At 51.8% G+C, this 66,050-nt stretch overlaps 1 protein-coding gene across 1 annotated transcript; it reads left to right on the plus strand.

Annotated features, from left to right (window-relative positions):
* The first annotated feature begins 31,394 nt into the window (after positions 1-31,394).
* Positions 31,395-59,975, plus strand: Gpc1 (glypican 1). Its single transcript, XM_051190809.1, has 9 exons — positions 31,395-31,869; positions 53,305-53,463; positions 54,771-55,162; positions 55,832-55,997; positions 56,873-57,003; positions 57,103-57,222; positions 57,321-57,454; positions 57,702-57,877; positions 58,187-59,975. The coding sequence occupies exons 1-9, from the start codon at positions 31,704-31,706 to the stop codon at positions 58,417-58,419; spliced, it is 1,677 nt and encodes a 558-aa protein (XP_051046766.1). The 5' UTR covers positions 31,395-31,703; the 3' UTR covers positions 58,420-59,975.
* The last annotated feature ends 6,075 nt before the right edge of the window (positions 59,976-66,050 follow it).

Raw genomic sequence — 66,050 nt, forward strand, 5'->3', positions numbered from 1 at the left:
CCTGCATGGAGGTCACTGTTGATGCATGCTGCTGTCTGCATCTGCTGCTTCTCCAGGTCCACAATGCCAGGGTGTCAGGTCCCTTCAGCTGCAACTCATTTTGTTTCAGCTTCTTATCCAATGACGCTGTTACTTAGCACATACAAGCCCGCATGAACACACACTAGGGCTCCCAGGAAGAGCCATAATGTCTCAGTGCTGACAGCCACATAGGCACATGGGTTCCCCATTGCCACCTGCCCTGGCTTCCCAGCCTTCTCTGCAGAATTAGGAAATATAAAAGTTTGAAAATCAATGTGAGTCCTGAAATTTATACACCCTCCCCTGACTTAGCATTGATGACACTTAGCTGTTTTTCTAACTGAATCTCTTGTCTTTCACATCTAGTCTCTAATCACTGGAGCACACTTTTTCTCAGCTCTACACCACAAACACAAGCACATACATATGCATGATCACTAAAACAATAGCATATTAATACTGAGAACTACACAGAAGTTTCTAAGCTTTGCCATGCTCAGAACTGTCAAATCTTGTGAAGTCACAGGAGACAGGTAGATGTCATCCTGGACTTAATGAGAATATTTGGGTCTCAGGCATGCGTGAATGTTGACTAATAGCCTCTGAGTTACCAACGGGAGAGTGCTGACTCATTCTCCTTACAGTATCTGGATCACAAAACCTCCCCTGGCTGCACAGATCTGAAAATGACTCACCTACTGCTGAGTCATAATGTCCCCAGTCCCAGAACTTCAGAGCTGGAAGTTCCAGAAGTCATACCCACTGAAGAAAGCCACCCAGGGGCCTTCAGCTTGGAGTGGCCCAATGCCTGCTACTGTGGCCTTCACGAGCGATGGAAAGATGTGGGGACATCTTGGCTCCTCTCCAACTCTGCAGCCTAAGGCACTTTGCTCACTGTAATTGCGCAAGTAGAGATTCTGTCAAGGCAGAAAAGGATGGGATGTTGGGAAAGATTTAGCCAGAGGTCCCGGGCAGCTGAGGAGTATCACAGTACTCACCCAGCAGTAGCCAAACAACACATACCCTACCAGGTGCCTGGACCCCCCTTTGAAAGCCACGCTCAGCTGACCTCTCCTTATAGACCCTTACCCAGCACACAGGCAGGACCTCCCTAGAGTTCTCCTCAGCCATGAGGAGACACGTGCAAAGGCAGCCAGAACTGCAGGCCTTCTGCAAACAACACACCCTAGCCAGGACCAACAGGGCCTATCCAGGACCATACCTAACAAGTTGAAACTTCCTGCCTCCTCAGCGTACAGGAGGCTGAGGCTCACAGAGGCACCCACCACGAGAGCATCTGACAGGAACATCAATTATAGAGTCAACAGTTACCATTGGCTGACCCAGCTCAGAGCAAAGTGCCCAGAGGGGCCACCACTGAGCATTATAAAAGGACAGGGAAGGGGCCCACTGTGCCATGGGAAAGAGGGTCAGACAGGCACATACAGAAGGAGCCACGGTCCCTAAGTGACCACCAAGTCTTAGGTTTGGGAAAGTACTTCAGAGATCACGCCTCCCTGACTCTAGTCACCAAGAGTCAAGGTTGGAAACAGGTTAAGACCACTTCCTGGCACACACAGGTGATCCAAGCTGGGGTACAAGCCAGGCTGGAGGTCAAACTGGGCCACTGGAGAGTAGACCGGAGCTGAATAAGGAGAGGCCAATACAACCTTGACTCCTGCTCTGCTTTCTAGCCTGGCAGCTGCTGATGGGACACATAGAGATGGCTCAGGGTCAGGAGGCTTGGGGTGACTCTGTAGGGATTAATGGCGCTGAGAGGCTTCTGGAGGGAGATTCCAGGGACCACTAGTGTGTGGAGCTGGCAGAGAAGTCCTTAGTGCCAGGCTGATCCTGTGACTCTGGGGGCAATGAGAAGCGCAAAGCACGTGAAGGAAGGAGATAGCCTCCAGCCCTCCCCACATGGTTCACACCTCTACACCCTCGGATGGAGGAAAGCAGCTTGAGAAGGTCCTTTGGAGAGGACCTGGATTCTACCTTGATGTGGCAGTTCTATGTCAGTTTCCCAGCCTCTTTCTGCCCCTCAGTCTGAGCTGCCCCCTCAGGGCTGGAACTGGGCTTCAGGTGTGAGAGACTTACCTGAGCCGCTCTAATGTAAAGGAAACCACCAGAGACACTTCCGTGTTTACTGTAAGGCATAGGGAATAAAAGCCAACTGTGGGGCGAGGGAGAGGCCTCTGGGCCTATGTGGAGTCACTAGACCCAGGACAGGGTTCCTCAGCTCTGTTAGGACCTGGATCTTGGCAGTGGCCAGCTGGGTTCACTACCCATGATGGAGAATGTCTGGTCCTGTAGGTGTGGCTCAGACTCCTTACAAACCTACCTCTTTTTTGGAATCCCAGGGATTAGGGCTGCTCAGGAGACTTCTGCCCTCCTGAGTACCTGTCCTACCCTGTTATTTAAACCTCTCAGCAGAACCACTGATGTGAGGTCCCAATGCTGGGATATGATCGTGTCCTGCACAGAGCAGCCAGCAGTGCTTTCCCACAGCTACCTCGTGGATGTGCAAAGAGAAGGAACCCAGCCAAGAGCTAAGGTCTGTCCCAGGGACAGGCTCCAGGCCGAGAATCCACACATGACTTCTCTTCTCCAGCCTCGGTTTCCCTATTTGGGGATTGGAAGCAGTAGGGAGCAAAGGAGAAGTTTCTAAATGGGAAAAGGGACCTGGCCTTCAGGACAAGCAGGTAAGATGGGCTGAACTGCGCAACCGCCCTCGGGACAGCAGGTGCCCTGTCACTGCCCTCAGGGACCCACAGCCGAGAAGGTGGGGGCATGCCGCCTGCCCAGGCAAAGCCCAGCCTGGGAGGTTAGAGGACAGAGACATCAAAGGGGACAGGCTTGGGCTTGGCCAGCTTCTCTCTAATGTCTTCCTGTGCGGCGCAAACCCCGGAGGGGGAGGGATATATCACAGACAGAAAGCAGTCTCCCATGCAGGGCCCTAGTCAAGGGCCATCTGGGCCCAGGGGAGGTTCAAAGACTACCGCAGGGGGACCTTAGGGTTCTCTCCTGGAGGCAAGGCTGCTGCTCAGTGTGTGGTAAACACGGCTGTGAGGAGAGGCCAGGGTGCTTCTCTTCACTGTAGCTGAACTGATTCTCTGTGGGTCCATGTGTGCAGCCCCTACTTCCCAGTCCCAACCCTAACATACGTACACAGCTATAGGTCTACCAGTCTGCGCTTGGTTGGCAGTGCAGTGCTCCCAGACCTATGAGCCCCAACCTCTACCCCTAGCTGAGGGTCTGAGGTTGGATAAGCCTTACGACCAAGTGCAAAGCCATGCCCTGTGAGCCCGGCACCTGACTCACTGGCAGGCAGGCCTCATGGGCTTCCTTTACCTTCTATGGAAAGACTCGTTCTTGGGACGACTGTAGAGAGACTAGGCGGGGAAGGCTGGGACAGTGGGCAGAGTAACCAACACCTCATCTGAACCCCCATGCCCCCTCCTGAACTCCAGGAGGCAGCAGGCATGTCAACTAAAGGGGGGTCTGCCTGAAGAGCCAGACAGGGTCTCTGACAATGACCCCAGGTGTACCCAGAAACAGTGCTCCACCCAGAAGTGAGGAGCTGTCTGTCAGCAGCCTTCCTGGTAGCAACTGCACAACGGACAAAACAGTCTGCAACACCCATGAATGGGAAGGTCAGAGTCATAGGACAAGGACAGACAGACCTACAAAAGAATGGTGGAGACATGGAGGTGGCTTTAAAAGCAGGAAAGTCCAGGAAATGAATTTTCCAAGAGCCATCAGAGAGACCAGACAAACCCCCTCACACACACACACACACACACACACACACACACACACACACACACACCTCCATGTTAAGGCTCCACCCTTAAGAACTGTTGGAGAACAGACTTGTGTCAACTTATGCCACTGATCTGGGGGTGCCTATTACAGCAGCTCTATAAACTTAAAACAGCCTCCAGTGAAAACAACCTAAGATCTTGCCATGTTCAGGAAGCAGGGCCAGTTCTCACAAATGAAGCTAGCACAATGGGGAGCAGGTAGCCATCACCATAGCTCACCACAGCTCACACTCCCAAGGAGAGTGAGGGGCAGGCCTGCTCATCAACAGTGGGAGACTGAGAAACTCTGAAACACGAATCATAATCACCTAGATGCTAGCCATCACTTGCTAGCATTTAAATCTGCAAGAGTCAGTGAGATGTCCTCTGTTGTTTTGGTTTTCAGTAAATTATAAGAAAAAAATACAATACAAGGTTTGAGGTCTCTCACCTCATACTAAAGGATCTCATAAATTCTTCCTGGGCCCAAGGTGTTACCAGGAGGCTGGCCAGGGTTGTCTCTGGAAAACTTCACAAATGGCACAGGACAGCTTCATCGGTACAGAGGATCTGGGTCCTCAAGAGGCGAGAATAAGAAGGGTTTAACTATCGGCCTCGGAGGCTTCTGGCTCTGGGTCCTGAGAACTACAGGCACGTGGCTTCAGACTCTAAAGGTCAAGGACTTACTTGGGTCTATTGCTCTGGCCCTCATCAGTGACCTTCCACCCAGCAGCCTGTGGTCCACGGCTTATGGCGGTGATGGTGACGGTCAGTGCTACCCCTCAGACCCCGAGACACTCAGCTCCTGACAGCATCTAGTGCTGTCGTACTCGGGCCTTGGGTGCCAGAAACGCTAACCCTTAGGATGCAGCAGCCCCTTTCTCTCTTCCCGGTGACCAAGGCCTACAGTCTCTCAACTCGACTCTTCGCGGCCTCCTCTCCCCTTGCACTGTCTCTTCCCATCTCCTACGTCTCCATTCCTGACTTCCTGCCTCAGGAATTCCTGAAACGACCCTTTGCTGCCACCGCATCAGCACCACGAATGTGGCTGCTGTGTGTTACAGTGGCCATTGTCTCAGCCTGCTGTCCCCATGACAAAGGTGGCCTTTGGGTAAGAAAAACCACTCCCCGGCAGTCTCTTATTAGGATTAATGTTACAACCTCTGGGCACAGTCCAGGAGGGTATCTCTGAACATTCTTCTAAAGTAAGCTAAATAGCCTGGTTAGAAAGCCAAAAGGGAGTGTGGTGTGGGTGTGGCGTGGGTGTGGCATGCAAATGAGGCACCAGTCATGGCACAGCTTCCAGTTCTACCAACACAGACCTCACATAAGGACCCACCATAGATCCCCACATACACTGTTCACAGGCTTTCTACTGAGCCCCTAGGGTAAGCATTTCCCCACCCTTGGCCTAAGTGAGAATGGTTCATCTAGAGTTCACCAAGGTGAGGCTATCTGGAGCAGTGGTTACAGCAAGGCCTCCCGAGGGTGTGCGGTTGCTGTAGAGTGTCTGCCTCTGCTGTAGTTCCAGCTGAGCTTTCGAAGTGCCAGAAGCAGGCTGCCATGAGGGCTGCCCAGCAGCTTTGAGAAAGTAGGCGTAAGGGAGGTCCTGTCATTCAAGAAACCAGACACCCACCTGAGTGGTGCGCTCACTCACAACACCAAAAGGTGTTTGCCATGGAGATGTAACAAAAGCTTAACCCCAAACTAACATTCTCAGCAACACTTCCCAGCACTTAACCCTCATCAAACACCCAGGAAGAGTGGGGTTGCTCTGATCTGCCTCAGAAGCACTCGGATGACTCATGCCCGCCAACCACTAGGTTTGTGTCTTGCGTGTTAAGAAGATCGACAATATGTGCTGAGCTCTGTTTACTTTTGCCCAATTTTAAATGGCTTTGTGGAAATGTCATTTACATACCATGGAGTTCTCACACCACATACCATCTACTGATTTTAACATATTTACAGAGTTGCACAACCACAACCCTAAACTGACTTTAAAACACCTTGGTCATCAAAGGAAATCCTTCTACCATTGGCAGTCACCTCCTCCCCACCTGGTCCTAGATACCCCTTGATCAACCTCCTTAGGACTAGCTGTGTTCCAGAAATTCCATACGAGTAGAGACCTGTAAAATGTGGTCTCTGTTGGGAGGCTGATCTGGTTAGAATGACCATGTATCAGTACCTCATTCCAGGGTATTTCCAGTTCATACTACAATGTGTCGATGGATTATCACTGTTCAGGGACAGGATGATTGACACTGAGTTGCTTTTATGTTGGACGGTTATAAACAATGTTGCATTTGTAGGCAAAGCTTTGAGAAGACCTGTCAGGGCATTTTCAGCTAAGAAACACTGGTCTACATGCCTCTGCACATCAGAGGTATTTATCTGCCTTAGGCAGATATGGGACCACTGTTAATCTCGGTGACCGCTGCAAGAGGAAATACCTACCGGTGCCGGTGTAAAGTCAGGAACGGCCATGGGGAAATCACCAACAGAAATCTAAAGACCTAGAGAGCCTGTGGTGTTACTGTCCTATCTGACACAACATCCCAAGTAACCCTAACCCTCACAGCCCTTGCACAAGTGATAGCCCAGTGTTCCGATTCCACCTACACACACTCGGCTTTGGGAAACAGGGAAGCAAATAAGGAACTTACCTGAGGTCACTCTGCAAGACAGGCTAATCAGTGCCTGACTGTGGCTAGTGTGGCAGAGGACATCATAGGTTCCCAGCAAATCAAATGCTCTTACAGGTGGGAAGATGGTACCCACAAAAATAGAATCCAGGGATGAGAGTATGGAGAGGGATGCTCAAGACCAGGCACAGCAAGGGAGTGTAAAGTATCAAAATAAAAGGGGGCTTGACTTACAGGAAGTGTATATTGGGTCCTGGAGACTAATGTATAGTCAACATGGATAAGTAGCTCACCAATGACTATAGTTCACAAAGACAGTCAGGATCCAGTGGCGACCTAGCCTGTCCTCATCATATACACCCAAAAAAAATCATGTCCCCAGTAAAGAAAATCTTAGCACCTTTAAATACCTTTTTCTTTTGTTATTAAAGATGGAACCCAGGTCCTCATGCATGCTAGGCAAGCAGTCTCACTGAGCTATACCCCCTAGTCCAGCCTCAAACTTCTCAACATACTCTGTTAGAAGACAAATTCAAATCCTAAGCACCAAACATTCTTAATCATTCAAGAATTTCAACACAGTTTCCAAAAACTCATACTGACAAAACTACTATGAGATAAACTTCAGTGAAAGCAATCATAACAAGAAATCCCACCACAGCAAGAATGACGAGGCACGTTCACTCTGGGAGTGAGACTGATACAGATGTGACCAGCAGTGTGGCACACAGGATGTCAGGTAGCCCAAGATTTAGAAATGAAGTGTGTAGTAAGAGTTGGGGGAAAGGTTAGGATGGATAGATATGCAGATTTTATCACCTCTGTAATAAGAGTATTTATTTCCAAGTTCCTAAATCAAGTAAAGAAGAGTTAATAGCCAGGAGCCACAAAACATGCAGTAAGAATTCTAATACTGGGCTGGGAATGTAGCTGAGTTAGTCAAGGGCTTGCTGAGAGTGGAGGAAGACCTGGGTTCTAGCCCTAGTACTTATAGAATGGGCATGGTGGCACAGGCCTATAATCCCAGCACTCAAGAGGAAGAGGCAGAAGGATCACTAGTCCCAAGTCCTCCTCGCCTATATAGTAAGATCAAAGCCAGCTGGGGCTATCTGAGGTCCCGTCTCAAACTAACAAACAATAAAATCTGTACACAGTGCAGAGAGGGCTTAGTGGCTAAGAGAGCTGGCTGGCCTTCCCAGAGGACCCAGGGTTGGTCCCCAGCACTCACTTGACACCTCGCAATCATCCATTACTCCAGTCCTAGACTATCCGATTCCCTCTTCTGGCCACAGTAGGCACCGGGGCATGGGGAATGCACATGTTGAAATAAACAAGCAAAACACCCATAAGACATAAAATGAAAAAAAAAAACGTGATAATTATAGTCACATAGCAGAAGAGAAAGGAAGGAGAAATAAGTCAAAGTAAATGTTTTGTCTTCATAATTGCTCCTAGTAACAAATCTGTTGATATTTGTGGCAGAGTCTGACTGAATGGAATGAGGCATTCCTCCTCACTGAAAGGTAAAAGTATTATTAACTAGAAACAGATGGACACCCTACCCATGGAATAAATATGCCACAGCCAGATCTAGTGTGCAGTCCTATGCTTCATGGGGAACCCTAACCTCAAGTCCCTCAAAACAAAAGTTAAACCAGGTTAGAAACTCAAGAGAAAGCAATAAGCAAAACTATAAAATAAGGTTCACATACTTGAAAGGCTGAGACAGAGGCACTACTCAAGCACAGGCACTTGGTGCCACATACAGTGAGATGTGATCTTTTAAGAAAATTAAAGAAGCCAGATGTGGTGGAACACACCTTTAATCCTGGCACAGGAGGCAGAGGCAAATGGATCTCTGTGAGATCAAGGACAGCTTGCTCTACATAGTGAGTTACAGGACAGTCAGAGCTACATAGAAACCCTGTCTCAGAAGCTTGAGGTGGGGGTAGGGGGAGGTTATACTATCTATTGAGGAGCTGGCAGGTGCTGTGAAGAGAAGGAACAAGGGGTATTAAAACTGAAAATGAAGAAATAATATCAGTACCATTTTCAGACCACATGACTGCACCTGGGAAAAGCAAGTTAACGTTGCTATGAGCCAAAGGAGAATGCATGTGTTGATTGAATACAGAGATAACATAACAAAAAAATCTACATCTTTCTTGAGGACAAGTGAAAGCAAATTGTAGAAGACAAGATGGAAGCCAAGACTCATTTTGAAATAGCAATAAAACTGTGAAGTCCCAAGGAATAAAGTGAACAAGAAACGTAAAGTTTCAACATGAAGGGAATTGTAAAATACTTCTGCAAGACAGATTTTGAACTAATTGAAAGAAGGATCTTGAGTTCAGGGTTAACCTTGGCTACATAGCCTTTTCAAAACCAGCCTGAGCTACACGAGACTGTCTTAAAGAGGGTGGGAGGGGCAGATTGGTCAGTGGTGAAGTGTTCATTGTGTGAGCTAGAAGCCCTGAGTTTAAACACTGGAACTATAACAATGTTTGGCTTGGAGGCATATATGAGGAGGTGGGCAGAGGCAGATCCCCATCTACCATAGAAGTCTCCATATTGTGGTAAGAAGGGGAGATCTGGCCTACTCAGTGAGTTCCAAGCCAATGAGGGACCCTGTCTGAAAAAGCAAGGTAGATGGCTCCTGAGGAACAACCTCTGAGGTTGACCTCTGGCCTTCATGCTCACACACACACACACACACACACACACACACACACACACACACACACACACACAAAGGCATCTGGTCCCCTTTAGCACCCAGACTCAGCATCAGAAATTGATCCGTTCCCTACAGTTTTTTTTTCTAAACTGCCGTGGCAGTTAACACCGCCATCAGAACATTTCAAGCTGAAAAGCAAACATTTAAGCTAAAATTGACCACACGGTGTCATGACTAAAATCCTGTAGTGCTGTGAGGTGAGGAAGCCAATCATCAGGCAAGCTAGGAAGTCCAACACCAAGGCACTCACATATCATCATGCTAGGGTTTCTACTGCTGTGGTAAAACACCATGACCAAAAGCAACTTGGGGAGGAAAGGGTTTATTTCAGCTTCCAACTCTCAAGTCACACTTTGGTGTTGAGGGAAGAAACTCAAGGCAGAAACTGGGAAGCAGAACTGAAGACACTCCCACTGTGACTGAGGCTGGACCTTCACTAATGACATCTCTCGGCCTCTTATGACACTAAGCCGCAGCTTCTCTCTATGACTACTTCATGCTTTCAAAAGCAGTGCTCTGGGAAACTCTTAGGCATTACCAAGTTCATTTAGCATCATGAGTGAGGTACATCCTTGGCCCCCCACCTGAACAGGTTCTGTGTGTGAACCCTGAAGGAATACTTCCCAGAAAATTTCATCATAATAATTCTGGTCTTCTTCAGCACCAGCTGACCCGTATTCACTAACCCAACAAAATAAAAGTTTAACTTCAGCAATTCTGGTTTCTTGTTCATCACGGCCAATTCTTCCACTCCAGCTAACCAGACACAAGTTCTTAATTCAAAGTATTTAATGACCCATATAGAGTTTTGAGGGCTCTCAAACAGTCTTCTGAAACTTCACAAGCTGAACCTCCATTGTATTCATAGCTCTCTGTATTCTGATCTTCCAAACTCTCACAGACTGGTCCATTGAACTCTGAGAACTCTGTGACATTTCAATCCCAAATTCCAAAGTCCTTCAACAATCCTGCAAAACAAATCAAAGACCATTATCGAGTCTGTTAAAGCAATACCCCACTCCTGGTACCAATTTGCATCTTATTTAAGTTTTTATTGTGGTGATGGAACACCATAACCAAAAGCAACTTGGGGAAGAAGAAAATTATTTCAGTTTACAGCTCTCAGTCACAGTCCATCACTGAGGCAATGGCAAGGACCTGAAGACAGGAAAAGATGCAGTAGCCGTGGAGGGGTGCTTCCTACTGGCTTTCTTCCTATGGCTTACTTATCCTGCTTTATTTTACAACCCAGGACCATGGGATTTAGGAATAGCACTATCTCCAATGGGTTGGACCATCACATACCACAGGCTTGCCCACTGACCAATCTAATGGGGGCATTTCATTTTCTCAACTGTGAATTGAAAAAAAAAACAAAACAAAACAAAACAAAAAACTAACCATGATGTCATGTCTGGAATTAAGAAGTCTTCATATCATGGCAGGAAGGGAAAACCTTAAATATGTGATTGGACAGTTAGAGCTAATGCAGAAGGGTTAGGTGGGTAGTTCACACCCAACATCAAAAAGTAACAGAGTTACTGAAAATAAGACAAATGAGAGGACCTGATCTCCCCTTTCCAGCCCCACTAAAGACTTACATAACCTTTATTGCAAATCCCTTTTATGGCCCCCTTTCCTTCTGAAAATGTCAAATTTTGGAGTCCAAGGTAATTTGACTCCTTAATTGACAGCCATTAGCCCTCCCTGATTATCAGCCAAGACTGCTCCACACCAGCCTAGCTGCCCTGAAAACCCCATGCTCTTTTTTGAGGAATTTACACTGAGACTACAGCTGCTTTCTGCCAAACTGACTGCTTCAAACTGAACAACATTTGTCACTACAAGCTTTGGTGAAATCTAGACGACTCTGTAGTTATTTTCACCCAGAGAAGAAGGTAGAATTTCTCCTAGAGGCCCAGCAAAAGACCTGTGACTGGTGCCAACAGTCCCTTGTTAGCGTGAAGTTCTGTGGAGATCTATGCAAACACCATTACCATAGCCCATTCTGACTGCACAAGCAGGTGTGACTCACTTTGAGAACTAGCCAAGAGATACCCTGGCTGCCCCCGGTTCTAGACTTCTCAAGTGGTCTGTTATTTCTCACTTTAGCTCTTCACCAACAGTAGAGTGGGCAGGGCTGGGAACAGGAAGAGAAGCTGCATCAGAATGGTCACAGTGGAGACAGCAGCAGTAGCCACAAGCTTCAGAGAGTGGCTAGGTCAGAAACACAGGAAGCTGAGGCAAGGGGGACAATGGTGGTTGAAGACCAGAGACTGTGGACTGTGATCACTGTATTTGTCCTAGGGGTCTTGTTTGATTTAAGGACACGGGGTCTAGGGTAACCTACTCCTAAAAGTTATGACACTTGTGTGATGTTTAGTTTTAATTGTCAGCTTGACAAACGATCACCTGTGACAAGACTCTCCATGAGGCATTATCTAGATCAGGTTGACCTGTGGACATGTCTGTTGGGAACTGACTTGATGCCCTTAAATGACGTGGGGAAACCCAGTCTGAAACTGGGAAGAACCATTCATGGGTTTTGGACCTGGAACTGCATGGGTAGAATTAGTTAGCTGAGGACATGCAAGTGTCTTAGTTAAGTTTCTATTGATGTGAAGAAACGCCATATCCACAGCAACAGTTTCAGAGGTTGAGTGCATCATCATCATGCCGGGGAGCATGGCAGCACACAGGCAGGCACGGTGCTGGCTACACTTTGATATGTAGGCAACAGAAAGTGGACTGAGACACTGGGCAGTATCTTGAGCATATATGAAACCTCAAAGCCAGTCTCCACAGTGATGCACTTCCTCCAACAAGACCACAGACCTCCTCATGGTGCCTCTCCCTTTGGGAGCCATTTTCCTTCCAACTACCACAGTAGGCCTGCATTCATTGCTTTCTGATTTTGACTATGTATAAAACTCGCTGCTTCAAGCTCCTGTTGCTTTGACTTCCCTACAACAGAGGACTACAATCTGGAACTGAGCCAAAATAAACCCTTTCTCCCCTAAGTGGGCGTTGTCAGGGTGCTTTATGATGCAACAGAAATGAGTCTAGAACCCTTGCCACTACAGGCCTGCCCAACAGCTGGAACACTTGCAGGCTCTGCCTGCTGCCTCTTGGCTCCCATTAACTGCTGACAGACACGAAAGATTATGGTAGCTGTTGGTTATCCCACAGCAAGAAGCCTCCAACCTGCTGGCTACAGCTCTAAGTCTCTGGCTTCTAAAGCCTAAAACAACAGAGTCCTAGCATCCGAGGTTTGGAGCTTCGAGTCTCCTGGTCTGCTATCCCTTCACCTAAGTCACAAGGCCCAGGACTGCCAGCACTGGAACAAGTTCTCCTCACCTATTCATGGTTTCTGTCTGAGTGGAACAAAAGCATCCAGGCCAGCTGACTGGAAATAAAATCCCAAACATAGTCAAAGAACTACAGGCATGCTTACACATCTGGATCCTGGAGTGAGACGTTTCCATATGGGACCAAACCTAGAACCATAGCAAAGTGGCTCAGATCTATAGCTCAGGGGACCTTTGCCACTGTTGGGATGGAAGAAGGCATAGGAAAACATAGCCACCAACTGGGAGAACACACTTGTAGAGTTGACTTTCATAGCCCACCTAAGGCTAGGGGGCAATTTAGCCTAGCCAGCCAGAACTCAAAAGTGACAGACCCAGGGAAGACAGGAGATACACAGAGTCCCCTTTGGCAAAGCTACAAGACAGGAACATAGAACACTTCTAGTTTACCAAACTTGTAAGGACTGCTATGAATTGGAATAGGTGGCAGGTATATCAACCTTCCCATGGTCACAGCCACCCTATGGTCACAGACCCTCCCCGTAGTCATACCTTCCCCATGGCCACAGTCCCCATGATCATGAGCCCAGGGCATGAGAGTGGTAGATCCCTGCTCCATTGAGGTCCATGCCTGAGAGAGGATAGGAGGACCCTGAGACTCTACCAAGGTTGCTGCCAGAGCCCTTGTTACATAACATTGGTCCCCAGGGACCATGAGATGCAGCCTCGTGTCTTTGACTTCTGGGGTCATGAAGACCTACCCTAGGACAGCCCTAACCATCAACATTCGAAGTCTGCCATTGTGTATTGTAGTGAGATAGTTCTGTGGCACTGACCACGCCCTTTGGGGGTGGAGCCATGGGCGGAGTGACCTGTGGAAGGAGGTCGGAGGGGGCCAGGAAAGGCGCTCTCTTTCTGGCGTGACTCGGACAGGAGAGGATCGGGTTGAATTTCCTGGTGTTCATCTGTCTAGGTTGTAAGTTATTTCTCCCTGAATAAACATCTATTCGGCCTATTTGTTTATCCTGATCCTTATTTACCGCGATAGTGTATGAAAATGGCCCCATAGGCTCATAGGGAGCGGCACTATTAGGAGGTGTGGCCTTGTTGGAGTAGGTGTGGCTTTAGTGGACAAAGTGTGTCACTGGGGGGTGGGTTCTGAGGTTGGCTTCAAATGATAAGCCAGGCCCAGCGTCTCTTCCTGGTGTCTGCCAATTCAGATGTAGAACTCTCAGCCACCTCTCCAGCACCGTACATGGCAACCACACGCCACCACGCTTCCCACCATGACAACAGTGGACTGAACCTCTGAACTATACACCAGCTCCAATGAAAGGTTTTCCTTTGTAAGAGCTGCCATGGTCATGGTGTCTCTTCACAACAATAGAAACCCTAAGATGGCCCTCAAATGTTGTCACATCTCTGTCTTGCCTGCAGGTCCACAACCAACATTGAGGTCCACGCCTCCCTGAGGCACCAGAGCAGATCCTGGGGCTCCTTGGGTCCTGCTCAGTCCTTGCTCAGCATCTATTGCTGCACTAAGTCCTTGCCTTTCCTAGGACAGAAGATGGTCCTGAGTGGGAAAGTACCTATGCAGAGGCAGCGTGGTCCTACCCCAAGGTCAGGCAGCCTGGAGGGACAGTATGTGAGACTCAACCCCCAGACCATAATACCTCCAGAATCATCCTAGGCCATGACATCCCAAGACCCTCCATAAAGCCATGTTCCAGATATATATATGTGTGTGTGTGTGTGTGTGTGTGTGTGTGTGTGTGTATGTGTGTGTGTGTATCAATCAGTACCCCAAGGGGACCCCTGCCTTTCCCATCCTGCTCTGATTGTGGCTCTTGACAGCAGGCCGAGGCAGGCCAGCTGCCTGCTATGGAACACACGTGGCCATCCCCTCCCGCTAGGTCTCAGGCTAGCGTGGATCCATGGAGCAGGTGGGAGAGAACAAGGCAGGGGTCTTCACAGCTGCTGTCAGCTTCTGAACCATGCAGCAGGCTCCACAGGGCTCCGGAATCCAGGCCAGTGCAGGGCTGGGCAGTTTTACAAGCAACTTCAGAAGAACTTGTCCCACACCCTGGAGGCCCACGCTGTGCTGAGGAGACACTGGCTGTGCCTGCCTGAGCCTTCAGATCTGAAGAAAGGCATAGAGTGAGGAGTATCCAGGCCTGCAGCATGGTCGGGGTTGGAAAAGAAACCCTGGTCCACGGGGCCTCTCCCAGTCCATACCCGTATCCCCGAGATCCGGCCATGGCCTTCAGATCCACCACTTGAGTCCCAGTGTCTTAGGGAGCCCCAGACGTTTGGGCACTGAGAGCCCTGCCTTGATCTCACAGACAGGATTTTATGAACACTCAAATGCCCTCGGGCCACTGCTCCTCGGCTCAGAAATGCTGCAGTGAGGAGTGTAGCAGGGCAGGCCAGGGTCCTGCCAGGGCCACAGTGTCCTAACACCCTGGGCCCAGCCCTACTCTCCTCCCAAAGCTACCCACCTCAGATTTCGGGAAGAATCAAAACCTTTTTAGAGTTTAGAGGGGGGAAAAAATCTTGTGACTTTTTTTTTTTTTTTTCAAATAGTTTGGGCTTGGCAAGTCTCGAGTTGTATTTTGCCAAGCCCGCCACCCTCCTATAATTTACAGGAGGAAAATGCACAAGAGACAAAAACCACTGTGCATTCCTAGGGAGCCGCGGTCCGCTGTTGCTACTGCCACGGTCCTCAGCATGATCCAAGCAGGCAGAGAGGCCCCTCCCCAGCTCTGTGTGCTTACGGTTTAGGTTAGAGCAGGTTAGGTAGCTTAGTTTAGTTGCTTAGTTTAGACCCGACAGTGAGATGGTCTCTAAAGGGAGTTAGAGCGCTCCCATCCTAGGCCACTGTGGCCAGGTGAGGCCTGAGGAAGCCCTGGCTGTCATGCCACTAAGTCAGCATGTGGGGACCCTGGGGAGCAGAGGTAAAAGGAGGAGCCGGCAGCAATTCTTGAGGGGAGGAGGCCCAAGCTCTGGGAGCAGTCTCTACACTGTTCAGAGTCACTTAGTAAATCTTTTCCTAGACCCCTCAGCATCCCCCCCTTCCCCACCCCCACTCCCATCGGGAGGGACAGACAAGCAGATGCCACCCTGGGGCCCCAAAGTGTCTCAGCATCCTTAGCACACAGGAAGGGGCTGGGAACAGAGCAGGCCTTGGGGCATGGAGGATGTTTGGCCTGAGAATGGCTGGGGGGGGGAGGCAGTCAGGAAGCCAGGAGGGCAGGAGGATGAAGGGCAGCTTCTCTTCCAGACGATGGCACCAAGCCAGGGTCTTGAGCAAGCCTGGACAGCAGCACTCCAGGTGGACAGAGACCTGGCTAGGCTTTAGGGACAAGGAGAGTCTTGGGGTCGTTTCCTACTCCTCAACCTACCTGGAGCTGTGCATGTCCTGGTATGACTGCAATGGGGGATGGTCATGGCCTTGGGCCATCTGTTGATGGGCACCACGCCCTATGGCTGACGCTTTAGCCACAAGCCCATATGTAATGACAAGGCCGGCCTGCCTGTCCCTAGGGCTCAGAGCCAAGCATCAACAATTCTGAGCAGTGGTTTTGTTCTCTTTCTGACAGTCCTGGGGGCGGGAGTCTTCCCTCCCACCGCTCATCCAGTTTTCCAGACCAACTGAGAAGCAGAGCTCGGAAGCAATCAGAACTAAGAACCAATGTACAGAAGTGCACCAGGCCATGAGAGATTAAAACTAGCACCTGGCCTTCACTCAGGTGTCCCTGCCTGCAGCCCTCAGACAGCCCTCATGTCTACATCTCTGAGTACAGCTTGCTAAAGTTTAAAAAGATAAGGTAGGGGCTAAGGAGATGACTCAGAAAAGTGTTTGCCATCATGCAAGCGTGAAGACCCAAGTTCAACACCCAGCACCCACCCAAGAGAAAAGATGGGCACAAAGGCATGGACCTGGAAGCACTGGAGAGGCTTGGAGCAGAAGCCTTGGGGATCCCTGGTTAACCAGCCTATCTTTTTGTAACTACTATTCTTACATTTGCTGACTTGGTGTTTATTTGTTGTATTTTTTTTCCACTGTGAAAGATGCCCAGAACAACTTAAAGGAAGAAGTGTTTTGGCTCATGGGCCTGGGCTTCAAGTCCATGGTTACCTTGCTCTGCTGTTTCTGGGCAGGGCTGGGACAGAGCAAAAGGGCAGGGAGGCAAAGAGACACAGTACTGTTCACATCATGGTGGACAGGAAGCAGAGAGGGGTAGGAAAGAGGGTTTGAGGTGCATCTTCCCAGGACAAGCTCCTGGTGACCTGTCTCTCTAACTAGGTCCCGACTCTTAGTTTACCACCATCTCCCAATGAAATCATCACCTTATGAACATATCCATTGATGAGGTCAGAACCCTCGTGGTCCAGCCACTTCCCAAAGCTTAGTTCTGAGCACTGCTACACTGGGTCTCAGGCTTCAACACATGAGCCATTCAGAAAACACTTCATATCTGAACTACAAAAGTAGCGATGAACACAGTCAAGGCAATCACCCCCTGTGTGTGTGTGTGTGTGTGTGTGTGTGTGTGTGTGTGTGTGTGTGTGCTTGTGGAAACCAGAGGACACCTCTGGTGTCATTCCTCAGGAATGCCACTCCCCTATTTTGAGACAATAGCTTAGAGCTTGCTTATTAGACCAGTTGGGCTGGTCAGTGTGCACCAAAGACCTGCCTGCCTCTGCTTCCCCATTGTTGGGATTACAAACATGTCCCACCATGCCCTGCACTTTTAACATGAGTTCTGGAGGTTTGCAAAGCAAGCACTTTATAACTGAACCACCTTCCCAGCCTGAGATAATATAAATCCATAAAAACGAAAAGCCTACATATTTTAAAAATTAAAAGTGCATGCATTACAGAAGCTGAAACAAATAAATACACAAGAGCTGCACAAAGATCAAGACAATTAAAATCCCAGTGTGGACAGGGGCAGGACTCATGAAGTCTGACCCCTATCTGAGGAGCTACTGGCACTTGATGGCTGCTGGGAGTGGGGAGCTGGTTTTCTTTAGGGGAGCTACCTAGGTCCAATGGATGGTCCTATACCCATGCATAATCAGACAGCACTAGACGGACTCAGTGGGTTTTAGAAAAAAGAAAAGAATACTTGAAGTTGTGGGGGAATGTGATATGGAGGGTTGGTAAGAGTAATTGAAAAATACGGTATGGGGTGTATTTGATCAAAATGTGTGTCGCATTTGAGAACATGCGTGCATGTATGGAATTTTCAAATAATAAAAAAAGATTATTAAAAGAATAAAAATTATTATGCAAGTCCAAGGTTTTATCAACATAGATACTATGTTACCTGGAAATCAGAAAGTACAACTTTTAAAAAAAGAATGATTAGACAGGTTAGTAACGCTGTGAGGTGCAAGGCTCATTTAGCAGTCAGCAATTGCCACACACAGCAAGGACCAATCTTAGAAGACAAAGGCACAGGATGCAATTCCATTTCACAAACTCATGATCATTTACAACACTTAACTTTTTAAAAGAGACAAACAAAAATGTAAGCAGGTCTCTGTAACGAAAACCGTGAAACTTTGTTAAAGAGCAAACTAACCAGAACATAAACTAACCAAAGGGAAAAATTTGACATACACAGTAAATTCTGGGATGCAGACTCAGTTTCGAGAAGAGATCCATTCTCCCAGCAATAATCTAAAATTTGGGGAGATTTCCACCTGTGTTTATGAAATTGACAAGTTGAGGTCAAGCTTCATGTAGAAAACATTTGAAAGGAAAACCAAGGCATTTGAAAAGTATGAAATATGTATTCTGTAAAACACATTATTTAAAAAAAAATGTGGCCTTGGTGCACAATAACCAAATGGGGCACCTTGATGTAGTGGTTCGTTCACACAGCGTGTGAGTGATGGACCAAACACTTGCCAGCATTTCACACAAGCACACTGAGGGAGGGGACCAGACCATCCATTAGGGCAAATTCTCATGGTCTGATCCTCCCTAGAGACACACTCACAGACACACCCGAAGGTGAACTCTGCTAACTCTCCATCCACCCAACTGACAATCAGGCTGGAACATCGCATAGTTCTTGAGTTCCCACCCATTTCCCACCACACACTTCTTGAGTTCCAGCCATTTTCCCATCATTTGGGGGAATTTTAGTCAAATGGTGTGATTTTTAAGTTATTAGAGATCTGAACTTGGCCAGAGTCTTTTTAATGAATAGCTTGCTGTTTTGTATTAGGGCTGCTTTCAAAATCTTCCAGGGGGGAGAATTTGGATTGTTTTGTGGCATACTGTATGTTAACAATGATTCTGTTTATGACTGATAGTACCATAAAAAGATACACCAGATTTCTCAGAATTTCATATAATCTATGCATTTTACCACAGCCAAGAAGCACATCTAACAGCTTTTAAATTACTATTATTATTGCTCTCTCTCTTTCTCTCTCTCTCTCTCTCTCTCTCTCTCTGTGTGTGTGTGTATGTGTGTGTGTCCATATATTCAGTGCCATCCATGGAGGGTGTGTAGAGGTCAGAGAACAATTTTAGGGAGTTAGCTATCTCCTACCTTGCATTCTAGAGATCAAACTCTGGTCGTTGGGCAAAGTTGAGCCATCTTGTCAGCCCAACATCTCTATTTTTAAGGTCAGAAAGTACACTCTTTGGAAACATTCCAGGAACCCAGAGTTAACTCAAGGCTAAAAGGATTTAATTTAGAATTTGGTTGGGGAAGCTATCAAGAATGTGAAAGAGTTTCAAGCACTTGCCTGAGGTCCCAGGTCACTGGGAGACAAATCAGCACAGCAATGTGCAAAGTTGCATGGTATTTGTGTAGGGCTACAAAGAACTCAACATCTTTTCAACTTTCCTTGAATAAGCAAAGGGCAACAAAAGACAACATAAACATGAAAAACTGATAAAATACAAAATCGCCATGCCTAGGCCAATTGCTTAACAGATAAAAGAAAACAAACAAACACTTCATTATAGTCAAAACCAAACCAAGTCTCCAAAAACCTTTGTTTTCCTAACAGTGAAAGCTCCCTGCCAAATTTCCATCAGTCTGTCATTGAACTTATATTTTAATCATAAATGCTGTCAGTCTTAGTAATGACTACAAATAAAATTCCTTCTCCGTAGATCTTCAACTTTCTCTACACAGGGTAGTTGTTGGGGTTGATCGTTTGCTCATTTGTTTAGTTTTGAGACGGAGTCACACTATAATCCAAGCTATCTTCCTGCCTCAGCCTATAAATGCTGGGACTACAGTTATGTGTCACCCACCATTCCCGATTTTATTCAATCAGATTTGATTTTAGTGTCTTTCTTCTTTTGTATTCCATTATTAAGACAAAGGTGATCTTTTTTTCTTCTATTTAAAACAGGTCTTACAGACTTTTATTTATTAAAATCTTATTCTTTCTTCTCTATTAAACATATTTTATATTAGACATTTTACATTAAACATACAGTCATACCCCCTCCATTCATAGTTTTGCTTTCCATTTTTTTTTTTTTTTTTCAGCTACCGAGGGACAACATGATCAAAAAATAGTCAATGACAAATTTATATAAGCAGCCGTGGTTTTAAATCGCACAGGGTTTGGAATAACAGGAAGAAATCTGTTATCTCATTGTGCCTACCCAGGTTGGGAATCTTTCCTTGTCCCGTGTTTCCACGTGGTATAAAACCACCCGCCTGCTAGTCACACAGTGTGGCCTCCTCAGCTCTCAGACCTACTGTGTGAGCGTGAAGAGTTGAGAGAGCGACCATACCCACAAAATCTATACTACAGTGTATTGTTACAGCTATTCCACTCTGCTATTAGTCATTAGTCATTGTTCGTCTCTTACCATGCCTAATTTGTAAACCAAACATTGCCACGGGTCTGTATGCATAGGGAAAACAGTACACACAAGGACCGCTGCTGTCATTGGTTGGAGGCATGCTCTGGTGGCCCTTCAAGTGTTTCTCCAGTTGACAAGGGGGACAACTTGTCATCATTCTTCTTGTCCCTATTATTTTGGTAGTTCCAAGTCCATATATTAATCAGAATTTAAACCAACAGTAACCTTAATATTTAGTGGAACCCGAGAAGCAGATTGGGCTCTGGCAATGCCTTTTAGGGTCTCTTCACTGTGTTAACTGAGGTGGGAAGACGGACACACTGTAGGTGGCTAGGACTGTAGGTTGTGTAAGCAGAGAATGGGCACTTAGCAACAGCATGTGTGCCTCTCTCTGTCTCTGTCTCTGTCTCTCCTCTCTCAATGGTGGATGTGGTGAGATGACTCCTTCCGGCTCCACCTTCCTTGACTCTCTACCACAGTGGACTGTACCTTGAACTGGAAACCTTTTCCAATGTAAGTTGCTTTTTTTGGGGGGGGGAATCAGGGTATATTACCACAGCAATAAGAAAAGAGACTAAGACAGTGTAGAGCCCGATATCACTAGTTTCTATTCAGTATGAAGCTGAGAAGTCAAATTTTGAAAACACCAAAGATTTAGACAGATACTTTCCCACCAAGGAGAAGCCATCTTACATAACACCTAAATCTCATGGCTACTCTCAACAAGCCCAAGTTCTGTTATTCTATTTTATTTACTGCATGTATATGGCTGTCTTGCCTGGATGTGTATCTGTGCACCACATGCCTGCTGTGCCGGTGGAGGTCAGAGGAGTCCATTGGATCCCCTAGGACTGGAGTTACAGTCAGTTGTGAGCCACCATGTGGGTGCTGGAAATTGAACCTGGGTCCTCTAATGAGAGCAGCCAGTGCTCTTAACCACTGAGCCATCTCTCCAGCCCCTCTTTGAACCAGCTGAAGTTATATTTAGCTTGTATTTGCAAGTCAAGCAAGATTGGGCTCCTGGAGGCCTTGCTGTCCAATGACTCCCTCTAGGCTCCTGTGCAGTCTGCTTTGTGGCCTGGTGTGGCTACAACTTACAATCTTAAGTCACTGGCGCAGGCCTAACACAGTGTCACACACCGGGTAACTTATAAAGTACAGAAGCATTTCTCATGGTTCTGGAGACCAGGAAGCCCAAGATCAAGAGGCCCACAGTCTTCTGAGATAGCACTTGGAACACTGTCCTCTAGTAAGACAGCTACCATATCCTCACATGGCTTAGAAAGACAGCAACCCCACTCCCACAAGACATTTACATAATGGCACTAATGCCACCACTGAGCCCCAGTCCCAACACTGCTGCCCTGGAGACTGAGTTTCCACATGAGTTTTGAAGAGACATTTAAACCACAACAAGGTCTCTATGGCAACATGGCAATGCTTTGGGTGTATGAAAGGTCAACCGATCAGCAATGGGCTGCAGATTGGAAACTGAGCCAATGCCTGGCCCCTTCCATGAGCTTGGCAAACTTCACCTTAGTCCCCTGTCCCTCTCCTGCCCAGTAAACAGCCTAAAAGGACCCTCGGGGCCTCATAAACAGAGTGCAACCCAAGGCTTCTGAGGCTTGAGGAAAGAAGGCAGCCCTGGACAAGCCAGCATCAAGAAGGCCAGCGCAGACTGAGGTTAAACTGAGGATGCTAGCTGCCAATGGCACCTTCCCTGTCACGGAGAGACCTGGTTTCTCAGCATGGCAAGGACTGATTTTCAATACCAGCATTCACCAAAGGGAAGAGGAATGATCTCTGAGGGTGCAGACAATCCCAGCACTCAGGGGATTGGGGCAGAAGGGTTGCAAGTTCAAGGCTGCCTCAAAATGAAAAGGGTAAAGGGGTTATGAATCCATAGCTCATTGACAGAACACTTGCTAGGGGTAAGGGGGGCTCATAGCTCATTGATAGAGTACTGGATAAGCCCTAGCATGTACATAGATACCCTGGGTTCAACCTTTGGCAGAAAGGAGTTTTGTCGCAGATTGACAAGATTCAGGAGGCCAGCTCACTGTCCCCTCTTCCCTTCTATAGCAGGAAGAGGCTAGCTCGCCCTGTCCCCGCTCCTGTCCTGTAGTGAGGAAGTGGCTAGTTGGTTCTAACCAGGGCTTGGTGGACCAGCCTGGGACAGAGCTCTGCTGGTTTTCTCGGGTCTGTCTTTCAGCTATCGAGGATATCCCTTGCTGTTAACTGAGGTCCCAGAGACCTGTTCTGCCCCTCGACTTCTGCTCAGAGATTTGTGGCACTGCAGGGCTCCTGGGGGCATTTTAGGTCAGGTCTCCTCTCAGGGCTCTGCACTCTCATCCTGAAAAATAGCTCGCCTTGGTTTTTAGGGACAGGGAAGTGGCCATGGCATGGCTCTGCTCCACCCCCCACCACATTCTAACTCCAGTATCCCATGCTGGAGCCACTTTGGAAAGAAGGCAGTGTCAACCCTGCACAGAGCTGGCCCCACACCAGGCTGCCTAAGGCTCCACTCTACCAACTAGCCCTCAGCCCTGGGGAACAGCCTGTTCTGTTGGGCTTTACTGGAATAAGATTCACATAACAAAACCAGCAGATAGCCATTTACATCTCTGTGGGAAAAATACCTGTTCAGTTTCTCTGTCCTTTCTACAGCTGACCTTTCTGCCTTTGATTATAAAGCCTCTTTATATTTTCTAAGAACTACATCCTGTTCAGGGGTGATCTGCAGCACTGTTCTGTGAGCTTCTCGGCTTTTCTTTTTACCTTTTTTTGATAATGCTTCCTTGGTGCACAGTTTTTTTTAATTTTGATGAAGCCAAATTTATCTACTTTCTACCTTTCTACATTTTGTTGCTTGCCAAACATCACAGCCAGGAATCCTTTTCTAAATCCAAAACCACAAAGGTTTTTCATCTAGGATTTTCTTCTAAGAGTTTTGTAATTTTAGCTCTTTGAGGCTTTTGATCCATTTTGAGTTAACTTTGTATATGATGGGAGGGAAAAGCCTAACTCCCGTTGCCCTGGACTCCAGTTGTCAAACTATTCTTTCTTGGCATTCTTGTCCACGGCAAATGACCACAGCTATACAGATTTTATGTCTGAGCCCTCAATCCCATCGGTCGGTCTGTTTTGATCACCATAGCTATGTAATGAGTTTTTAACGGGAGTCTCCAGCTTCAATATGGAGACTTTACTGTGGCTATTCAGAGAGCAGCGTTCACCTCCTCCAGGTGCTCAAGGGCTCATCTGACGATGTGACGGGCCAGCACCTCCACCACACTCTATGGTCCCCATAGAGGAAAATGCTTAGGTATGAGGCCCTCAGGGAGAGTGAGGCTGTCATACCTGCTTCTATAACAACACTTTAGCCAGACTATCACCAAAGGACAAGAGTAAGGGCCAGGCCGGCTAGCAATGCCACCAGCCACCTCCAAGGAGGGCACTCCACTGCCTGTGCCCACCCTCTCCCTGGCAACAGTAGTTTGACTCAAGGCTAGGGCATGCAGCTGGGTGTGGCTAGCTGGCTAGCTAACTCTTTATCAGGTCACTGCCACAGGCTGTGGGTACCAGCTTCTTGAATTATAACCATCAGCTGAGGTTTGCTTCGGTATCATTCCCCTTTCCTCCTCCTGGATTGGCCAATGGCTTTTTATGAGCAACACTCTACACTCAGCACCAGGGCTAGAATCCTCTTCTGCCTTCAGTTGTGCCTGGCTCGGTAAGACCAGTCTCCTGGTCCATCCAGGAACCTGGAATAGACCCTCCCTCCCACTGAGCCCCTCAGCCTGGCTCTTGCAGAAAGATTCCAGTACCCACTGAGGCATGAAGCCCCTGCTGTTTCCCCTCTCAGGGTGAAGAAGCTGTGCACCTGTCCTGTGCAGGTCTACTGCCCTTGGCTCTTGCCCTTTAGAGACCATCTGGCAAAAGAGGGGACACACATGCCACACTGAGGTTCTGCAACTTGCTCTCATGTCTCTCCTTTAACAAGATTCCCCCTTAGGAGCTCCTCTCATGCCTACAGTATAGACCTTAGTCCTAACCCCATACAACCCTGATCCTCTGTTGTGGAATATTAGTTTAAGATGAGTTACATTGTTTACGCTGTGCAACATTTGTTTTAATGATGCAAAGACCTGTTGCATTCTTTTAGGTTGCATTTGTTTAACTTTATGAAGCTGTACCGTGCCTGCCTAAAACACCTGATTGGTCTAATAAAGAGCTAAATGGCCAATAGCCAGACAGGAGAAAGAGCAGGCAGGGCTGGCAGGCAGAGAGGATAAACAGGAGAAATCTGGAAAGAGAGGATCGAGGAACAAGAAAAGGAGAAGTATCAGGCTCTGGTGGTGAAGCCTTTAATCCCAGCACTCGGGAGGCAGAGGCAGACAGGTCTCTGTGAGCTCGAGACCAGCCTGGTCTACAAGAGCTAGTTCCAGGACAGGCTCCAGGCTCCAAAGCTAGACAGAGAAACTCTATCTCAGAAGGAAAAAAGAAAAGAAAAATGAAAAGAAAGAAAGCAAAAGGAAAGGAGAAGAGGATTCCAGTAGCCAGAAGCTGCACAGCAAACCACAGAGTAAAAGGTAGAGAAAGGTAAAAGCCCAGAGGATAATTTAAGTCAAGAAAAGCTGGCATTTGTAAGTAAGAATAAGCCCCCCATTATTTATTTGGAAGCTGGGTGGCAGGCTCCCCAAAGAGTCCAAAGAGCCAAAGAGTTACAAAAAAAAAAAAAAAAAAAAAAAAAAAAGCGCCAACCATAATCCTCTCCAGCCTGCATGACTGACCTGTCAAAGCTGACTGAGGCCACACCACCTCCCACCAGGCCTGTGGCTCCTCACTCCAGAGGGAGGTGGATGTCCACTCTTACCCTCTGCTTTTCATGGCCGGTAGATAAGGTGCTCTGTCAAACAAACCACTGACCCTTGTCCAGTTCAGCTCTGTCGTAACTCTTCCCTAGGAGCAACAGCTGGGAGCCCTATAGCAACCTCACCAGGGCCAGCAATGTCTGGAATAACCATGAGGAAGGCAGAGACCTCCCTCTTCCTCGCTGTTTGGTGTGGTCGTGTCTCTGCATAGCTGCCACATAGCATCTACTTTAGTAGAGTTAGAACGTAACTATGGATGTACACAAAAGCCTGATAGGGACGCTTTCCAGATGATGTGGCAGGGGGTTCCTATTAGACTCGAGTTGGTAAATGGTCTTGCCCAAAGTGTAAGGATTCAGGCATTAAGCTGGCCTGCCCCTGACATCTGGCAGATGCCCTCGGGCAGTACTCTGGTCAGCCCAGGTTCCATGAGTACTGGTCTGCAGGCAGGAGTAAAGGACCCCTTTACAAGACAGACCCCGCCCACTTACGCTCTCCTTTGCTTTCTCTGCTTGCTGTTTGCCCTCTTTCCAGCTCCTCCCTCCCTCCCTCCCTCCCTCTCTCTCCTGTTTCTGGTGTCTCTATGTCTCTTCCCCTCCCCCTCACTCCCCTTCCTAAATAAACTATTTAAGCTCTATCTTCCTGGTGTGTTATTCCCTCCACCTCGGTCACCCTCACCTGCTATGGAACCTGCTATGCTCTCCCACGTGGTCCCTTACCGCTCGGGACCCCCATGCGGGACCACCACCCCCCTCCAGCTTTAACCTGAAACTGTAACAAAAGAACAGCACAGAGCAGGCCGAGAGCACCTGGGAATCCACAGGGGCCTTTGACGCACCCTGGCCCTGACCTACCTACCCTGAAGCAATATGCCCAGACTCTCTAGGCCACACTTTAAACACCGGTGGAGCATCCAAATAGGTGACGGGTGTGCTACATGAGAAAGTCCGAGGACTATACAGGTAAGCCTTGCCTTAAAAACACCAAAACAGAACAAAACAAAAAATTGGCCTCACCCTGGAAGTTGATGTTTGGAAAACAGAATTAGCTCTGGATCTAGGTCAGCTTGAGAGCCACGCCCATCACCCAAGAGGCAAGAATTCTAGAGGCAAGAAGGCCTCCGCACCTCTTGAGGGTTCAGGAGCTCTACCTATATGACTACAAAGCCCTTCGGTTCCAAGCCTCTGGAGGTGGAAACGCCCATGAAGCCTCAATGTCAACAGAGAAGCTTCAATCTGAGAGTGGCAGGTAGAGTACCTGGCCCAGGAGAAATGCCCTTCTGGGGGCACGGACAAGGCTCATGTGGCTGCTGTCACCTGCACTCAGGGCTCTGAGCTCTGCTCTGCAGGCAGAGTCCCCGCAGACTTCTGATTGAAGCTGGTTTCACAAAAAGAACAGCCAGGCTGCATGGACTGCAGAACAGACCAGAAGCTGGTAGCTGTCTAAGTAGAAGAGTTTCCGGGGAGGGAGGCAGAAGCCACGTAAAGGCAGGGCAGCAGCTGAGTCCAGGACGATAGCTCCTACTGTGCAGGGCCCTGAGATTAGCAGCACACTGGTTTCTCTGCCCCTATCAGCCACACAGAGAGCTTTATCCAAACACATCAGACCTGACCGGGCACTCATGTCCAAGCTTCCTCTCTCCTCAGTGACACCTGTCCCAGAGTCAGGGCAGCAAGGCAGAAAAACAGCTCCAGGGCTACAAGGACAGCAGGGCCCAGAGTCTGGGGACATCTCCTGCTGGGGCACTCCGACAGAGACAGAAGTGGACTTCTGCAGGGCATAGCTGCCGCCCGTATGGGTGGCCCAGCCTCGTCTGAGCAGGCCTTCTTTCTGCTGGCCTGGGTACGGAGACATGCCCAGACTTCCGGCTGATCAAAGGGACCTGGGATTCGGCAGAGCCGAACAGCTGCCAACGTGCTGCCTTGATGTGGAGTGCCCGCAGGCAGGGGTTTGGGGCAGGCACGGGGTGAGTACAGGCAGGACCACCCTTGAGCAGAATGTGCCAATGCTGTCTCAATCCTGTATACCCATGCCTACTCCAGCAGGCCCCCCGAGTCCTGGAAGCAAGGGCAGCTTTGGAACTCAGACTTGAGGCTCTGTACTGGGTACCTGATCTAGGACCAAGAGGACTTTGCAGGGACTTCTTTATTGTTGGAGTAAAGGGGGAAACATCAGCCTACCTCCTAAAGCCCACACAGGGGATCTCTTGGTCTGAGACCCCGTGTGAAACTCCGGATGTCATCCTGACCTAACAGTAACGGGACCGCATCTCCCCCAGCCATGGAGAGAGTGAACACTGCAGTGCTCCCTGCAGCAAAGGGGGAGGGAGGAGCGCAGCTCTCCTGACTCTGCACTCCGGATCTTCCTTCCTTCCTTCCCGCAGGAACTCTCATGCTATTGGCTGAAATATCCCTAGGGAGGCAGCTATGGGGATCCCCTGCTACGCCATGCCGTCACCTGCCCCTAGGGGTCACTTTTCTCTCGCCAGCCCCCTTACAGCATCTGCTTCTTTTCTCTGGGTGCCCCCCCAGGGTGGGGTCCCTACAGAGATGTCAGCACCCTAGGTTCCCCATATTCCCCAGGTACCACACCACCTCCTAAGAGGCCAAAGTGCCATCACCTGTCGCTAGCCCATGCCTCCGACCCCTGCTGCCTGCTAGCACCCCTCCGCACCTGTTAACAGATGGTGGCTTTGACTGACTGCTGTCTCTATGGAAGCTACTTTTGGAGCCACTGAAAGATGATCACGAAGCCAAAGAGAACATGAAACATGTTGGTTCTGCCAGCTGGGGGAGGCAGTGCCAAATCACAGGAAAGGGGGGGACAGTAGGCCTGCTAGGAACCAGCAGATCTCCAGCCTGTCCCCATGTCCCTTGGAGCAGTTGGGCTCAACACCCTCACCCCCAGATCCCTTCAGGACTCTCATGGAAACTGGGAGGTTGGGACCAAGCCCTCTGTTGTCCCCTCTCATCAGCTCCACACTCTGAAACAACAGAAACACAGGTCTTAGCTTCATCTGGCTTGGGAGAATACAGTTCCCCCTTTCGATTCATTTTCTGCCTTCTGTCTCACATCCATACCATACTTTGGGCAGGAAAGGACCCCAAGGCATCCCTGTGTGCCCTGCATACAGTGGCCCCAGCAGTATCCATCCTTCCAAAATCTCTCATTGTAACCCCATTCCCACTGCCACAGGAGGTAGCCCCACCAGCCAGTGTTTGGCATCCAATGTCCTAGGTGTACTTGTGCCAAGCTATGCCATGGACTAGCTGAGGGACAGCTAAGCTGTGCCTCATAAGTGACTACATCTCTGCAGCCAAGAGCCCAGAGGCAAGTAAGGCAGGGCCTGGTGGGTGCAGCTCTCATCTCAGGAATGAAGAGGTTCCAGCAGCTAGTGCTTTGGGATGCAAGACCTCTCCTCTCCCAGGAATTTATTCTAAATTGTGACCACTCCTCCTCCTCGGTAGGTTGTGGGCAGCAAGGAAGCAGGCAGCATGTGTGAGGACAGCTGAACAGAAGAAGCACTGAGCAGGGTGGGTTGGAGGGTGGGCAGTCATCTCTCGGTTTCCTCTGCGGCCTCGTCACCTTGACTGCATCTGGGCAGTTTCAGCCGAGACCCCCTGCCATGCGGCCCCCTCAGCTTCTGCTGCCTGGACAGCTATTCCTTGCCTGCCTCCTTGCTCTTTATCACCAAGGCTCGGACAGGCCCTGCCTACCTAGCTGAGAGGACTAGAATGCCCGTGTCCTTCCCTGCCCCTTGGCTTAAACTCTGTCCTGGACATGAGCTGAGATACTAGCAGATCCTCACAGTATCTCCCTCTGTGAACTCTAAAGACAGCACCTAGTAACGGGCAACTTGCTTCCTGCACGTTCGGTATATTCCAGATGTTATGGTAAGAACTTCCACCCCCAGAGGAGATGGATGCTCTGTTGTGAGCTGGGTCTACCAAGCAGCTGGTGAGTGGTGGGTCTCAAGCCTGTTTCCTTTTACACAAGGCTGAGTTAGCTCAGGTGCCACCTAACTAGACTCTAGGGTAGCTTTCTGCCACTTTAGTCAAGTGTCCTGGTCAGTAAAAGTGAGAATAGAAACTTAACCTTGGTGTGACATACACATCCAATGGCCCCTCCCTGGGAGCAGCAAGGCCACTGCCATTCTGGGTGCCCTACCCTGCAAGGGAGGGGAGGTTCCTGGGGACCCGCCAGCCCTTGCATGCTGCCCTATGGCTTCCTCGATCAGTTCCACAGCAGACCCTGAGCTGCTCACACACCTGGTCCCTCAAGGTTATGGAGAATCCGGTGTGGGAAGAAGCATCCCTCTTGGGGGAAGGTCTTGGCTTCCAGTACTGTAACCCGAGGGAAGGTGCTAGGCTGCACTTTTGCAGGTAGACTGATAAGAAGAGATAAACCTAGAAGAGATAAACACCCTACACAGGGCATCACCTGAGCCAGGGCCATAGAAAGGGCCATCATATCCTAGAGACCTGCCCTGAAGAGTTATCTAGACTGGTCAAGTTACAAAGAGGCATGCAATGGTGATGGTGATCGGTCACACATGGGCCTCCATTGAGCCTCATCCAGGTTTAACCCTGAGTTGATTCCCAGGCCACAAGAGGCTACCCCCTAATACCCAGGCACATAGTGGGAGGCCGGACCACATGGAGGGCACATAAAGCAAGCAGAAGCCTGGGTCAGGTGCAAGGGCCCCATATGGGGCCCAAGCTGGCCTGGCCAGGCCAGGACAAGAAGGAGCAGGCCTCAGCATGCAGGGCACAGGGCTTGGTGAGTCAGGGAAGGTGTTTCAGTGCAAGGGTATAAGGAGATCTGCTCTCCTAGACTGTGTCTCCATTGCTGCTCTCAAGTAAAGGCTGTATGCATGGATGACAGGGTCATTTCACTGGGAGTTAGGGTAGAAAACCCAGCCTCCTGAGATGACAGCCAGCCGGACAGTTTAGGAACCCTGATGGGAGGGGCATCCTGAGGCATGGGTGATTAGGGGTGTTGTCACAAACCCATGGGTCCTGACCCAGCTGAATCCAAGAGCCCCAGACTCTTCGTCACATAGGCGTTATCTTATGACACTCATCCAAGTGAACCAGTTTGTTTGCTTTCTCTCCATTTCCAGATTAGGTATCTGGGTTCACAGTCTGACCTCAGCTATGATGGCCTCTGGGGCCTTTACCTACGGGGCAGAGAGAAAAGCAGGAGGGACACTGGCACTGGCAGCAGCGGAGCAAGAAACTCCACACCTCACCACCAGCCCCCAGGTAGGGTGCCAGGCACCCTCCCCTCCTCCCCCATCACCCCTGCAGCTCTGCTTGGCAGCTGACGGTCTGTCCTCCACAACACGTCTGGGGTTGAGCTGCCCGGCATAGTCTCCCAACTCCACTCCTTTCCAGAGGTCATCTGCCACCCTGCATCCAAGCCCGTTGCTTTTGTCGCTGGAGCACCTAAAGAGGGGACTGAAACACGCGCTGACAATCTGCAACTTATAAGTCACCTGAGCTGGTGAAGGCTAGTTTTTGGCCAGTTTCCCGCCTTCAGCCCCCCACACCCTCCTCCAAAAACATCTCAGATGAGAATTGGAGCCGTGCAGAAGCGGCTAGAAAGGGCACATGGAGGATGGGGGGGGATTGCAGGTGAGCAGGGAAAAGAGAGGGACCAGGACAGTGGTGTAAGCGCTGAGAAAGAAAACCGGTACCCTGAAGGATGGAGAGGAGCAAAGGGGTGCCGAATTCGGCAGGGGGCGGGGAAACCCCTGATTGGTCGGGGGAAGACGTGATGTCACGTCCGGCGAGGGAAGCCCTGCCTCAGCGGTCCCCCGCCCCGCCCCGCCCCGCCCCCGCCCCCACAGGTGGTGCCTCCGCCCTGAGTGCCGGGCTTTGGGGGAGGCACCTTCGGGGACCCTGGACTCGGCTTTGCATTCCTGGCTCCCCCTCCCTCCCTCCCTCCCTCTCTCCCTCTCTCCTGCCCAGCAACCGAGCACAACGCGTGGACTGGAAGGGCCCGCACGCCTCCCCCTCCTTCCCGAGAGCAAAGGAGCGCCCGGTGCGCCCCGATCGTGCCCCCAGCCGCGCCCCGCCCCGCCCCGCCTAGCCCCGCCCGGGCGCTCCCCTCTTCCCGCCCGCGCTCCCCGCCCCTCCCTGCCCCTCTCCGCGGCCGCCGTGGGGCCGGCCGGGCGGCGGGGGAGGCGCTGAGCCGGGACTGCGCGTTCGCCCGCCGCGCTCTGGGCGGCCCGACTGAGCGCCTGGACCTCGCGCGCCTCGCGCCTCGCGCCGCAGTCGCAGCCGGCTTTTGTTGTCTCCGCCTCCTCGGCCGCCACCGCCGCCGCCGCCTCTGGACCACGAGCCGCCGCGCGCGCCGGGACCTTGGCTCTGCCCTTCGCAGACTGGGCTGAACGGGCCGGCCGGCCGGGAGCGAGGGAGGCGCGCGCGGACGGCCAGGGAGCCACGGGGCCCCCGCCATGGAGCTCCGGGCCAGAGGATGGTGGCTGCTGTGCGCGATCGCCGCGCTGGTCGCCTGCGTCCGCGGGGACCCCGGCAGCAAGAGCAGGAGCTGCAGCGAAGTCCGTCAGATCTACGGGGCCAAAGGCTTTAGCCTGAGCGACGTGCCCCAGGCAGAGATCTCCGGTGAGTAAGGGCGCGGCAGTGTCCGGGGGCTCCGGACCCCAGCACTCAGGAGATCTGCTCTGGGCCCCTGACCCGCGCGCCGCAGCTAGCCCCGGGCGCCAGAACCCGCCACCTAGACTTGGAGTGGCCTCCTGCGCCTCAACTGCTCTGTACCCCGCGGCCCTCGCCTCTGAGCTCTGATCCGCTCTGTTGCTTCCCAGTTCCCAGTCGCTGTGCTCTGGACTCCCTTCCCTTTAGCGCAGTTCTGGCCCGGCTAGGGACGAGTGGACCCCAGCGCGGTGCACTCCCTTCGGGTCAGGGTTGGAACTGGGTGTCTTCAGCCCCTGGCTTGGCCCAGTGTGCCGGTGGGGCGACAATCCCAGCTCCGGAGCAGCGTGCCTGCCGCCCTTGTGGCGGGGCAAGCGGTAGCTGTGGGGCGGTCTGTCGGGGCACAGCTCCCGGTGGCAGCGGGCTAGGAACTTCTCTATGCGGACCTCTCCCAGAGGCGTCAAGGTTCTACTTAGGAATTCCCGCGGGTCCACGCGCGGCAGGAGCAGCCAAAGTGGGATTCATGGGAGGAGATCCTATCCTGAAAGCCTGAATTCCAAGGAAATGTGAGCCCGCTGTGGGCTTCAGGCGACCCCAGGGCTCGCAGGGATTCCTACACAAGAATTGTGCCCGCCAGCGCCCCGGCCCTTGCGCACTCGTGGTCGGGCCGGGCACTTGGGGCCGCCTGGAGCTATGAGCCCAGCTGCAGGTGGTCGGCGTCTTGGATCCCGCCCAGGGGCCTTGTCATCTCTTTGTAAGAAGAGCGGCCCTCCTGGCGGCGGCCTCGGCCCTGCAGCTGCTGGGAGCAGCTCTTCCCCTCCCTTCCCTTCCCTTCCCTTCCCTGCTGCCTCAGGAGCTCTGGGAACCGAATCTTTATGAGCTTGGAGCGCCGATGAGATGTCCTAAGGACCTCCCCAGCCCCAGGCTTCACCCTTAAATGAGTGTGGAGCTTTCCCGGAGAAGTGCAACACCAGGGCCTTGGTGAGCAGGGAATTCCTGCAGTAGGGTTCTGAAAGTGAAGGGGCTTGCAGCTAGAAGCCAAGCTCAAGCGGCAGGCACCCCAGGCGTTCTGGATGAGGGACATCAAGAGTGTCACCCAGAGTGGATAGCCTGTGGCCTTACCTTGCTTGGGAGTGGTAGTAAGTCGCCAGGCTCTGGGGAGAGACAGAACCCACGGATACCTTGCTTTTGACCTCAGTCTTTTGGGTAGTTCCCCCACAAATACCCCTAGTACAGGCCTTTCTATGCCTTTCTCTGCAGACAGCCCTGCTATGTCAAGGCCACACCTCCTGCACTTCTCTGGGCCCTGTCCACCCGGGTGTCTGGCAGCAGAAGGTGCCCTGCTTTCCCCTCCTCCAAACACACATAAATAGGAACTTAAATCCGAGCATCCTTGCCAGACTCCAGCTCCGCACACACACCAGTCTGACACCTTCCAGCCTACAGCTTCCCATGGCATGGCCAGACCCACCTGTCTTAGTGACCTCTTGGGGACCTTCTTAAGCATGTACCCACCCACAGCTACTGCGCCCAGGGAGGCAGGGACTGGCAGTGTGGGCAGTGGCAAGGGCACCAGGAGGGCAAATTAAAGAGGCAGAGGTGTGGCCCTTCCAGAGATTCTGGGTCTTGCTGCCCTGGGGTTGGCCAATGTGGGAGTTAGGAAAGCAAGACAAACAAAATGTGGTGATGTCTGTGTCAGCTGTGGGTAGTGTCCATCCAGCTGGGATGTTTGAGGGCTCTGCAGAATGACATTCCACTTGGGGCCCAGTGTCTGTTCAGGGTCACTCCACTTATTGGCATGCAAGGCTGGGGACCGTGTTCTTCCTCATTGGTGCGCCTCAGAACTGCTGCCACACTTCCCTGGACCCCCTTGGGCTGCACCTCACAGCCCTCACAGTGGGAGAGAGAGTTTGTACTAGCCCCAGGGCACTGATGAGACTGAGAGAAGCAGGTGGCCTCTGGGATAGCCAGAGCCCAAGGGGCAGCCAAGCTCAGGGTCCTGTCTGGTTCTGTGCCTCCAGACCTGGACTCTAAGGACCAGGCGCCCTCTGGTGGCCCCTGATGGCACAGCCCTCCCTAGAGCTCTAAATCCTCTGAGCCTTTTCCTGCAGTCCTGATCTAGACTCCCAGCCTTCCAAAGAGTGCTCTCCTCTAAGGAGTATGGTGATCCCCTGGGAGCTAGATACCTGCTGAGGTTCTACTGGGGATCAGTGGGTGGTTGAGAGAGAGGAAGGGTGGCCCATGGGCACATGGATGGCCTTTCCTGCCCCTGTCTTGGGGGCCAGAAATAGCAGTTAACAGGAGACTTGGCTCTTATCAAACGGCACCCTATCAGAGGGAATGATTTCCTTAAGGCACTGTTTGTTTTTCTGGGTGGTGTGTCCAGGGAACATAGATAAGAAGCAGCCGGAGGAGGTAGCCACTATGGTGGTGCCCTCCCGCCATGCTGGGGCCCCGCAGTGGAGCAAGGTCTGGGTGAAGTTGCTAGGAGCCCACTGCTGAATCACAGCCATGATCAAGCAAGGCTCTCTTGACTGGCAGGACTATTCTGGGACGTGAGTGTTTCTAAGTGCACCCCATATGGTTAGTATGGTACCAGGATGTCCACTTTGGCCTCTAGGATCAAGGACCACCCCTACTTGGTCTCTGTTGTCACCACAAAGCCTATCCAGGCCACTGACCCCAAGTAGGTTCTCAGTGAACAACTATAGACAGACACGTCCTTCTCCTGCTTCACGACCACTGTACTGCAGCCTGGGGATAGAGGATGAACAAGGCCTTGGCAGAGAAAAGGCGGCCTTCCTTAGGTCTCCAGCCTGGGCAGAAGTGGGGGCTGGACATCAGAAAAACTCAGAACTGCCGATCTTCTCCTGTGCCCCAGAGTCGGTGTTCCTGCTGCTTGCCTGCCAGCGGGGGTGGACACCTTATACCAGATACACACTAAGTATCCCCTAAACCCCAGCAAAACTCTTAGTTCCCTATGTGGGCTCTGGCCTTCTATACAATAGTAGTTGAGAATCTGAGGTCCTTGGGCCTGGGGGCCCTTCCCACCTCTTAGAAAGAGTTGTCTGGCTTTCTCCAGAAACCAACAGAATTTCTCCCTCACTTGAGGTTCGTGGCTCTCAAGTCACTGGCGCATTCCCCACTCTGGACCAGAAGTTTCTGTGTGGCCTATCCGGCCCAGGAAGAGACACCCCCTTTGTGGCTCAGTGCAAAACCCAAGGTGGTCCGCATCCCCTGATGTGCTGCTGGGAGCTTGACTTTCATCATCCCCAGCACAGCGGCCGGGCTTCTGTGTGCCCAAGGGAGCCATGATCCAGCAGGGCCGTGTGTGTGATGCAATGACCTGGGTCCTTGCTGTAGTATGGAAGCTCCCAAGCTGGACAGGCCATCCTGCTTCTCCATGGAAACACCCTCTCTCGGTCCCCAGGAGCTTTCTGTAGAGTCAACACAACTGCTCAGTTGATGGTGTCCATCAGCTGGGAGATTTTATGGGGACTGGGCTCCAAAGACACATTTCCACAACCGTTCAGTGAGCACTTCATGAGAGCACCCGTGTGTACATCTGGACAGAGGAGGACATCCAAGCCAGAGAGGCCACATACCTTTCTTAGGGCACTGTCTGGCTAATTCCAAAGCCTGTGCTGGCAGCTATACCTCAGTAAAGCCAGAGCAGACCTCCTTTACCCAGGCTCTGTGTTCTAGGAGCCTCATGCTCTCTCAGCTTAGAGACCTATTTTGCAATGCAGGCCTGGTGGGGGGGGGGCCCTCACAGCTGCATTCTGTACTCTGTTTCTTAGGGTCTAGAAATCCTTTTAACTGGCCGGAATGACTTCCAAGGCTCCAGGCATGTGACACAGGTGGTCCCGGAGTGTGGTACCCTGGTTGTGCTTCTCAATAGTCAAAGGCAGGACCCCCACCACAACTGCCAGATTGTCAGCAACTGGGAGAGGCAAGCTAATCTACATGGAGCTAAGTCCCAAAATAATAGCAGACAGACAGATGCCCTGGACACAAGGCAAGCCAAGGAAGATGGCAGGTAGGTCTGCCAGTGATAGTGGTCCTAGACTACTGCTAGTGCAAGCCGCTAGTGACAGGCCTGCCCCTGGCCCTGGAAGCCCCTGCCCACCCCCAAGCATTGGGGATATACTGGCATGCATGCCAAGCAGCAGGGCTGAGCTTTAGAACCAGGTAGGTTTAGCCTCTATACGGACACATCTTCTCTTTATACCGTGGTTCCTGAAATACAGCTGTCACTTGTGGAGTGAGACATGGACAGGGAAAGGTGGGCTTTTCCCTAAGCCAAACTGTCCTCTTCAGGCTGAGTCCAGAATGGTTTCAGGGTCTTTCCTATGTCAGAACCTAAGCTGAGGGCCGCCCAGAGCTACAGTCTCTGCCCAGCCTTGACCTAACATAGCTATGGGCACAGTCATGTGGTGTAGGATGCTATTCATCTTTAGTGGCTCCAAGCTGGTGACTCCTACCCCATGACCGAGCACCTCACTGATGCCCTACTGGCAGCCCTTCTCGGTGGTGTAGGAGAAGGCCTGGGCAGCCTCCTGTGTGAGGGTGTGGAGACACGGTCCCCTCGGTTGATATGGCCCTCCCTCCCTGGGACTCAGCTGTACCCACACTCCCACCCCGCAAGGAGACTGCTGCTCTAGGCGAGAGCACAGGGCAGCCAGGGGTGAGACGGGGTGCCTAGGTCTCTTAGTTCTCCATCGCCACCTACTGCCAGGGAAACTCTTGAGAGTGAGAGGAACACAATGCCACCTCATTGATGACTCCGTTAGGGACCAGCCAGCCTTAACCTCCTTTGCCTATGCCCTCAGCATTACCTCCCACTGGCGGCTTATTCCTCTGGCACATGACCCTAGACCCTGCTGTGCCCACCTAGGGCCACTTGTGCCAGCCACTATTGTTCCCAATGTTTCCTGACAGGCACATCCACTCCTACTTTGAATCTCACCTGAGCAGGCCTTAGGTCCATTCATGTGGTGGATACTCAGTTCTCCCTAACTGCCAAGCAGAGGAACAGCCCTAGAAATTGTCAGCATATCCCTTTCCCAGAGCCACGGTACCAAAGCACAGCAAAATAAATAAATAAATAAATAAAAATGTAACTGCGGACAATTAGTTTATTGCCTCATGGTTTGGGATACTGAGAGCCTGGAGCCCAGGCACCAGGCAGGGTCTTTCCCTTCTGTAGTGAGAGAAAGCATGCACCCAGCATCCTGACATTTGCTGGTGCCCCTGGCTTGTAAACTCATGCCTTCATCTTCACCTAGCATCTCCCATGTGTCTACTCTAAACTCCCTATAAAAACACACAGTCACCTTGGGTTAGGGCCTGCTCAAATGCTCGTAATAGTTAACGTCTGCTGTGACCTCATACCCAAATAAAATTACCTTCTTGAATTTGGGTGAGGGAGTCATACTTCCACATACAAGTTTTGGGGCCCAGTTCATCAAGGAATGACACCATGATACTTAAATCTCATTCTCAGTGCTTATTGGGCATTTCCGTCCCAGGCTGCAAAACCCTGGGCTCTCAGGTACAGAGTCATAACTCTCCCCGCTTGCCCCTTGCCCCGCCTCCCTGAAGCACCTGTCAGGTGACAGGCCAGGGTGCTCTGATATTCTAGGTCTGACAATGCTCTATCAGTGGCCAGAACTGTAGCTGCACACCAGTGACATGTCTCTGTGGTATGTCACAGAACCAGGGTGGATGGGTAATGAGGCTGTGGCCTGAAGACCCCTGGCTAACTGGCTGGCTGGCAGTCAGTAGTACTCGTGTACCTCAGACAGGCCAGCTGTGAGCCAGGTAGGAGGCCCAACCCTCGGGCAGCTTCTCTGAGGACAGCAGAGGAGCAAAGGGTGGGACAGCCTGGGTTTGGTGGAGAGCCCCACAGTGTGCCAAGCAGGCCGCCTCCCCTGGGGCAAGGGCCAGCCAAACAGGCCGCTGCTCATTTGTGCAGAGTGCTCCCCAGATTCTGGGGACTTGGCCAGGTGACAGGGCAGCCTCTGGGGGCTCCATCAGTCTTGCTCCCTGGCCATCTGCCCAACCTCCCCCCACCCTAGGAAGCCAGGGCCGTGACAGAGGAAAACATAGGCAGAGCCCAAACCCTCTGTGAACTGGACCTACAGGCCAGTTCCAGAAGGTCACCCTGCTGTGTCTTCATGTGGGCACTACAGGTGGGTGAAGTGGAAGGTCACCCTGCTGTGGGTGAAGTGAGCTCAGTTGGCCACTGGCCGATGCAAGGGCCTGCGTCTAGGTTGCTCAGGAAGAAGCTCCTGCACATGTGAAACTAAGACCCAGAGATGGAGTCCAGGGCAGAGCCTCCTCACTGGGGAGGGGTCTGATGCACTAACCAGCTCCCGTTCTGAGTAAGTCACTGTCCCAGCCCAGACTTGGCAAGTGCCTATGTGGGTCCCGGCTGAGGGTGCACTTACACTGTGAATGAAGCACAGGAGACCTTCAGGCAGGCCGGTCCCATAAGTGCTGAGAGTAGTGGCCAAGCAGCAAGGGTAAGATCATAGGGTGATCTGGTTCTCAAGCCTCAGACTCCCTCAGGTACAAGAAGGGACAGAGGACCCCGGCATCAGAAGCCTGCACTGGGAGGATCAGGTTTGGAGGGTATGGGTCCTCCGGGGCCATGTGAGGACACATTGTCTTGGCTAGCTGGCTGAGCAGACAGAGGCGCAAGCTCGGCCCATCCTCAGCTGGCCACACCCAAGTAGATCTTAAGGTCAGAGTTAGCCCTTCCCTGGTCACAGATGCCTGAGCCAAATTGGCCTGCCTCCTCCTGAGGGACAGTGGAAAACTGGCCAGGCTGGAAGGCGCAAGACGTTTTTCTCTTCAGTCCTTACTGAACACATTTAAGTTCTAGTGAGAAATTCAGTTGGGGCTTCCAGGACCTTCCAAATCCAGTGATCCCCAGACTGCAGCATTGTGGTCCCCGGTCACACATGAAGGTGGTGTGTTTGAGTTGCAACTACTAGATGTGAGACTGGAAGGTGCTGGTGGCCCACCTCCCCATGAGCTGTCCTGGCTCACTGTAGCCTCGGAAACACTTTAGTAGTATTCCTAGCCGTTAAGGACAGCTGTGGATCACATCCCAGGCTGTGATCTGTGAGTGGCCATCCTTCCTGCTGTGTCTGAGACATCTTCATTGTCTGTGGTCCTCCTAGTCCATCTGCACAGTGAACTGTGGTGACGACAGAGTGTTTCCTCAAACATCTTGGCCACAGGTGCCCACCAGAGGCTCTGGGGGCTGCAGGGAATACATCCTGCCCACCTGTGACCATCTGCCAGTCTCTGGGGAGAAAGCTGATGCCACCTGCTGCCAGGGTTGGCTCAGGCGTTCACACGTCTACAGTTGTCATGGAGCTCAGGACACACTGGACCACACAGCTATCTAAAAGGATGAGGTTCTTAGTAATTCACTGTAATTCTTAGTAAGTTACCGAAATTCCTGGTAATGCGCCATTTCTAACCTCTGCCTCTCCCCCACTCTCACTGGATCAGTACCCAGGACTCTGTGTACATCCTGTATCAATGTGTATGCACAGAGGGCTCTGGGCCAGTGGCCATAGGTCAGATACTCTGGGCATACCAGTCCTTGAGTGAGGTGATAGGCTGTGTGCGTGCATGTGTGTGTGTGTGTGTGTGTGTGTGTGTGTGTGTGTGTGTGTGTGTAATTTATTTATTCCATGTGTTTTGTTTGCATGTATATTTGTGTGAGTGTGTCAGGTCCCCAAACTGGAGTTACAAACAGTTGTAAGCTACCATGTGGGTGATGGGAATTGAACCTTGGTCCTCTGGAAGAGCAGCCAGTGCTCTTAACTGCTGAGCCATCTCTCCAGCCCTATGAGGTGATAGTCCTAACTGGGATCCACTGCATGGAACTTGGGTCATGCAGCTGTTCCTAGCAGTTAGTGGGTACCATTTTTAGTGGGCTTTCACCAGAAGTTGGTAGCATCTCCCACAACCATCAGCAGCACCAAGAGAAGCACTTGAGCGGGAGCTGTAGGTCCCCAAATCAGGGGGAACTTTGGATGGGGAGAGGAAATGTTGTTGAATCCAGAAGGGCAGTAAGCGGGGTAGTGCAAGCCAGGGGTTCTCACACGAACACAAATGGAACTCAGAGTTCAGGAATGTGAAGAAGGAGACTGACTGCCACCCAGACTGCAGCATGTCCTTGCCGGGAACAGTAGGCCCCGGGGCTTGGCCCATGTAGAAAACTGCCAGTATTCTCATGTCCCTTTACTTTTGTAGCAGATAGATTGGGGAAACTCCAATGGACATTAAGCCAGCTGCCAGGTCTCCCAACGGTGCGCCCCTGTGTTCTGTAACATTCTGATAAACGCTCACTGACTTTTGTAAGGAATAGAAGCTAGCTCCTTGGGTCAAAGAGAAGCCCCAAATGGCCTCCATAGTCCTCTCATTTCAAACTTCAAAACTAAACTGTCTTGAACAGTTGGCAGCCTCCACCAGGTGGCACTGGGGCCCAGAACGGGGCCCAGGTTTAGCTGTGTGGCAGGGCCTGGTAAGACAGGGCCAATCTGTGGCTGGGAGAGCTGTGCTGAGAAATGAGTATGATGACAGTGATGCTGTCTGGGAGGTTCACAAGGCCCTCGAAACCTCGGGGATGCTGCTGGAGCACCTACTGTGTGCTAAGTGCTGTCCTTGGTGCTGAAACGTGGCAGCAGACAGCACCCTCAGGCTGTGTGGCTGATAGGGTTGAGCGCTTCACCCATGACCAGTGGTTACTGGGGTCATTTATAAGTATGAAAAGTACATGGTTGCGGGGTGCAGGGAGACCACCATGGTGCCTCAGTAGGCAAAAGCATTTGCTGCACAAGCTGAAGACCCGGTTGACCCCAGAACCCATGTAAAAACGGAAGGAGAGAGCTGACTGCACAGAGTTGTCCTCTGATCTCCACACGGAGCACCATGACACACACTCCATACATACATATTACATGGACACATATACATACACAATAATAAGTGTGACTTAATAGTAGAGCTCTGGCCTAGCACAGGCAAGACCCTGGGCTCTGTCCCCAGTATGGGGGATGGGGGGAGACATTGCTGGTAAATAAAGACATCAGAATATCAGTGCTGAGGCTGATAGCCACACATCTGCCTGAGTGTTCCAACCCTAGGCTGCACAGGACAGGCCCAAAGCTCCCAGACCGATGTCCTGCTGTGCAGCCCTGGCATTCTCCTGACATGTCATCAAGGTGGCTTCAGAAGCTCTGGCCACCTGTGTAGACATCGTATGAAGGTTCCAGCCTTTTGGGTTAGCTCGTGGGACTCTCACCTTTGGCTGGGCACTTAGAGCTTTGCGTTGACCTGAGGAGCCAGCCTCTGTTTCTCACAAAAGTTACCAGGATTTATAGCCAAAGTCAAGAGCATCAGAATAGCAAATGTAGCCTGCTGTTGAGAGAACCAGAGAGAGGCAGCATGGAAGGGACTGGAAGAAACTAGGTGGGCAGGCTTTCAGCAGGGTGAGAGGTGGGGTGAGGATCATCCACCGCTACGATGTACGTAGCTGAAACTCTTGGCAAGAGCCTGCCACTGGTGACTACTCTGGGAGGGATGGGTCTTCCTGGACACAGAGCCACAAACAAGGGCCTAGCCACAGGAGTAGGGCTAGATAAGGTGAGGGGGCATATTAACTACTTTGTAGCTATTGTAACAAAATGCCTCACAAGGCAATTTAGAGAAAGGAGAATGTATTTTGCCCTAAAGTTGAAGGTTGCAGTCCATCAGGATTGGGAGGATGACAGAGGGGGGAGCTTGAGGCAGCTGTTCACAGTATACCCACAGTCAAGAGGCAGATAGTAAATGTTGGTACTCAGCTTGTGTTCTCGCTTTATTTTGTTTTGTTGTAGCACTGAGAATCTGTAGTACAAGTAATGAAAACCCAGAGACAGATATTGGGGTTAAAGCGGAAGATCAGAAAAGCAAAGCAGCCAGCCACTAGAGAGCCTCTACCAAGCCTGGGGAGGTCCCTGACCTCAATGTGGCTGGAGACAGACTGATTGCCCTGAGATTGAATACTGAATGCCGCACGAGACCCTAGAGGCTCCTCCCTCTTAGGTACCTCCCTAGTGCTGGGATTAATGGCATGAGCTCTGCTTCTCTTTTAGACTGATTCACTCTCATGTAGCCCTGGTTGGCCTTGAACACACAGAGATGCATCTGCCTCTGTCTCCTGAATCCTGGGATCAAAGGTATGTGTAGCCACTGTCCAACTTCTGTGGCTGTGGCTAGCTTTGTCATCTTCAGTGGCTTTATTAGATCATAAACAACATATCACCACAGGGATCTATCTTCAGTCATCGCTGTGATCAAATACCATAACCATAAAGGACTTGGGAAGCAAAGTTTTGGCTTTGTTTTGGCTTACAATCTTCAGGTCATACTCTTGCAGAGACAAGTCAAGACAGGGATTCAAACAGGGCAGGAACCTGGAGGCAGGAGCTGATGCAGAAGCCATGGAAGAGTGCTACTTACTGGCTAGTTCCCCAGGGCTTACTCAGCCTGCTTTCTTATAGCTCAGTGAGTGGCAGCACCCACAGTGATCTAGACCCTCCCTTATCAATCACTAATTAAGAAAATGCACTCCATTCAAATGGAGGAATTTTCTCCACTGAGGTTCTCTTTTCCCAAATGACTCTATCTTGTGTCAAATTGATATAAAACTATCCAGGACAGGCTCCAACTCACAGCTTGTGTGTGCTAGGCAAGTGTTCTAGTACTGAATCACATCATTGGCCCTCTTTTTCCTTTTTATTCAATGTAAGACCATAACCCAAGAGATACCACTACCCATATGTCTGATGGGTCTCCTACTCCAACCCAATCTATAAAACTTCCCCAGGACATACCCAGGAGTTTATCTTCTAGATGATTCTAAATCCTGTCAGATCGATATCTTAATCATCACAAGGGTGGTGTTTTACCAGTGGCTGAGAGTGTAGTGCATGGCTCTGAAGCAGGGCAGGGATGGAAGTCAGCTCTGTGAATCAAGTGTGGGGTGCCTTAGCCTGAGCTTTCTCCCTGGAGTAGAGTTCCCTGAGCTGCCCTAGAAGACACAGCAGCCAGGTTCTGGACCCGGATCTCCAGAGCATCTCTTTGGCAAAGTAGACAGTCTGGGGTCAGTGTGGTGGCATCTGCGCCATGTAGAATGGCGACAGGAAGGTATGTGGATGGCTGCTCTTGGGATGTTTGTGCAGTGTGCAATTGCACAGTGACACTGGGCTCTGGGGGAAGGTTTGGCTGGGCTTTGGAGAAAGCCACACTCTTGGCTGAGGACAGCCTTTTAAGGACAGCGACCTGTTTGGTGGCCATTATCCTAGAGCTATGAGACACCCCCACAGAACCCAATCCTGGTCTGTTGGACCTAACTAGTCTACCTGTGCTCAAGAGCCAGCTCTACACTCACTTGGCTCTGTGACTTTGGGTTGACTGCGGTACCTCTATGTGGGTTCTGTGTTCCCTCCTGGGGAACAGGGAGGCCCATTTCTCACCAGTGCTATTTTCTCCAGGCAGGCTGTGAGTGAAGGAACCACAGTAGAGAAAGAAAGTCCTGGTTGCAGGAGAGAGATCCTAGCCAGCATCCACAGCGTTCCTTCCATAACTGGAAAGCCAGGAATTGCAAGGAGATCGGTGTTCCCAGGATACAGCAGCAGAGGAGTCAGGGCTGTGTGGATGGCAGGCCAGCAACTAGAAGCTGACTTTTAGGAAGGAAGCTAAGGAGGGGCCCCTGGGAACATCAGTCCCAGGAAAGGCAGGAGGAAACAGGAGAGTGTCAGGGAACGAGCCTCTTGTCAGGCCTTTGCAGGTAACAGCCAGCAGGAGGGGCCTCTCTGTACTGGATCCCATGGCCCTGATACAACCCTGATGCTCCCTTGGGCAAGCATTGACTCCTCCCTTCGACGGTCTACCTCCAGGGATCCAAGCTGCCTGCCCTGAGCTCCACCCCTACAGAGCCATGTCACTGGATCCCTCTGTCCCTCTGCCTGCCAACAGTCACTGGCAAGAGCCTGAGCATAGACAGGGTGGGCCGAGACACCAGCTCAGAAGACAGCTGTGTGAGCATCCCTGAGAAGTGAGTTGAGGAGGCAGAGTGGCCCTGTGATGTCACTTGCTCCTAGAGCCCAGAGGGTGAGCCTGGCCTTTGGGGAGTAGGGGCTTTGTAAATGGCAAAGACAGGACTCTGCTGGGTGGGAGTCCCAGGAGTGCTTGGTGGGGCTGGGAGGGGCCTTTCTGGAGTGGGTTGTGAGACTGTCACCAGTGGCAGGGTATAGGTGGCCCTCCCAGCAGGGCCTTGCAGGCACTTGCTAGTTCTCAGAAAGCTTGGGCAGGACCAGACAGGAACTGTGCTGACCCATGTACTGGCCACATCTGGCTCCAGGCAAGGCCCACTGAGCCCTGGTTTGCAGGTGAGGGTTCATCTGCATCTCTAGATTGCTGCTGGGCTGAATGAGGTCCCTAGAGGTCTCATACCAGCCAAGCCTGGGCCAGGGGAGACCACAGCATTGGCCAGGGGTCTGATGTGGGTCCCCACTTCACTACTGGGGACCTCAGTCATCCCCTCTGTTGAATTATGTGCTTGTGGGTAAATGTCCACCAGTGTCGGTGACTTCAGTTAGGCCACATCTCGTGCCTTGGTTAGGGCTTCTATTGTTGCCATGAAACACTGAGCAAAAAGCAAGTTGGGGAGGAGAGGGTTTATTCTACTTACACTTCTATATCGCTATTCATCATCAGAAGTCAGGACAGGAACTCATACTGGGCAAGAACCTGAAGGCAGGAGCTGATGCAGAGGCTGTGGAGGGTGCTGCTTACTGGTTTGCTCAGCCTGCTTATAGAACCCAGGATCAGCAGCCTGGGGATGGCTCCACCCACACTGGGCCCTTCCTCATTGATCACTGATTGAGAAAATGCTTTACAGCTGGATCTCGTGGAGGCATTGTCTCAATTGAGGCTTCCTCCTCTCTGACGACTCTAGCTTGTGTCAAGTTGATGGAAAACTAACCAGCACACTCCTCAAAGGACTACAAGACACAGCCGTGGAAAGGCAGACCACCCACTGGGTAGATAGTGACTGGCTTCCCAGCATTGTGTGTCATTGCCAACTGAACCTCTGTCCCCATCAAACACTAATCCCTATTCTAGTTTTTATTTCATTTCTATGGTTTAAACACCATGACCAAAAGCAACTTAGGAAATGTAACATTCCAGGACATAGTCCTTGATTCCAGGGAAATCAGAAGCAGGAACTTGAGAGATCTGGACACATCACGTCCACAGTAAAGAGCAGAGAGAAGCAAATGCACTTAGGCTGACAGCTTGTTAGCTATCAACTAGCTTCCAGCAGTGGCAGGAAGGTCAGGGCCCAGCCTAGGGGATGGTGTTGCTCACAGTGGACGTGCCCACAGGAGAACATGATCTAGACAATATCTTACTGAGGCTGTCCTTCCAGAAGATTCTAGACTGTGTTACGTTGAAAATATAAACTAACACTCTCCACTCCTCTCCCCTACTTTTGATATCATGGTTTCACTGTGTCTCCTGATTTTGACAGCCTAGCGACCTCACTTGGCTCCTTTCATTGAGCATGGTATCCATCTTACACTCTGTCAGAATTCCCTTCTTGAGACAGAACACTATTCCATTTTATAGTTATAGTTTGCTTACTCATTCAGACATCTGTTTTCACCTTTTGGTTCCATGAATACTGTGTCTGTTTGATACACACACACACCTCAATTCTTTTGAGCCAGTTTTTATATGAAAAATTAATGCATCGTTTATCTGAGTTTCGGGTATAAAGGATGGGTAGGTGAGATGGCTCAGAAGTAATGGGCACTTGCTACCAAGCCTCATGACTTGAGCTTGATCCATAGATCCCACACAGTGGAAAGAGGGAACCAACATGCTCTGTGGCACATCTGTATACACACACGCACACACACACACACACACACACACACACACGCACGTGTGTACAGACACATACACACTTATAAATACATGTAAAAAATTAAAATATAACTAGCATCCTAGTTCCCTGCTACCCTCCTCTAATTGTGCTTGCAGGGCAAGGTGGGGCCACAGCTGGAAATCACGTGCATACCCTTGTTGGGCTAACAGGTGCTGTCTGGGCAACCCAGCCTAGGGAAGCTGTCCAGACTACTGCCTCTCAGCACAGGGTATTGACTCCTGCTGCAGTCTTTGCCTTCCCAGGAATCCCCCTGGGGTGGGAATCTAGGGAGCCCAGCACTGCTCGAATAACCATTCCCAGCCACTGACCTTGGCCGTGTGGATTTGGCTATCTGTAGGCCACCATGTCAGCAGTAGATGAGTTGTGTGAAGTGATTCTAACCCTGAACCCTTGTTTGTGTGGCACTGACCAGATGCTAGGAATAAGAGCCCTTATGAATGGGAACTCCTCTCCCGGTTCCCTGGGATGGCTTGGAAGAAATGATCCCAAAGGAAGGGGCACTATTAGGAGGTGTGACCTTGTTGGAGGAAGTTTTTCACTGTGGGAGCGAGCTTTGAGGTTTCATATATGCTCAAGCCACACTTAGTTCCTCAGACCATTTCCTGTTACCTGCAAGATGTAGGGCTCTCAGCTCCTTCTCCAGCACCACGTCTGCCTGACGCTACCATGTCCCACCATGATGATAATGGACTGAGCCTCTGAACTGGAAGCCAGCCCCCCCAATTAAATGTTTTCTTTATAAGGGTTGCTGTGGTCTTCACAGCAATAGAAACCGTAACTAAGACACTTCCCTCTCACCACATGCTGCTACTGACCTGCCTCTTGCACCTGCTTGGGGGAAGAAGTGTTCTGAGTTGGTTATATGGCCTTATTCCAGAAATGCCCACACTGGGCAAAGATGGCCCTACCCATTGTACTTATAGGTGTTTTAACAAGAGAGCAGACATGGCTGCTGAGTATAAGTGAAACCGTAAATGGAGCTCCCTGGGGAGGGTGGTGAGCAGCCTTGGCAGGAAGGTAGGGGAGGTGTGCACAGGAGGGTAACTGACAGGCCAAGCCGGGACAGCTGGGGTGGCAGCCAGTGGCCCCGTGCTTTTGTCCTGGGCTCCATCCTGCCTGGGTTGTGGCATCTCTTTCACACCTCTGCCAGTTTGGTATTTACGGGTTTCGGGAGAAGCCTGCGTTGCATCCCTTTATTCTGCGTAGACACATCTGAGGGAATAGGACCAGTCTGTCCTATAGCATCCTTGGTTGTCCTGTGGCCCGTAAGTGAACTGGTGGCTCAACTAGATGAGAAAACTGTATAGAGCCCAGGACAGTTGGCACGAGCTCTTCCTTTCACACACACCCTGCCACTCTGTGCCACATGGACACTGGCTACGGGCAGGAAGGCCAGGCTGAGATTTGCTGAGTTGGTGGAGCAGCACCTCAAGCTCTGAGTGGGCTCCACCCTGCAGCCAAGTCACAAGGCCATTGTCTTGGAAGACATAAACACGGGGTCTTCTCCATTTCCAGTGTGTTCTAAAAGCACAGCATGAGCCGTGGATACTGGGACAAGACTTTTTGCCCCAGTGGGACCTTTTGCCATGTTCAGGCACCTCCTACCTGGCATTCACTGGGTGGGCTGAGCAGGGAGTGGGCGGTTTAAAGGGCAGCCATTTGGGTTTCAGGATAGAGCCTTTTCTTTTGGGGAATCTTGGTCGAATAGCTGCTCCCCCAGTAGAGTCTTGTGTTCCAAGCAATGACTAGGAAGGCTGAGGGAACCTGTACATTTCAGGCTGGAAATATGAGTAGGTGGCTTTCCCCCAACTAGAATCAAAGGCTGGGAAGCGCCAATGATCAACAGAGTGGGAGAGCTGTCCTTGTCCCAGGAGGACCAGATGGAGAGTGGTCTGCCTGGGAGGAGTTTGGGGCTGAGTTGGCTGAAAGTGGTGTTGGGGAACTAGGAGCAGAGCCTAATGGGGATGGGTCCTGGGGCAGGGGATCGTAGGAAGGACTGGAAGACTGCGGTGACCATTGAGTACACAGACAGCAGTAGAGATCGGGCGTTCTGCTGGAGGAGGACCCCCCCCCCCATTGCAGCCAGCCATCACTTTCCAGGAGAGAAATCTGACCATCCATGGACCTCCCTAGGAAGCCCTAGTTTTCCCATGAGTATCTGCCCTGCCAATAAGCTGGAGAACCCGCTGCACCCCACCCCCACCCCCGATCCAAAAGTCCTCAGAAATGCGGGGCATCACGGTAGGGGCGGGGTGCGCGTTCCGGCGAGGGGGGGTCCTGGTCCACAGACGCTACTGTTTCCAGGGAGACAGGGGCGGTGCTGACGCGCCAGTGAAGGCTGCGGGTGAAGGCGCGTCCCTGGGAGCCGCCTTCACTGTGTGCTCCAGTGAGACTGCCACTGCCCTGCTGCTCTGGGCTGAGGAGTCCACCAGGCCGGCACCCTTAGCCTCATCCTGGCCTTTCCTGCTCCGACCTACTGCTCTGCATTTGCCGGGCCCCTGCACTGGCACTTGGAATCGCGTTTGCCATCGGGAATGCATCCACAGCTGGGAACACCGCTGGAGCGGCCATCCAGGAAGGGGGTTCTAAGGCCAGGAGGGTGCCTGCTAAGCTGATACCAGGCTGAGTCTGATAGCCGCCATCTCCATCGCCATTCCTCTCTGCATCTCCCCTCCCCCCACGCCTTCACCTCGCATCTTCAGCTCCAACCACAGCCTGTCTATGTCTCATCCCCTTCCCATCAAGACCTCAATCACCAGTCTCGATTTCTACTCATGTGTCTCCAGCTCCCCACCTTCGTCCCATCCCCATATCCCTTAAGTTGTCCTGGCCACCCCTCCCTAACCCATCCCTCGTCTGCACCCCCACCGACTGCCGCAGCCCCCTCCCTGCAGCAAGCCCCCCTTCCTCTGCTGAACCCATCCCCCTCTGCAGCCTTAGCACACCCCTTCTTCCTCCCTTGTCTGCCTCGCCCACTGCGGCAAGCCCCTTCCCCGCCAATCACATCGCCCTCCCACCCCTCCCTCCCGCGTGCCGCAGCCCCCCTCCACGAGCCCCCTCTGCCTGCTGCAGCTCTCAGCTCTCCGCACTACCGCACCCACTGCACCAGCGCCCCCTCCCCACTGCGCTGCCTGCACAGGCGCCCGCCGCCGGCTGCAGATCCTGCTCGCCGGCTCCAGCAGCGCAGAACCATCCTATTTGGAGGAGGCAGAGGTGGTGGGAGCTGCAGGTGTCGCCCAGGCTTTGTTCGCCTGGGCCTGGCCTGATGTTGGAGAGGCAGCTGGCAGGAGCCTTTGCCTGCCCGGAGATGACCCCTCCCACCGAGCCCATAGAAGTGCCAGCAGCCGATGCCCCCCAGTTAGGGGTCCCCGTGCGCGATGGAGGCTCTTCTTGGTGATGTTGTCATTTGGGTGAAATTGAGCAGGAGCTCGGGGGTCATGAATGCATCCAGGAGGGTGGAAGTATTGGAAGTGAATGGGGAGGATTGTGCTTTTCCAACTTCAGAAATGGGGTTGAAATGTCCTCCTTCGGGTGTGACCCTTGAGGCCTACCCGGGTCCAGGTTTGTTGGGGAAGAGGAGCAGGTGGTAGTGAAAACCCCCTGGATCCTGGGGGCAGGTTATCCTTCAGAAAGCTGGGCCATTTGCTCCTGGTTCCTTGCTGTCACCAGGCTGGCACATACTGGAGACCCTCAGCCTCTGGGGCTGGAAAGAACCCTGGAGCACAGGGTTTACTTTTCCTGCCCCATCAGTCAATAGGAAGGCCGGCTCTGGAGCCAGCACTGGGTAGAGGAGGGTAGCCTGTGCCTCCCTTGCTGTGGCAGCTGTGGTGCTGAAAGCTGTCTCCGTTGCTACACAGCCCCAAGCCATGCAGGCTGAGTATCCACACTGAAATGGGCGTGTTTTGGGGGGGGTGATAAGGGAAGCAGGTTTTCCATTTCTTCATCATCCCATGAACAAGGGAAGCTTCTGGAAGGATGGGCTTGAGGAGGTGGCATGACTGGGGTCTCTTGAAAAGGGTAGAGAGTTTCAGGCATTGGATCCCTGGGGTGTTGGGAGAGGTCAGATCAGAGGGGGCTGTGAACAGCATCAGAAATGCCCTCAGGATGCTGGACTAAAGCCCTAGGGTGACTACTGATGACCAAGAGGGGTGCTGTGACTGTGGGGAGGAGCAGGAGCTGCAGCTGTCAGCAGGTGGCAGGAGGGTGTGACCCTGAAAGGTAGGAAGCCACAGGCTGTTGTCTGCTCCGGAGAACAGTGGGGGTGGGGGGTACAGGCAGCCAGAATCTGGGAAGAGGTAAACAAGAGGTTGCTGCCATGGTTTGCCATGCTGGGCCTTGGAATTTGGATGGGGGGGGGAGGGCCGGGGGTCTTTGGGTTTGGGGATGAGGCTTAGAAAATGGACTAGGGTGAGGAAAACCTGCTATGAACAAACAGCCCTCCCCAAATAAAACCTGAGAGTACCACGGGAGGGTAGTGCCCAAAAACCACGGAGGAAAAGATCTGGAAGAATGAAATCAACTCTGAATCATAGAAATGGGTGGGCAATACTGCTGCCCCGGCCCACTGGGAAGGAGGGAGCCACGGGGGGGGGGGGGGGCTTATTCCCTTAGGGTGGAAAATTACCTTTCTCCAGGGACAGAACTGAAAGAACGTGCGGGGATTTGGGATGTGCTCTAGTGCTTTTCTGGAAGCTTTGCAGATCCTGCCTATCACCTGTGGCCCAGTCTCAGGGGGACTAGGCCTCAGCAGCAGCCAAGACCCTGCCCCCAGCAAGCAGCTCTGCCTTGCATGGACTTCTGGGCAGCCTGGCCCAGCCCCCGGGGCCTCAGGCCGGTGCCCGGGCTCTGGCTCCGTGTCTTCACTCCCGTGTTTGTCCAAGGAGGGAGGGAGGGACGGGGGCGGTGCTGGGGCAACTGGAACAGCGCAGGTCACCCGGGCTAGCTGGGCCAGGTGGCCAGGCAGAGCCAGTGGGCTGCATGGGAGACCATTGGATGGGGAGTGTTCACAGTGGCTGGCCAAGAGTCTCGTGAATCCCACCCACCCAGAACCTGCAGCCGAGGCCGGCAAGTGCCTGTTTCTTGGTTGTCTGCCCTTATTTAATTTCTCCCATGTTCATGGTGAGGGGTGGCAACTGGCCCCACCACAGTGGTGGAGGGTGTCAGGAGAGAGGGGACAGTGGGCGGGGCCAGCAAGGATGTGCCCGCCTCTGTCCTGACAGTGTCCTATTGTGATGCCCCATCTGTGTGGGCCTGCACACATGCCTTTGCCCTGAGTGCCCCAGCCACCGCTGAGCCCAAGATGTCACCTGAATCCCATATTGACTCCAGTAGCCTCCATCCCCAGGGCTCGTTCCCCAGCTCACTGCTGGAATCAGGGATGGATCCTCCTCGGTAGAAGTGACCCCAGCATGTAGCCTTAAAGGCCCCTACTCAGAAAGAGAGAGATGTGGGCTGTACCACTTTAGCCCAGCAGGCCCTGCCCTTGTGGAACAGCAGCCTGCTCGCTGATGGATAACCTCTGCCCAGCCCTCTCTATTCTAGAAGGGGATTAGAACAGATGCAGGGGACTCATGGGGAGGGCCCCTTGTCTGCCAGGCTTGTAGCTCCTAGCCGCCTGGGCCCCACACCAGCCCATTCTTGGGGTTGCTGCTTGGTAACATGTTGCTTCCAAGACCTTCCACCCCTGTAAGGGGCAGGTGCCTTGGGCAGGAGGAGGAAGCAGAGTGGTCAGAGCAGGAGGGCACAGGTAGGGGAGGGCCAGAGGTGGGAGGGCCAGAGGTATGTGCCTCCCATCCCTGGCTACCCTTGAATCACAATACAGTTCCTTCTGTTCTTCTACCGGCGGCCGTCAGCCACTGCCTGCTCTATGGGCCTTTGGGACCCTGAGACCAGATGGGACTCCTCAGCTGGTGAGATAGAAAGTCCCCACAGGGTTCTGGGATGAAGCACGGTTCCCACACCTCAGTGAGCAGGAGGAGGGGCCTGTATGCTAAGACCTCAACCTAAGACAGAGGTTGCACTGCCAGGGGCGGAGGGTAGAAAGGGGATTGTTTCTGCCCTCTGGTGTCCCCTGAAAGCTCCCGGTAGTCCCCCGTCCTGGCAGCCTCAGAGCCTGGGGATAGGTCTCTTCCCTGTCAGGTTAGAGTTTCACACACGGGTCCATCAGCAGCACCCCACCCCCACCCAACACACACAGGAGAGGCAGGGCAGGCTTTGGCACCCAGGGGCCAGCCCTGGCACCTGCTCTAGGCTCCCAAGGCTCTGCATCTCACCAGCTTTCTGGCTTCGGCACTACAACTGTAACATCAAGGTCAGGGTGCCTGGCAGAGGGATCTTCTGAGTCCCTGCTGGCCCCTCCCTCTTCCCAGACACTCCATCTAAGCCTGCCTCTGCCTCTCCTGTGCCTGACTCAGCCAGTCCCTTGGGAGAGTGGGGTTTTCTGTCGCTGTGATCTGTGAGGGAGGAGTGTTAAAGACTGGGTTCAGGCAGACCTAGTGGTTGGTGAATCACTCAGACCCCCCCTCCAAACTGGGACAAAACCGAATCTCCAAGCCTTGTCTCCCTGTAAAAGGTGTCACCTTAGAGGTGTTAACACATCCCATTGAGGGTTCCTTCCCATGCCAGAAGACTCTCTTGAGTGTAAGGGCTCCGTGGGCAAAACAGTCCTCTGTGTGCAAGTGGGAATCAATGTTGCCTTGATTGGTGTCCCTGCAGTGCCCCAGGAGCTGACAGCTCAGTGCCATAGCCCAGGGTAGAGAGTGGATGGGGGGAGCTTCAGGCAGAACACTGTGGGAACTGGGAATGTGTCCAGATGGGTGGGAGCCTTAGGCCAGGAATGGGTGCCCCTGGGACCCAGTGCCTGCACACAGCAAGCTTTAGTCACCCCAGACTGGTACCCAGGGTCTGGCAGGATGCTGCCACTGGCCCTGCAGGCCATCCTCATCAGACAACCGACTGTCAATCAAGTGTGGAGCTAGGTGGCCTCTGAGACGGGAGGGCCAAGAATAGGCTGGGCCACAGCTTCTGCCAGACTTGAAAGCCTCTGTCAGGTCTCCAGCCTAAGTCAGGCAGCCTCTCCCTCTCCATGCAAGGTCCAAGCTGGATCTTTGTTTGGGGCTCTCCTTGTGTGTCTGAGATGCTGGGATATGCCACACAATACTCCTAGCCTGAGGCTCAGCCCTCTGGTAACTCAAGAATGCCTGTGGTACTCCATCCCTAAGTCTTACCAGGGGCCCTAGGAGGTCAGAGCCACAGAAGCCCAGCCCTGCTCTATCCTGTCCCTGTCTCCGCCTTTGCGAAGGGCTCCTAACCTAAGCTGAGCCCTGTCTTGGGCAGCAGATCCTGGACCACTTCCCCCTGTCATGCCATCCTTCCCCATCCCACAGGTGAACACCTGCGGATCTGCCCCCAGGGCTACACCTGCTGCACCAGTGAAATGGAGGAGAATCTAGCCAATCATAGCCGAATGGAGCTGGAGACTGCGCTTCGTGATAGCAGCCGCGCCCTACAAGCCACGCTGGCCACCCAGCTGCACGGCATCGATGGTGAGTAGGGGCTGGAGGCTGGGGACTTGTGGGTGTGGGGCAGGACTCCAAGGCTGGGATGTGGAGTCAGAAGGATTTTCCTCTTCCCGTGGAGCTTAAATGGAACAATGAACCCAAGTTGTTGGCAGGGCCCTGGGGAGAATGGGCCTGCCCCTCAGGGGGGACCTGCTGCTCTTGGGTTGCCTCTGTGACCCAAGCAGAGTTCCCTTGACTTACAGAGGGCTGGTCTGCATCTCAGCTGCATCTTTTGGGGTCCCTGTGGTAGGTCGCTATCCCAGCTACCATCCCCGAGTCAGGGAGCTCAGACTGAGGGCAGAAAGAGCGCAGGGCCTGCCCTCGGGTGGCTGCCTCTTAGCCAGGGGCAGAAAGACTCCTTTGTGCTTCAAGAGGCCAGGTCAGCTACCTTTTAGCATCATTTATATGAGCCCCTCATGTGGCCTCACTATATATGGGCAGAGAACAGTAGCCCAAATGGTCATGATGACATGTTCAACAGGGACTATATGGGGGCCCTGGGGTCAGAACCTGTGAGTAAGGAGGTTCACTGTCTCCAGAGGGGATGCATGGCTCAAGCAAAGATGTGGTCCCTGCAGTGAGTGGAGCTGGGGAAATAGGAGCTATGAAGCTGTAGATATGCCAGGATATATCAGAGAGCCCCTAACCATTTGCATACTGACACTTGTTGCTAAGCTTCCCTTTGTTGCTTGTGGAAGGGAGGGGCTTAGCAGTCACAGACCTTAAGACTCGCTTCCAAAGGGAATGCCACAACCAAGTGGATGCCCGGATGCCATAGCAGAGATGTGGAATACAGTGCCTTTTCTCTAACCTTAGAATCTGATAGACACATCCACAGGTCCACCAGAAAGTATCTGTCTGAGGTGCTGGTTTGTGGGGATAAACTGAGGCTCTTGAAACCTGAAGCTGGGGCGGGGTTTGCTGGAGAGCATGAGGAGGAGGGCTGCTTAGGGCAACTAGGAGCACTGGCAGGTAAGCAAGGATTACTCTGGTTCAGTCCCTCCCAGAATCACCGATTCTCAGCATCTCTTGATGCCTAAGGCCCAACTCAAAAATGGCCTCTGGAGCCCCAGCTAGCAGTCTGTGGCCCTGTGGACAGTCCTGACTTCTGCGCCAATAGTTAAGGAGAGAGGTCTCCAAGGGCCGGAGGAACCCTCTGCAGTGTGGTGCCCGGTTTTTATTGCCTGTATTAGCAGGTTCTGAAAAGCAGGGGGTATTGTGCCAAGCCCACGGGTAGATTGGGAGGAGCAGAGGGATCGCCTCAAGGGATCACGACTCTCCTCTGTGCACAGACCACTTCCAGCGCCTGCTGAATGACTCGGAGCGTGCACTGCAGGATGCCTTCCCTGGGGCCTTCGGGGACCTGTACACACAGAACACTCGGGCCTTCAGGGACCTGTATACTGAGCTGCGCCTCTACTACCGTGGTGCCAACCTGCACCTGGAGGAGACACTGGCCGATTTCTGGGCCCGGCTGCTAGAACGCCTCTTCAAGCAGCTGCACCCCCAGCTGCTGCCAACCGATGACTACCTGGACTGCCTGGGCAAGCAGGCCGAGGCCTTACGGCCCTTTGGGGATGCCCCCCGGGAATTGCGCCTGCGGGCCACCCGGGCTTTCGTGGCGGCACGATCCTTCGTGCAGGGCCTGGGTGTGGCCAGTGATGTGGTCCGGAAGGTGGCCCAGGTACACATACTGCCCCAGGCTCTGAGCACACCCTTGGGAGTCCCTCCTGCTGTGCCGTAGGTCCTTGGTACCCTCCACCCTCAGCCACATTCCTCTGAGCCTTCCGGCCCTCAGCTTCACAGCTGCAGCTCATTATCAGTTCTGACAGCAGGTCCTCAGATGTGACTCCACCCTGAGCCTGGCCATCTGCTGGCCCGTCCTGTGTCCTTAGCCAGATGAAGCTGTAGGCACTATGGAAGGGCTGCTAGGCTCGGGAACCAAGAAAATGATGTAGTTGGGCCTTGAGCAAGCTGGGGCCTCTCAGGCCAGCATGATATCTCACAGTGTGGGGCAGCACATGAGAGACCCATCTGGGGAAGGTTATCCGGAGGGCACCAGCTTTAAACTGCACTGCCTCCATCTCTGCTCCGTCCAGCAAGTCACCTCCCAACCTCTGGGCCATGGTTTCCTTATCTGCAGGGAAGCCTAGTGTGCCATAGTATCCTGGCACTGTGACCATTGGAGTGTGGACCTGAGATGGCCTGAGCTAGGCAAAGTCCCACAACCAGTGAGCAGAACCCAAGTGTTCTAGCTTGCATCCCAAGCCCTTCGTGGTGATGCTCCTTCAGGGTAGCTGGTGAGCAGGTGCTCAAGGACTACGGGGAGCCTCAGGCTGCCTTTGTTCTCCAGGTACCTCTGGCTCCAGAATGTTCTCGGGCCATCATGAAGTTGGTGTACTGTGCTCATTGCCGGGGAGTCCCTGGTGCCCGGCCCTGCCCTGACTATTGCCGAAATGTGCTCAAAGGCTGCCTTGCCAACCAGGCCGACCTGGATGCTGAGTGGAGGAACCTCCTGGGTGAGCCCTACCCCAAGACTGCCTGACCTGCCCTTAGGAGCACCATAAGGGGGTCCTAGGAAACAGTAGTCCCTGGTTTGGGCCAAATGAAAGGCTTAAGGGTCTGATATGGGTGTGTCTGTGGAGGTCAAGGGACAGATTCTTTTGTCCCAAGGGGTATGGTCGAATAGCTGCCTCAACCTGCATATACACTAATACATAGGCGAAATGTGACAAGCCTATACATTCATGTACATGCACTGACACATGCAAGGTGCATGTATGTGTGCTGCACACAGTAGGCCAGTTCAGTGTGGTGTGCCCAGGATCTCCCTGCCAATCACAGGCATGCCTGCATGTACTGGTACAAGGTGAGCTGACATACACACATGCCAATATGTATGTATCACTGTGTATGTCTGTTGATATGGGGTGAGTTAGCATGCATACATGTCAGTGCTGGTACATAGCTGGCATGGGCATGAGCTGGTTTGTATTGGCACTAAGAGCCAGTGTGCACATACAATTACATCTGTGCTATGTGAAAACATGCACATGCAGATACACAGTTCGTGTGTACAGGTGCTGGTATGGGGCACATCTAAATGCATACGCATCAGCTATGTGGGCACACGGTGTGCACACAGCCGCTGTCCACGTGTGTTCAGCACCTGCATGAGCTAACATGGACATGAATGGACATGAACTAGGCCAGCAAGATCACCAGATGAAGATCCTATGTGTTCATGGAAACCGATGCACTGTGTGTGGGTGTCTGCGCATGGGTGTAAGCTGGACAGGTCTGAATGGGAGCTTGTGACCCTCTGTTGGTCAGTACATCTGACCGGTTCTGCCAAGATTGTGTGCTAACATGCCCGTCTATGTGCCTCTGCCAGACTCCATGGTGCTCATCACCGACAAGTTCTGGGGTCCATCGGGTGCAGAGTATGTCATTGGCGGTATACACGTGTGGCTGGCAGAGGCCATCAACGCCCTCCAAGACAACAAGGACACACTCACAGCCAAGGTGTGTGGGGGGGGGGCACTGTGCACATTGGAGGGTCTATCCAGATCTGGGCCTGAGAAACCCTGCTACCCCTCCAGACCACCTTTGGTGTCTCCCCAGGTCATCCAGGGCTGTGGAAACCCCAAGGTCAATCCCCATGGCTCTGGGCCTGAGGAGAAGCGTCGCCGTGGCAAACTAGCCATTCAAGAGAAGCCCCCAACAGGTGCTCTGGAAAAGCTGGTAAGTCAACCGTCTCGATGGCTATAGCCCTGTGATGAGGGAGGGGACACAGGCAATCTGCCCCCTGGCTTTTCAATGGTCTGACTGCCACCCCACAGGTCTCGGAGGCCAAGACCCAGCTCCGAGACATCCAGGACTTCTGGGTCAGCCTCCCAGGAACACTGTGCAGTGAGAAGATGGCCATGAGCCCCGCCAGTGATGACCGCTGCTGGAATGGAATATCCAAGGGCCGGTAGGTGCCCACCACTGGTCACATCCTCACAAATGCCCCAGAGCCTGGGATGATGGGCTGGAGCATCATACACCTTCACCAGCTACTGGCAGTGAGCACATACCCCCTACCATGGGGCCTGCATGAGTTACCAATAGGTTGGAGGCTCATTGGCTGTTGGGGCATGGTCAGGGTGTGATACGACCGTGGTTTGACTCCTTTGCAAAAGCTACTGTAACGAACTGTGGCTCTGACTGCCCTGCTCTAGGTACCTCCCTGAGGTGATGGGTGATGGACTGGCCAACCAGATCAACAACCCTGAAGTGGAAGTGGACATCACCAAACCAGACATGACCATCCGGCAACAGATCATGCAGCTCAAGATCATGACCAACCGTTTGCGTGGCGCCTACGGTGGCAATGACGTGGACTTCCAGGATGCTAGTGAGTGGACCGGGAGGGAATCTGTCCTGCTCATAAAAGGAAGGGTACAAGGCCTCTGCAGACCCCTTTGCCAGGGGCCCTCAGCCCTTTACCCTTATGGATGCTGTGAAGGCTCCGTGTCCTTGTAGCACACAGTTGAAGCCCAGCCAGGATGTCTGTCTGGCTGTCATGGGACAGGTGGGAATAGCAGGAAGCAGACCCCCTTAGGGAATGAGTCTTCGGCTGCAGGGCTTGTACTCCCAATGTCACCCTGTCACCCAGCACCCGGGTCCCTGGTCCCTGCCTGCTGCAGTCTCCTGTCCTCCCCAGGTGATGATGGCAGTGGCTCGGGCAGTGGCGGCGGCTGCCCAGATGACACCTGCGGCCGGAAAGTCAGCAAGAAGAGCTCCAGCTCTCGGACACCCTTGACCCATGCCCTCCCCGGCCTGTCAGAGCAGGAAGGACAGAAGACCTCAGCCGCCAGCTACCCAGAGCCCCACAGCTTCCTCCTGCCCTTCCTCGTCACCTTGGTCCTTGCAGCAGCCGGGCCCAGGTGGCGGTAACTGCCTCCTAGCCCCAAGGACTGACTTGGCCAAAACATGCAACAGACAATATTTAATACCCTTGGCCTTCGAGGCCCAGGGCAGGGTGAAGCAACAGTAGCTCTGAGTAATGGGGCAGGGGGCATGGGATGCTGGCCTCCTGGGTCTGACTGCGCCTGTCACCCTAGCTTTTCATTTTGTAATCAGGTCAGCTGTGAGCCAGTGTCCCCCAAAAGCCATGTATTTCAGGGACCTCAGGGGCACCTTTGGCTGCACACCCCTCCCTTGCCCTCCTGCACCACCCCAGAAGCTCATGAGGCCAGCCAGAAGGGCGGCTGCTAGCCAAAACCCATCGGAGACCTCAAGTGAGCCTGTGCCTTCCTTTCCCACCTCTTCCCACTGGGGACTCCCCACCAGACCCCAAGGGCCACAGATGTCAAAACCGAGGCCCGTCCCGCAGCTTCCCAGGAAGCCTGCCAGGGCTGCGAGTGTGTCGATGACCAGGCTGTGGCGGGGCCTTCAAGTTTATGCATGGCACCTTCTACTCAGAAGAAACGCTGCAGCCAGGATTCCCCACACACCAGGCCAGGACCCTGTGCCACTGCAGAGCCCAGTGAAGATGGTCCTCAAAGAAAACCCACTGTGGGGTCCCTTGAGTGTGACAGAGGTGGCAGCTGGCATCGCCACACTAGGCTTAACTCTGCCACACTGCTGGAGGGTGTGTTCTGTCCCCTTAGGTGGGCTCACAAAGTCTGGCCTTGGGTGGTCCACGTGAGGAACCTCACTTCAGGGGAATAGCCAGCCACATCTAGCCTCTGTCCCACTTATAAAGGTCCCCTGGCCACAGGGATGCTGGGTGGCTGGTGACACTTCAGCTCAGGGTCAATGGGACCTGGTACTGCAGGACAGGAGGATGCCTGGGCCCCAGCCTGACCCAGGCAGCTCTGCAGGAGCTGGGGGAACATTGACAGTCAAGGGCTTTTACTGACATGCACATTTGGACCCTCAGTGTCCTTGTCCACTGAGCGCTACATCTCAGTCTTCCTTGACAGCACTGGAGAGGCTCAAGGCGTTTGGATTCTGGCATCCTCCTGTGGCCTGGAGACTGGGGCACCTGGTCTCCTGAGGCTGTTAAAGCTCCGTCGTCCCTTCCAGGGCCTTGGGAGTGCTGAGCTGCTATAGCCAGGAAGACATGCAGAAGGCCTAGAAAGGCTGCTTACTGCTTTTCTTTCTTTCTTTCTTTTTGTCACTGGGTTAGAGAGGCTACTGCCAGCACAGTGAACCGAGGTCTACCCAGTAGTCAGGTCCCCTGGCCCAGGATAGGGATTCTCTGCAGTTGGTCCATGGATTTGTAGGGTCCTTGCATCCTTGCCCTGAGCACACCCATCCTGCCGTGGCTCTGCTATTGCCCCTCAGGCAAGGGTGGGCTTTGGGATGAGAGTGCCTGAGTGTCAGGACAGCAGCACCCAAGCCAAGCTACTGTGCCCTTCCTCCATGAGGCTCTGTCACTCGGTGCCAGTGGATAGTGTGTGTTCTTTTGAGTCTTTGTATGAATTAAAGGCTGGAGACCTACAGTGGACATGACCTCATGTAACTCTGGTGAGACTACATCTGTGTACGTGTGAGCATGGCATGCACACAGCAGAGCACAGATCAGGGCTTGTCGGAAGGGGGTTGAGCATGGGTTGTACCTATAGCAAGGTCCTAGGGTTTCCATGGGGTGGTGACCACTAAGCTTCTCCAAGTCCTGCCTGGGACGATGCCTGCCTGTACCAACCAATCGTGCAACAGTTCCTGGGAGGAAGGGGCCTGGGTACCAGGGCTAGGGTGCCAGCCTGCGCTGGTCCCACCTGCCTTCCACCTCTCCAACCCACCTCAATGTACATGTCATTCATTGTCTTACCCATAGAAAGGTTCTTATTCCTGCCAGGTACTCTGGGGTGCCCAGAGATCAGTGTTGGGACCAGGGATGTCCTACCACTCCAGTCTGTTCTGAGCTATCCTACATCTGCAGACAGAGCCTAAATAACCTAGGGCATTCAGGGCTGGTTCCCCCTCACTTCAAGAAGCTGACCTGTCCCTGTGTGCGCACACAGTGCCGCCCTTCACAACCAGGAAACTCACTCAGTAGCAGGATTCAACACAGCCCTGCTCAGCCAGGTGTGGCATATCTGCTTTATCTGGGAGCTGTGACCCACACTGCTTCCCAAATACATTTACAGGGTTACCATTCAGTGAGGCCTATGCAAGCACAAGGGGAAAGAGCAGAGCTCTACCCCACAAATGCTGCTTGGTCACAACCCCAAGGAGCCCTCCAAACAGCTCCCAGAGGGAGGAGCCTACAAAGGGCAAGCTCCTGCTGGGTATTAGAGCCTACCCAAGGATATCTGCAGTGCCCAGGCCCCCGCGGGCGTTGGGGGGGACAGCTGCATCCTCTTTGCAAGTCCAGGGAAGAATCTGGGGCACCTGGGAAGGAGTGCAGTCCTCTCTCCTCAGGTGGCCACTATAGACAGCCATGGAGTGAGGTCGAGGCTTGATAGAGCCCGTGAGGAGAGCTAGGCAGCCTGGTGTTCTCTGGTTGACTGCAGATGGAGCCCAGCTCAAGCAGTCCAGCAGGCTCTCCGCTTTGGGTTGTTCTTGTGCTGGACATGCTTAGACACCTGGTCCGTCTGCTTTGGGCTCTTCTTGAACTGGATACACTTAGACACCTGGTCCGTCTGCTTTGGGCTCTTCTTGAACTGGATACACTTAGACACCTGGTCCGTCTGCTTTGGGCTCTTCTTGAACTGGATACACTTAGACACCTGGTCCGTCTGCTTTGGGTTCTTCTTGAACTGGATACACTTAGACACCTGGTCCGTCTGCTTTGGGTTCTTCTTGAACTGGATACACTTAGACACCTGGTCCGTCTGCTTTGGGCTCTTCTTGAACTGGACACACTTAAACCCCTGGTCCTTCTGCTTTGGGTTCTTCTTGAACTGGACACAGGTGGACACCTGTTTCATCTGCATGTTGTCCTTTGGCGGCAGGACATCCGTCCTCCCTGTCAGGAAAAGGAGACCATATGAGACAGCCGCCCGAGACAGCAGCCAGGACTTGCTCAGTTGTTCCCATGGCCCCGCCCTTTGAGTACCGGACAAATGCCAGGTCAACACCTCGCATCTAAGTCCTGCCACTGGGCTGCTGAAGATGCTAGCTAGAGAGTAGCCCTTCCACCATCACTAGCTCTCAGTCTTCCTAATGAGGACGCAGGAAGGCATGGACAGACTGAACAGCCTAGTGACAGAGCAGTCAGCTTCCCCCATGAGCATCCCACATGCCTTCAGGCAACCCTGCAAACTAGTGTGGCATTTTTAGCCCCCACACATGCACTCATCCATGCACATGCCCATACATTCTGAGCCATTAAAGGAGAAGGTTGGAGCCAGCGCAGTGGCATGGGTGGGTGGGTATGTGGGTGCCAGGAGTCCTAGCAGCAAAGTTTGCAGAGTTTGCAAGCTGCTTTGCTAAAACACCATGACTGCCTGGTGAGGAATGGGGCGGTCATTGCCCAGCAGCTTTTCCCTCTGCAAGAACTCCTCCCAGACAAGGACAACAAATGAAAGTAAGACTTTAGTGACTGAATGCTTCCCTTTCATGCACCCCAAAAGGATGAGCAGGACCATTTATCTCCAACACAGACCTGCTTCTAAGCTCAATCTGAAGTGAGCCAGCCAACAGTATAAGCCCTCAGAATGCCAAACACTGACCTGAGCAATCAGCCCAACCACCCTGTCCTGATGAGGTGTTGTAAAGAACGGGTTTGAACAGGTTACAGGGGACACAGTAGATGAAGCCCTTTCCTCACAAACATCAAAACAGTCAAGAACCTGTATGAGATTTCACATGTCCTAAACCCTATGGCAAGGGCTGGAGGGCACTGAGAATCTACAATAAATAGGCAGATTAGTGTGTCAGATGCAGACCTAGACCTGTGATGCAAGCTAGGACTGAGTCCCCAAGTGACAGAACACCATGAAGCCACAAGGTCCTGCTTCTCAGGGGAGACCAAGAGAGCATGTACATGCTGCTCCCCAGGGCTTCCCGCACACACACAGTGACTGGTGACGGTGTGTAATGAGCAAATGCAAAAGACTTGGAAGGGTCATCCATGGAGAAGCAGCAAGTTCCTCGCAGAGAAATAGAAGTAAAAAACAAACAAACAAAAACAGTGAGGTAAGCTGAGATTTGTAAAGTCACAACCTGGAAAGGGAAAAAAAAAATTTACCAGCAGATCCAGCACCCTGAGAACCATATCACTATATCACAGGCAAACTAAAAGTGTAGGTGTGATCAGAGTGAAATGGGGAGCAGGGAGGGATAGAAGCTACAAGGTTAGGACAAGCTGTTGTGGGTGCTCACCAAAACTGAATTAGAGAAGCTGCGGAAGAAGAGGGGTGACTCTGAAAGCTTATTTAAAGACATAATTAGCTGAGAATTATCCAAATCACAGTAGGTTATCTAGAGTCGTGAAGCTGAAAGGGTTCTAAGCAAGATCAATCTGAAGATGGATGCCTGGGACATAACCAGAGATATAGTGCAAGATCCATCCCATACAAGGGAGCCTCTGTGTGTGTGTGTGTGTGTGTGTGTGTGTGTGTGTGTGTGTGTGTGTGTGTGCGCGCGCGCGCGCGTGTGTGTGTGTGTGTGTGTGTGCGCGTGTGTGTGTATGCGTGTGTCAGAGTTTTCAGCAGAAACTTTGCAGGTCAGAAGGGGATGAGATGATGAAACCTAAGTTCTGAAAGAAAAACTTAACTTCCAATCAAGAACGCTATGCCTAGAAAAGCAGCCACCCAGAAATGACATAAAGATATTCCCAGACATAAGTTAGCCAAGGCATTCCCAGGTATCATGTCTATACCTGCCTAATGAGAAATGCCAGTAGGAACGCTTCACATTGACACGGTACCAACCAGCAACATGAACACATGAAGCTATGCCACTCTCTGGCAAAGGAAGTGCACTGTCGAGCTCAAACCATTGATACTTGACATTAGTGCACCAAATATACAAAGCAGACAGTGGCAGATCTCAGAGGAACATAAACAGTAACTTTAGCATCCCACATTTGCTGATGAGTGTATAATCCAGACAGAAAAGCAAGAAGGAAACAACAAACTCAAAAAAATACTAAAGATCAAGTGGGCTAATGTGCATACAGATAATTCTATTCACAGCAGAGAGCGTGTGTGTCTCAGGAATGTGTACATCTCCAGGACAGATCACATGATTAAAATCTTACATCTTTCCTAACCACAGTGTTATGAAACTAGATAGAAACAATCTGAGTGACTCATACAAATTTCCACAATGTGGGAATAAATAACAAGCCCCTCCATAACTGGCAAGTCAAAAAAAAAAATTAAGAAGGAAATCAAAAAACTATCTTGAGACAAATGAAAAAGTTAAGACACACCAAAACTTGTGGAGTGCACAAAAAACAGTTCTAAGAGAAGTGTCTATGGTGACAAATGTCTATAGTGGGGAAAAAAAGAACCCAGCAGGGAAAAAAAAGTCAAAATCAGAACACAAATCAAGGAAATAGAAACTAGAAAAACAAAGATCAATGAAACTTGGTTTTCTGAAGTGACAAAACTATCAAACCTTTAGCCAGACTAAAGAAAAACATCTCAAAATTATCCATGAAGACAAGCCATCACAACAGACACTACAGGAATGAAAGGAGATAAAGGTTCAGCGTAACAACTTTATAGCTACACATTGGACAACCTGGAAGGAATGGAGAATGTCCCGGAAATGTACAATGTGTGCAGACTAAATTATGAAGAAACAGTGTGTCAACAAATCTATAACTGAAGATACTGATTCAGCAATGGTAGGCAGCCCCAACATGACAGCCCAGGACAAGAGGACTTTGTGGGTGAATTTTACAACCTGTTTAAAGGAGGATTAAATCCCTTAGCTGAACAGGAGATGGTAGGGAGTCTTACAAGGCAATAATCTCCCTCACGCCAAATAAGAAACACAGCAAGTCCCTGTGAACTTGCCACAGTCAGTGTCACCAGGGCATTAAAGGCACCATGGAATGTGACCAAGGGGCTAGCTCCCTAAAGTACCATGGTATGTGACCAAAGGGCTAGCTCCCTGGGCTGAAGGGAGGTTCATTATACACAAACGTATGTGATATATAGTCACAGAAGTAGGATAAAAACCACACAAAAATCACAATAGACTTAAAAAATAACTTCCGGGGCTGGAGAGATGGATGGTTCAGTGGTTAAGAGCACTGGATGCTTTTCCAGAGTTCCTGAGCTCAGTTTCCAGCAACCACATGGTGGTTTCATAACCATCTGTAGTGAGATCTGGTGCCCTCTTCTGGCCTGCAGTCTTACATACAGACAATATACATAATAAAAAAAATAAATAAATCTTAAAAAAAGAAAAAACTTCTGACAAAACAACATATTTTCATGATTAAAGAATAAAATTAGGCTATTGTAAGGGAACGTGTGTGTGTGTGTGTGTGTGTGTGTGTGTGTGTGTGTGTGTGTGTGTCCAAATATATACCCACAGCTAACAGCATACTTGGTGGACAAAACAAACAAACAGAAGCACCTAAAAGCCCTTTCTCTAAGATCAGGGACAGGATGAGAATCCCATTTCACCACTTCCACTCAGCATATTGCTTGAAAGGCAAGGAGAAGTCACATTATCTTCACTGGCAGACCACGACATGTGTATTTCCCTGTAGACTTACCCAAAAACTCTGAGAACCAACGAGCAATCTCAGCTAAGTACTAAGATGTGAACTGATATAAAACCAAAGCCAACTGGTTTCCTATGTAAAAACCATGAGACATCTGAAAAGAAACTAAGGGCCAGAGGTGATGGTGCACACCTCCAATGCCAGCACTCCGGAGGCTGAGGCAGGAGGACAGAGTTCAGCGCCAGACTAGGCTACACGGCAAGACTCTGTCTAGGCATATAGCTCTAGGGTAGAGCTCTGGTCTCACATATGCAAAGCCCTGGGTTTGATTCTCAGAGGTAAGAAGAAAACCAGGCAGATGGGACAAGGGGAGAAGGCAGGGGGGGGGGGGAGGAGTTAAGGACACAGTCTCATCTGTAATATAGAAATTAAAATACTTAGAAATAAATGTAACCAAGGAGGTGAAAAACTATAAGCTAGAAATTAGAAAACATTGACAAACAAGTTTTAAAAGCCATAAGGAAATAAAGGTAAATATACCATGATCTGGATTGGGCAAATACTCCAAAACGTTGATACCACCAAAACAATCCACAGATTCATTGTAATATCTATCAAAACCCCCAATAAATTGGGGCTGGAGCAAAGGCTCAGCAGTTAAAAGCACTGACAGGTCTTCCAGAGGTCCCGAGTTCAATTCCCAGTAAGCACATGGCAATGGCAGCTCACAACCATTTACAGTGGGACCTGATGCCCTCTTCCGCCAAAGTGTCAATGGAGCACTTACATATTTAAAATAAGTAAATAAATCTTTAAAAGAGTGTTAAGAAACAAAAATGCAAAATCCCAATAATATCTTTCACAGGACAGTCCTAAAATTCATACAGAAGCACAAAAGACCTTGAGAGCCAAAGCTATGTCTGAGGAGGAACAGAGACCGTGGAGG

Source organism: Phodopus roborovskii, unplaced genomic scaffold (genome assembly GCF_943737965.1).
Source record: "Phodopus roborovskii unplaced genomic scaffold, PHOROB, whole genome shotgun sequence".
Taxonomy (NCBI): Eukaryota; Metazoa; Chordata; class Mammalia; order Rodentia; family Cricetidae; genus Phodopus; species Phodopus roborovskii.

Excerpts from the sequence above, each read along its gene's own strand:
- Gpc1 (XM_051190809.1), top strand. The coding sequence starts at position 31,704 with ATGGAGCTCCGGGCCAGAGGATGGTGGCTGCTGTGCGCGATCGCCGCG. Across the intron at positions 53,464-54,770 it reads CCAGCTGCACGGCATCGATG|ACCACTTCCAGCGCCTGCTG; the intron begins GTGAGTAGGGGC and ends CTCTGTGCACAG. Across the intron at positions 57,004-57,102 it reads AGGACACACTCACAGCCAAG|GTCATCCAGGGCTGTGGAAA; the intron begins GTGTGTGGGGGG and ends GTGTCTCCCCAG.